Raw genomic sequence first — 71,574 nt, forward strand, 5'->3', positions numbered from 1 at the left:
TTTGGACCTATACATGGAGAAATTAAGCAAACCTGTTTGGCCTAAACATGGAGATGTGGAGAACACTATACATGGAGATAGTCCAGTCCATCATGTCATATGGGACTACTGTCATAGACAGTAGCTATTGTTAGGCCGGAGTCAATGGCTGTCTGTCTGACTGTCTGTACAGGAAGTGATGTCACATGACATACTTTTTATGCCCATATATGAGTCATTCTGTACCACATCTCCATGTTTAGGCAAACTCCACACAGAAAGGCCCTATATCGCCCACACCCTAGGCGATAGGGCTAACATGAACAAACTCCCCCCAGAATGACAACAACTAGAATCGTCAGAGAAGCGCTGTGGTTGGCCAGATGGTCAAGAATTGGCGCGACCTCGCCTAAGGGCGAGGTCGCATGTCACCCTGAGGTCGCATGTCACCCTCAGGTGTCTTACTAGTACCCATAGAGTACTTAGTGACATGCTTATTGTATCAAGAAGACATATGCCATGATTTTGTGAATGTAACCTATAGGCCTAACCTTACCGCACCTTTAATAAATTTTGTGTCCTTATATGCTCTGCTTTATGTGGACATTAATAATATAATGTTTAATATCTGTGTCCTTGTATGGTCTCCTTTATAAGACATGAATAATTTGTAATATAATATTTTATATTTGTGTCCTTGTATGCTTTCCTTTAAAAGACATGAATAATTTGTAAAAGTGTGTGTGTGTGTGTGTGTGTGTGTGTGTGTGTGTGTGTGTGTGTGTGCGTGCGTGCGTGGGCAGCAGGGGGGGGGGGGGCTGTGTTGTTACAGAACAAAAACAGGAGGAAACCAGGAAGGAAGGAAGGAAGAAAGAGTGGATGGGAGTCTCCTGGATTGGCAAATTTCCTGGATTTCTCCTGGATTTTGTATCAAACTCCCAAAATTCACCAGAACACAGGAAATTACATCTACTATGTTAAAAATGTTCTGGGGGAGGACCCCCAGACCTCCCGCTTTAGGGGTGGGGGCAATGCAAGAAAGATCATACAGATATTCACTTAAGTAATGACTTAAAGATGAGAAATCATTATTAAAGATATCATTTTGCTTCAATCAAATCTGTACACCAACATTTGGCATTTTGAGGCTGAAATTGTACCCATGCTAGTAAAGCAAGCTTGATAAAAGTATCAAACATGCACAAAATTCACCAGAACACAGGAGATTAAATCTACTATGTTAAAAAATGTTTTGGGGGAGGACCCGCTTTAGGGGTGGGGGCAATGCATGCAAGATCATATAGATATTCACTTAAGTAATGACTTACAGATGAGATGTCATTATTAAAGATGTCTTACTTTGCTTCTGTCATCAGATCTGTACACCTACATTTGGCATATTAGGCTGAAATTGTACACATGCTAGTAAAGTAAGCCTGATAAATGTATCAAACATGCACAAAATTCAACAGAACACAGGAAAATATATCTATTAATAAGTTTTGAGGAGAGGACCCCCCAGACCCCGGTTGGGGAGTTCCGCGCACCTCCCAAAAATAAATCTCCTGGATTCTGACAGTCCAATGTTGACAACCCTGTTATTGTAATGGAGTAAAAGTACAATATTTGCCTCTGAGATGTAGTGTAGTGGAGAAAGCATTGGAAATACTCAAGTAAAGTACAAATACCTTCTCAAAATTGTACTATAAATCTCCTTAGTTTAGTTTACACCTGGTGTGTGAGGGCTACTTTCCCGCTGCGCGTCTACGCGGTGCATTACGGCGAGCCGGCGAGAAAAACAAAGCCGCAGCCCAGTCCTTTAGCTCGCAACAGTGACGTCACCGCAGTGCACGGACACGACGCGATTGGGCGAAGCAGCGACCCTACATTAAACTGCACTGTTCTACCGAGTCCCCCAAAACACCTCATCACCAGCTTTAACACACACATCCGCACCGTTCAGCGACTCACCACAAAGACCGCGGGTAAGAACAACTATTATTATTACATTATTATTACTACTGTATTACTACTCCCGCGGCGGCATCCGCCCCACTCCGCGCAAGTTTCTTTTGTCCTCAGTCAACAACAACAACAAAACCAGAAGAACAGCAGCGTGGAGTCCAACAACAACACGCCTATAGACAGTTACAATGTTAATGCACTGTCTATTACACTGTTCTGTTGTAACACAGCGGGACCAGTCGGTGATCGCGTTGCATCGGGACTCTTTGGTTTTGTCAAAACGCCTAATCAAGAAGTGATCACTTATCTCAGCGAGTCAACGTGGGGGGGGGGTTCCATTATGGATACCTTTGGACCGGCGAATAGGAGTGATAGTGGAGTGTGGACACTGGACAGCGATAGCCATTTGTTGTGATTGTGGTCGCAACAACTCGTGATTTTAGGGCTGCCCTCTTGCCTTTTTGATACAATGTTGTGATTATTATTAACCCTTGCATTGTGTCAGAAACCTGGTGACACGTTTGGTGCTTGCAGGTCAAATTTGACCCGTGATTTAACTTAGCCCAAATACTCCAAAAATGTATACATTTCTTCCTTTTCCCTCCCCCACATCATAGCTGACTTGTTATGCATCCATGTAAACACGGTTCAAATGTTATTTTGGGTTAGGTTAGGTTAGGTTTTCATCTTTCAATATAGCTACATTTCAATTATAACAATGTAGAAATTCACATTACATTTCCTATAATGAAGACAATAAATAATAATGTTATATGGACATAATAGCTAATAGCTAATACCAGTAAGACTCCCTAATCGGGAGATAAGCGACCGTTGGTCGCTTATCTCCACAAATATCACAACCTCCACCTCTCACGTCATACGGGTAGCCATAGTTACACCTGGAATGTTAAATCTCCATATATGGAGATAACCTATGCATCACACAAAGTCTGACCTCACCAGCCCATACTTGGGCATGGACGACTTATATCTCCATATACGGAGATGGCCATATATGGAGATACGATGACATCACAGAGTCCACAGCTGATGATGTGGCGTGATGTCATACAATACACAAACAAGCCCTATATAAAGGGGCAATTCTCATCAGGGAAGAGAGCATTGCCTGGAATGTTGAATCTCCATATATGGAGATAACCTACGCATCACACAAAGTCTGACCTCACCAGCCCATACTTGGGCATGGACGACTTATATCTCCATATACGGAGATGGCCATATATGGAGATACGATGACATCACAGAGTCCACAGCTGATGATGTGGCGTGATGTCATACAATAAACAAACAAGCCCTATATACTGATGCGATACGATGACATCACAGAGTCCACAGCTGATGATGTGGCGTGATGTCATACAATAAACAAACAAGCCCTATATACTGATGCGGAGATATGAGCAGGGCAAAGGTGTGACGTGTGACCGACCGACCGACCGACGGACGGAAGGCCGGTGGAGGTTTTCATAGTAAACTGCTCCCTGACGGTCGCAATTAGAACAATTACTAGTTTCTCTCAAACATGTTAAAATTGAATATTGACAATTTGGGGGGAAATGAGCCACACTTCTCTGCCAGATCATAATATGGTAATAATTAATGTTGTTGTGTTAAAATAGCGGTTTCTGAGTATATCATGCAGCCTTGTTCCAATATGGGCCTCATGGCTCTTAAGGCTTAGTTACTTACTGTTCCAATAAAGACATTTAAAATGTACTTTTTACATATTTAAACTTGAAAACTGGTCAAAAATGACCCTAACACAATGGAAGGGTTAACGCTTTGTCATGGCTAAAGATAACGAAACATGCCAGGATAGCTGGTTGTGCCCAGAGGGAAATATTTATAATTCATTTTATTGTAAAGTGTTGGTTTTAATTCCACTGTTGTACTAGAAAGCTCATGCACGCATTTCACTGTTTACCTCTTTACCGAGCACCATATCTCTTACTTCCCTATCTTGCTCAACTCTTGCATGTACAAATATAACTCTTAAGCAGCGTCTGCATTTTGTCCCTCTTTAATTATCAGACATAGGACTGGCATGTGTAGGCTATATCTTACTTTCGCTGTAACACACACACTCACACAAGCACAAACAACACAAACCCATACTAACTCTTCAAGTCGCCCTTGTGCCTGCAGATGTCACCATGGCCACCAAGTTCACCATTTCAGACGACGAATCAGAGGAGGAGGTAGAGGAGTCAGAAACGGACCAGTCGCCGGGCGAGCGAGAGCGGAGCGCGCCTCCTTCACAAAGCCGACACTCCCTCATTCTGCCTGAGCCCAGAACGACAGGTAAAGAACATTGCTACCAATAAGACCTGAGGCCCATTCTATAAATGCATTCTAAATCAGTCTCACACTCAAGATTTTCCCAAAAATAATTATCAAAAATAACAGATATGTACCAAGCTCGCAACGCGTCATGATGTGACGCAGTGTGAGCTTGTACATCTGCTATTTTTGTACATCTGCTATTACACGGCTGATGTGCCAGCATCATTCATAGAAAACAGCAGGTTATGAGCTTGTAGATCTGCTATTTCTGGTGCGTGACATGTGGCATGCAAACAGGTATGCTGTAAATGAAACCTCATAGGGGGCCATGTCCACAAAAGTGTTTCTTCGCAGCTGAAAGCACCGAGGCACGTGCCTAAAAAAACACTTCCAAAAGCCTGCGTTGAAAATATTTCATATCTCGTAAAATAATTTCGAATACATAACATAACATGCTTGTGTCTTTCAAATGTATCACAATCATATTCAAAATGTTCTCACTATGTGTCTTATCGCGACATATGTTGTGAGCTTGTCGATCAGCTATTTTCAAATAGCTAATGTATATAAATAGGTGGTTAAACTGTTTTTGATGCTATATTAACACATTTTTCTTGGGACCCCTGGAACCTCTTCAAGGGGCCCATGGGGTTGCCCGGAGAACCACTGGTCTTCTTGAAAACCACCGACTCATTTGTCTTAGTCTTATGACAGTTGCTGAAATGTTGCTTACAGAACATGCATTATTAATTAAAGATTCCAACTGTGTAATAGTAATATAGTGTATTTTGATTGCTTCAATTGCTGTGGCACCACTGTTTTACTGTACTATTCGCATTATTATCAAACATATAATTTTCGAAATGTCTGAGTGAGTGAGTGAGTGTCTGTCTGTCTGAAACAGCGTTTCTCCTCAGTGGCTGGAGCAATTGATCTGAAATCGCATCACCATTAGCATATGAACACACCTGACATAACTGTGAAGCCCGTTTGTCACTTTCACAAATCATATGCTGTATATTAGCATTTTTATGGTGTATCTACTATCTATTCTGCATCTAGCATGAGGCATATCTATTCTGCATCTAGCATGAGGCAACATGTTTAACCAGCTCTGTGTGTGTGTGTGTGTGTGTGTGTGTGTGTGTGTGTGTGTGTGTGTGTGTGTGTGTGTGTGTGTGTGTGTGTGTGTGTGTGTGTGTGTGTGTGTGTGTGTGTGCAGGCAGGCGGGTGTGTGTGCAAGCGGGTGGGCGGGCTGGGGGGGGACACAGTATCTCTGTAGCCATTAAACAAAACGGGTATTTCTTACATTGATGCTCCTACATATTATCATGCAAGCACCAGTTAAAGTTACTTTCCATCCCTCATATACTGTATGCACAGTGCACATCCCATAACCCACACACTGCACATCATTTCGGAGCTCATATCTTTGAACGGGTAAGGGCTAGTTTTACTAACTTGAAGCTGCACTTTAACTTTACTTTCAAGGACCCCCACAGCTCTCAGAGTTACAGACCTGTGAGGGTCCATTTGGAACCCCCTCAAGGAACACTGAGGGTCCCTGGACCCCAATATGAGAACAACTGTCCTAGATGGTTTTTGGAGCTGTGTGAAGCACAGGCTCCCTATACGTGGCCGTGTGGGTGTGTCTGTCTGTCTGTGTGTGTGTCTGTATGTAGCCTGAACTTCCTAAACTTCGGCACGCCACTAGTCCCACAGTTTTGCCACCACACACTCGCGCCATATGTCAAATCGAACGGCTTACTCGGGAATCGTGGGCTATTACTTTTCTAAGAGAAAGGTTCTATAGTTTAATTGATATTAATTTATTAGTGAATTAATTTTCCCCATTGACTTATAATGGGAATCGCAAAAACTCACATTCAATTATTTGTCTCTCGCAAACCATAGGGGCTAGAGTTTCAAGACTTGGAGAGGAGGTTCATAATGATTTCAAGGATTAAATAAAAAATAATTGTGTCATTTGGCCGCATGGTGGCGCCATAACACCCCACTTTACGTTTTGGCCTGTAACTCTTGAACCGTAGGTCGGAAAATTAAAAATATTTTTTCCCTGGATTCCTTGGGTCATGACGCATCTCCCCATATAGGCCACGCCCATTTGCGCCATGATAGATTTTCCGCCATCTTGAATTTTCTCCAAAACACACTTTTTGCTCCTTTTCCTACATATTTTCTTCAAATGTCACAAAAATCGGTACACATGATCCACACACACACACACACACACACACACACACACACACACACACACACACACGCACACACACACACAGCTCCACTTCACACGGGTGTGATTTTATTAAATTACACACTGAAATTGGATCCGTACTCGGTATCGAGTTGTGGGTATCTATCAGCGAGGAACATTTTTAATCGGTACATAGAATCAACCCCTCCTCTCTCTCTCTCTCTGAATTACACCATGCAGCGAGTGGTCGGATCAGACTGAATTCAGAATCTAACGTCTCCAGAGAAGTCGACCTCGACAGCGAGGACGACGTCCCTTTCCGGGGACGGTCGTTGTCTGCACCGCCTGCCCTCTGGGCCGCCCAGAAATACGGCCGGCAGCTCAGAAGGATGAGCGACGAGTTTGACAGCTTGCTGGACAAAGGGGTAAGAGACCCAACATGTTGCAGTTTCAGAAACAATAGTCATAATGGAGTGGAGAAAAACAAATATACAGATATATAAATACTGTTAGGTGCGTGATCAATTGGAAAATATACAGTCTCTTGTGAATGTAGAGACAGTACTTAGCAGCAGATATAAATCTATAGAAGAAAAGAGGGATGGGGTGTTTGAGGCAATATTCAAAAAAGACATACTGTATTTGTGTGTGCTCGAATGCAACCACGTCATGTTGGATTGACTGGTTGATTGCCGGGCATTTTTGGTCAATCACCTGAACAATTTGAAAACACAGCCAAAAATCCATTAATACGGTATGCAGTACAAACTTGCTGGTTTGAATGTGAACACAAACAAATGATATCAGGGAGGCGGTTTATCACAGAAATAACCCTGGCAGCATATCCATGTGTGTTACCTCATGTGTGTTACCTGTTTAGTACCAGGCTGCTACTAGTGACACAGCACAATGACACAAGACAACAGTATTGAGAATGAGTTCAGGAAGAGACACCGACAAGAAAAAGATACAGGCAGCATATAAAGCAGTGAGGGATTTCACTGTCTGGCGACAGGGCTCACCCGATATAATATCGCGTGGCCGAAAAGGTTGCCAACCCCTTCTGTAAGGGAATTCATGGTCAACGCTGAATCCACCAACATTCTTAGGGATGTACACTGAACATCCATTGACACTTGTGCCCCAATACACATACAAAAACAATAGCCGGTTTGTGAAGTTGCCACACTTGGCGCGATTACCAAGGAGAAGACTGTCGCTCTGTAGGTTTGTTGTTTAGTGCACAATGGTGTTTCTGATAAGATGCATCATGAGCTTGTCACGTCCACAGACCATACACAATTTGCAAAAGCTTAGCTTTAGGCTGTAGGCATTGTGACAGCAATACTATTACAGAAGGCCATTCATTGTCTGGGTTCTAAGTTAGCAGCTGTATATTTCAATATTTGTATATCGTCACCACAATATTCAACAATGTTAACGCATATTGCACGTTTTCCTAATATTGCGCAAGTCCGTAAAACATTTCTTTTGGGTTTCCTCTCTCTCTTGCAGGGGATGAAGCGGGTGAAGAGTGCCGGGGCAACGGGACAGATGCACCACTCTAAAAGCTGGTGGAACTACCTCTTCAGTCACCAGGAGACCGAGGGCGAGAACAGCCACCATGACAGCCACAGTAGTCGCACGGAGTAGACGCTCCCACATCAACCAGGTTCATGGACACTTTCTCTTTAGTTTTATTTTGTTTTGGGGGAAGGGAAGGGGTTGGTTTGAGGCTGAAAAAGTGAAATTCCGAATATTGTCAATGCTTTTCCAAACAGTGGAGAGCAGATGGAAGAAAAGAGGGATGGGTGTTCAAGAGAGCAAAGCAGGGTACACTCCAGTTTGATTCTCAAACCTTTTTTTAATTTCAAGGACCCCCTCAATTCTGAGAGTGTACAAATGGAGCCAAATGGACCCTCATGGGTCCATTTAATTCAATGGATTCATTCAAATGGACCCTTATGGGTCCATTTACGATTTAGTTCCATTTGTACAGTCTCAGAGTTACAGACCTGTAAGGGGTCCATCTGAGAACCACTTTGAGAACCATTGGTCCAATCGCTTCCCGTTTGTAGATTCCACACCATATAGTCTCATATATACAGTAATATAATCACATTGTCTGAGCCAACTGTCTTTTTCTTTTGGTGTGCTTTTTGTTGACCAGTCACATTTTCAGGTGTGTCGACTGATATATTTGCTCACGCTTGCATGCGTGTGGCTGGTGAATTGAACGTGATTAATAACTTGGTCACCGTGCTCGGTCTGCGAGGGTAGAAAACTGAAAAATTGAATGGTGACGACAGGATTTGCCTAACGTACCAAAAGGTACAGCTCTGAAAATAACTGCACTGAATATAGAAGGGGATAGAAAGGGAAAACAGAGTGGGGTTAATTATGGGAAAGAGGAACTACTTAGTAGCAAAAAGAGCCTTTCCGTTTGATTTGTCTCTCCTGTCAATGCTATGCAACATAGAGGGAGAGATAAAACACTGAAATATAGATCTTACGTCTCTTTATATACTCCCACAATGGACCGCTGGTCCCTCCTCGTGTCATTTAATAATTCAGTGGTGACGTTTGCGTCCGGGATACGGATGAACTGGAGCCGGGAATCTTAATCAGAACAGTCAGGACATGTCACAAGACTGGCAGTGCAATAAAAAGTCAAGTCACGTTCATGCATGTATTCATTTTCATCATAATATCACATTATAACATAGATAATTATGGGGAACACTGTGTATGCATGGAAAAGGCCAGCAACCCTGGCTTATGAAGTGCCCCCTCTGCTAATTCAGAGGACAAAAAAGGAAAGAAAGATAAAGTACTCAAATGAGTCCTTTATCTATTTTTCCATTACGTTACAGAAAAGCCAAACACCATCCTTAAAAAAAAAACCTGCAGAAAGACTATCATCAATCGCTTTGTACGTCTCGATTTTATCAAACAAAAACAATCTTGTACACAGACAATCTGATAGTGCTGGAATAGTCTTCTTGTTCTTCTTTGCCTACTGAACTTCAGGGTTTAGATTTCTATCAGATAATAGTGACAAATTAAATTAGATGTATAAAAAGCACAAACCAGCGTGAATCTTATCTATGTAAAGCCTTGAATCACCAACAAAACAAAGGTGGACTCTGGGCTTTTAACCACTTATACCAGCCCTATATACTGCGAGAAATAGTGAGAATAGCTGGTCTACAAGCTCATAAATGTCACAATGTGCTGCACTGTGAGCTTGTAGATCTGTTAGATTGTCTCTCTTTTGGGGGAAAAAACAATAAATAAAAAAATAAAAATAAAAAAACAATTTTGAAATAAAAAATAAAGAATAAAAACAAGAATTGAGGATTAATGTGGTTAAACTGTAAATAATTTGTTTGAGGGTGTTGGGGATGAACTGAACACAAGTTTACCTAGAATCTTTATATTACACATGTTGGCCAAGCTAGCAATAGGCAGTGTACAATCTATGGATCTTGGGGGTTGATGTTTTGTGAATATTTAAGGTGGTAATGAGTTAACTGCTGTAAAGAACCAAACACAACAGCCTTCGGCCTCACTTCTCCAATGCACGGCATCGCTCTGTGTTGGGATTTGAATGCCAGGAGTAGATGGAATGGTTTATCTATCAAGGCCTCTGGGAGTAGGAGTGCTTATCTCTCGGGTCAGCTTTGCCGGCGTGGCTTTACATCCACACTGTATATTCTGAATGACAAATAGGCTCTGAAGCGACACCTGAATTTGCCCTTAGAGATCTATAACGGTTTGCCTCATCTTAAACCGTAAATGAACTAAAATGGAATCCGGTCCCAATCTTGTAGCCAAAAGATCTCGATACTCTGATTATTTTTGACTAATCAAATAGTGTTGAAGCGTGTCCTCTTAAAAAAAAATAATGACAAATAATAATGTGAAAAAAGTTTATTTCTATATATTTTTTATAATCGACTAATTCGATTAGTCTGATTAACCACTTAAGCCCTATTTTATACTTTGTCGTACAACAGTGAAACCAATGCAGGTCGACAATGTCTGAATACATAAAATCTGTTCTGATCACTTGCAAATAACAGTGTAGACCGTGTGTTATATAGTTCAGTCAGTGTTTTTTTCCCATGTCAAGGAGCCCCAAATGTATATGCACTTGGCTGCGGACCCCCATCTGAAAATATTTTGTGCCAGGGACCCCATACGAGATTTGTGTCACATTCTTTCAAAATTGTTGTGAAAACTGCAGATCAACAAGATAGCCATGCATTGAGCTTGAGTGAGCTTGTAGATGTGCTATTTTCATAGATCCAATGTATGGTTAAAGTAGTTAAATTGATGTTGATGCTACATGAACTTAGCTTAGCTGGGGACCCCCTGGATCCCCCTCAAGGACCACTGAGGGTCCCCGGGCGCCATTTTGAGAACCACAGCTATAGATCAGATCTGAGAAACCAACCAGATTTGCCTGCATTCTGAACTGAAGCCTAAATGAATAGCCTGGGATCAGCACTCCTACTCAGTGAGACTCGATACATAGGATTGGCTTATTTGTGTGACAATTGTAAACAATATGTGACTGTTGAAGGTGGTGATGATACAGTGGATTTGTTCGACGTGTCTTATTCAGTTCCTCTCAGCTTGTAGGGATGGGATGCAAAGTGTAAAGGTGCACACAGGTAAAAACAGGCCACATTCCTTCTCTTTTAAGCGTTTAAATACCTTATGCTAGATACCAGGGAAACAAATAGTCGTAAGACATCACATTCTCTTTTCTTGGTGCAGTTTTGTTGTCATTACTCAATGCAAACAGTGCTACTACTGAATGATTCAAAATCAAATCATTGCTGTGATGCCGTCTGGCAAAAATGAAACCGTTCAAAACCGTTACTCTTCAGGAAATGGGGGCACACATTGCTTCGGCATGCGTCATTGTAGGCGAAGGTCAAGATTTTAGGTATGAAATAGTAGGGCATTAATTATGTGACGCAACAGTGTGAAACAGCGTGGTTACATGTGGTGTAATGTTCAGGTGTCCCACACAGTGTGTGGCTGCGGTCCAACAGGTGCATGTCCGAATATTACATAATCGTCTAATCGCAATTATTTTGTCATAATCGTTCACATGTTGAAAAATGTTCATACTTTCAAATATTTTCAAAAAATAGTGGAAATGGCAGATCTACAAGCTCACAACCTGTTGCATCGTGACGCGTTGTGAGCTTGTAGATCGGCCATTTCCACTATCGATGTTATTTTTCAAGTATAAAGTTGTCAAATATGTCAGTCATTTCTTTGTATATTTAGGTTATGCGTCATATCTGCCACGTGCAACTTCAAAGCCTACAAGCCAAACAGGATTGTAATTGTCAACGACAGAAACGCAATTAAATCGTTAATCGCAATTATTTGAGTGACAATTAATCGTCATGTAAAATGTCATAATCGTGACAGCCCTACCTGTCCCGTTAGGTTAGAATCATTCAGCGCTGCCCTGAACAGAGTCACACAACCTCTAAAAGGGGTTCCCAAACGGTGTCTTCCCAAACATGCAAAGAATACTATGAATTAACCACTTCAGCCCTATCTGCAAGGTCTGCTATTTTCACTATTTGTTAAAAGTTTTTATTTGATTTTTTTGTTGTTGAGATTTTCAGAAAGAAATTGGATTTACATTTTTTAAAGAAATTGAAAGAATTGAAATATGGGATATTTACTCGGGTACCATAAAAATGGGTACCCGTTTTGGCAACCAGTGTCTTAACGCTTAACCGTTTCAACCCATCTTCATAAAATTGGTTCTCACTAATGCTCATAATAAATTGGCACAATTTCTGTCTTGTCTGTTTGTTGACTGTGGACAGTTCAGAAACCTGACTACCAGTGACATCATCAGCAGGCAGGTTTGGTCATTTCAAGATTTCAAACTTTTTTATATTTTTATTTGATGCAAGAATGAAATAATAGCATGCTGCTAACTTTCCAGGAAGAAAAAGGCTGTAGTTTCCATTAGCTTGTAATCCCCATTTTTGATAGTCAGGTTTCTGAACTGCGCACCAATGAGACAAAGAGTGAGTATAGACGAAAATGGTGGAATCTTATAATTAACATTGTTGAGGACCAATTATATGAAGATAACGTTGAAAATGGGTAAAGTACTCCTTTAAGCAACAGTTTTGAGAGCGAACGCATCCTAGAAAACTCCCTGCCTGTCTGTGCACCGGTTGCTTTGCATCCATCCTTGGTATTACTTGAATCTAAAGATTTGTGTGGAGAAACTCCAACTTTGAATATGTTTTTTTTTCCTTCTTCTTTTTGTAATGACTTTTGTAAATGTATTTTCTCTACTATTGTGCCACTGCTGGTATATCCTGTGCTGAACAATAAAGAATTTTATGAAACATCTTGTGAAAAGAGCATATTTTTTATTTATTATAGCAATAGTGGTGCAAAAAAAACTTAGAGGCAAAGACTTTCGTGGACAACTGGGATCAGTAATTGTTAAAAGCAAATAATTATACATTGTAAGTAGGGCTGAGCGATGGGACTTCAAATCAATATCACGATTATTATACTTTTGCCCACTCAACAATTGGACAAACAACAGTGCAACAAACGCATACAAAAAACAATCTGTTCAACTAGAGAGCACATACCCTCAAGGGCTGCACGATTAGCAAGGAGATGCTGCCAGTGGTTTTCAGAGTAGGGTCCAAGGAGCCCTCATGGGTCCGTGATTGGGTTCCAGCCAGGGGATCCCTGACAAAGTTATAAAAAACTAAAATATATTAAACCAAAATATTTAAATATAATATCTGTTTCATTACCTATCTTCATTTGAAATGGGAATCCATGGCCTGAATTACTTAACTTCATCCTCTTCCCGCCTTGAGAACATAGGACATCCAGCATGGATGTCTTGTCCACCTCACTCTGTTCTGCTAAATAGTTTTTGTTTGTGGTACCAAGGGATCCATGGCCTATAAGGACAGTTTGGGGTCCAATGACATGAAAAAGTTTGAAAAGCCCTGTTGACTGCACCAGCTCAGGTAGTGCTAAATAGGTCAGCAGTGAAATCAGATTAACTAATAAACATACTCTAAAACCAAAAAATATAAAAACATGACCGGGGCTATTCCATATTACACTTCCCAGTGAGCAGATCCTTTGCTGTTTATATACAAAGTTTAGCACTTTTAACTTCACTGCTCATGGCAGGGTGGATCTGGGACCCTTAAGGGAAAAAAGTACATTCACAGCCAAATTCCGTGCTGGACGGCCATTATGTGTCAAAAAGACAGATTTTATAGTTAGGTAAAAATAGACGTTGCTTTCGATGGCAGAGTCCAGCATTTTATTATCCTAACCTTGTTTGGTAAGTTAACTCACACCACATCTAAAAAAGAAATGAGCTAGCTGATGGATAAAGGTAGGTTTCAGTCTTCCTGGGTTGTGCTATTAGAAGGAAACCAATGGATTGTGCACTCCAAGTAGGGAATGAGTATAGGAGTTTAAGTGTCTCGGGGTCTTGTTCACGAATGAGACAAAGGGGAAGACGGAGCAGGAGATCAGACGGAGATTCGGAACAGCAGGAGTGGTATTGCAGTCACTGAATCGCACTATTGAGCCAGAAATGAGAGTTGAGCCAGAAGGCAGATACAAGCGCCAAACTTGGTAGATATGTTGATTGATATATTAGAAACAAATCTGGATATCGGGCCATCACAAATTTTGATTTTTCAAAATGGCCACTAGCGGTTTGTTAAACCTTCCTAAATCACCCTCTAGGAGCGACAGTTTTAGTGATAGGAAGCTGAAATGTTGCATGCTGTGTGTGCATGTTCATGTCAATTTGTTAAAAGGGGGTGTGGCAATGGGAGTGGCCTATCATAAAAAGGTGTATAACTTTGATATAGATGCACAGATTTGCACAAAATGTTGTGGAAAGGTTGGTAACGACCCAAATAACATCTGAGTAACTCTTCACACCATCTTCCAAAAAAGGGGTTTGTCATTAGGACCAGTGTAATACCAGTGTAGTACCAGTACAAAACCAGAAGTTCCCTGTGGTCCAAACACCCAGAGGTCGTAGCGGCACGGGGCAGGGTGGAAGCATGGCTTGGCTTTGCATGTGAGCCTACTGTGGAGAGACGTGGGATACTGAACGAGGCCAAACAGCTTCTCTTCAGTACCTATGATAACATCAAGGGGGAGGAACTGATGGAGAGGGTGCAGAGAGTCCAGGCAGCGCATGGTGAGAGGCAGTATGGAGAAGCCTGGACGAGGAAGAGGACCAAGGAAGAGGACCAAAAGCACAATACAGCCATCAGGTTGTTCTTCTTCACCTCCTCAATTCAACTCCTCAGGGCCAAGATCTGGGATAATGTGGTTCCCTCCTCTCGAAAGCCTTTTTGGTTTTCATTGGGTGAGGGTCGATGGCATGCCGAATCCGGTTTAGTATCATCCGGTTGTAGACCTTTGCTGCAATACAGGTCAGGCTGATGCCTCTGTAGTTGCCTAGCAGGGCAAGGTTACAGAACTGTAGGATGATGTGGTCAATACATTAGTTCTTTACGACCTCTGGGGGTATGCCGTCCGGCACAGCACTCTTACCCTCTCTTACCCTCAGAGTGTTTTTCACCATGGCAAACTCAGTGACCGTGAAGGGATCATCCTTGATGTTGAGGTCCTGGAGGAATGATGGTATATCTTCCTCCTCTCCATCTGATGTTGTGCCCAGCAGCCCTCGGAAGTGGTTGAACCAGGTCGCTACCCTCTCCTCACTGGTGTGTCCCTCGACCTGTCCCTCCTTGGTCCTCTTCCTTGGTCCTCGTCCTCATCCAGGCTTCTCCATACTGCCTCTCACCATGCGCTGCCTGGACTCTCTGCACCCTCTCCATCAGTTCCTCCCCCTTGATGTTATCATAGGTACTGAAGAGAAGCTGTTTGGCCTTGTTCAGTATCCCACGTCTCTCCACAGTAGGCTCACATGCAAAGCCAAGCCATGCTTCCACCCTGCCCCGTGCCGCTACGACCTCTGGGTGTTTGGACCACAGGGAACTTCTGGTTTTGTACTGGTACTACACTGGTATTACACTGGTCCTAATGACAAACCCCTTTTTTGGAAGATGGTGTGAACAGTTACTCAGCTGTTATTTGGGTCGTTACCAACCTTTCTACAACATTTTGTGCAAATCTGTGCATCTATATCAAAGTTATGCACCTTTTTATGATAGGCCACTCCCATTGCCACACCCCATTTTAACCAATTGACATGAACATGCACACACAGCATGCAACATTTCAGCTTCCTATCACTAAAACTGTCGCTCCTAGAGGGTGATTTAGGAAGGTTTAACAAACTGCTAGTGGCCATTTTGAAAAATATTTTTTTTGATGGCCCGATATCCAGATTTGTTTCTAATATATCAATCAACATATCTACCAAGTTTGGCGCTTGTATCGCAAAATTGAACGATTTGTCATGTTTCAAGAGCTACGCCGCTCCACTATGGCTGGCATCTAGAGATAGGATGAAAAGTTCAGTCACCTGAGAGAGACTTGGAATAGTACAGATGCCTCCCCAGCTTCAGAGGGATTTCAAACTCTCACAACGGGTCATGATGTGATGCGTTCAGATTTTATAGATCAACTATTTAATAATACAGGGTTAAGTGATTAATCAGACTAATTGATTTAGTCTATTACAAAAAAATCGATTACATTTTTTTCTTGCTGATTCGTTGATATATATACAAAAATGTGTTGATTAGTTCTAAATATTTGTCTTGACATATTGTCGGTTAATTGCTCAGCGACTAATTGTAAATGCAGTGCAGATGAGTAAATATTCTTATGGTGATGAAGACAATTTTCATTAGCAGCAGTGAGGAGCAGGATCACATTGATTCAATTTAATGGAGGTTTTTGACAAATTAAACGAACATGGTTGACAGTAGCAAGGAGGAAGCAATACATTTTTATTTTAAAAAGACATCGAATCAAATCACGTGGATCAGGATCCACATGGATAAGGTGTGGCTACAATGTGGACCTCGGATTTCACATGGCCAACCTGTGACATCAGCCATCTGTGACGTGAGCAGGGTTCCCACACATCTTTACCAATTCATTTCCAAAACTTTTCCAAAACCTTTCCAGAATATTTAACCCGATTTCCAGGACTATATAACAATAATTCTGCTCAATAACGAGTCGCTTACTCCTATGCGCAATGCCCAAAGACAGGTAGTGTATGCCAGTGGTTCTCAACCTTTTCAGACCGTGACCCCCAAAATAATCATATTTGAACTGGGGACCCCCCACCCTGACGAGCACTAAGAGTAGAGGAATTTTGTATAACACGGTTTTATTGTGAAAATAGCGAGGCGTTGTGAGCATGTAGATCGGCTATTTTCACAATTTGGCCAATGTTTAATTTGTCATTTCAGAGGTATTAACAAAATCAATAACCAAAGACAATGCATAGCTATTTTTTCCAGGACCTTCCAGGACCCTTGATCAATTCCAAAACGTTTCCAGTACTGGAACAATTTTTTTCTAATTTCAAAATATTTCCAGGAATTTCATGACCGTGGGAACCCTGCGTGAGTCTTATATTTGGGCAAGGTTTCTCGCCACTTCCTAAGAAGTATAAAACATGTGTGAACAAGAACATTTCGACTGATCAAGTCCAGCGGTTTGTAAGATTTTACAAAAAGACAAAAGCATTGGCGTGTCATGCCACCTCTGAGGCGTCCCGGCAGTATTTGTGACCACAGTCCAGAGAAGACAGTGTGTCCATGTCTGTGTCACTCAGGGTGAAGTCAAAGAGCTTGGTGTTTTCCCCCACTCTGTCAGGGTGCGATGACTTAGGCAGCACCGGGACACCTTGCTGTATCGCCCAACGCAACAGGACCTTTGGGGTGAAAACATACTGTGTGTGTCAATGTGATTCCCTCTGGTAGCCTATTATTGTTTTGTATCATGTTGTTGTCAGTGAGTCTTGTCATTCATGTATTGTGTTTGTGTGGTATGTGTTGTGATTTTGTGTCCTGATGACTGCTTGGTGCAAAAAGAATTTCCGCAAGGACAAATAAAGCATCTATCTATCTATCTATCTATCTATCTATCTATATATCTAGCCTATCTAGTCCTGTTTTGTGTTTAGGTCTGCAACTATTGATAATTATTCATTATACTTTCTCAATAAATCAAATAATGAGAAGTGCTTTTTTTATATAACAAATATATATGTAAAAAAATAGATTGACCACTTTATTTTATGCTTTGAAATAGCCAATCTCACAACGGTTCATGATGTGTTGTGTTCTGATTTCATAGATCAACCATTAACATTTTTCATTGCTGATTCGTTGATATATTATTTAGAAAAACAATTAATCGGTTATAAGCCGGTTATTGGTTCTAAATATTTGTTTTGACATATTGTCGGATAATTGCTCAGCCCTAATTGTAAATGCAGTGCAGATGAGTAAATATTCTTATGGTGATGAAGACACATGGTCATTCTCATAAGCAGCAGACAAATTAAACAAATGTGGTTGACAGTAGCAAGAACAAAGCAATGTATTTTTGATATTAACTTTTTGATAAATTGATATTTCTGAAGGTGTGGCTCCAATGTGGACCTCGGATTTCACGTAGCCATCTGTGATGTATATTTCGGGCAAGGTTTCAGCCCGGTCCGAATCCCACTGACTTCAAATTTATAAGTATAAAACTTGTGTGGAAAAAGAATGTTTCGACTCTCGAAGTCCAGCCAGCGGTTTGTGAGATTTTGCATAAACACACACACACACACACACACACACACACACACACACACACACACACACACACACACACACACACACACACACACACACACACACACACACACACACACACACACACACACACACACACACACACACACACACACACACATAGATGTTCTCGCTACTCCTAAAGCCTGCAGTCTTCCCCTTTACCTGAACCTAATAGTAAAACGTCCCTGCTGACCTTTGACAACACTACATGATATTCAAATCTCTTTTTAGTACATTCTGAGGTTGTATAGAGTAGACGCCGGCTAGCCTGCTGCAGAGCCACACTATAAAAAACAGTTGCTTTGTCACTGATGGCAATCATGCAAACATGTTTCAAGCAGTTGAACAATATGACTTCAAAGTTTGACATCACAATATTTACGGCCCAATCGTCAATGTCCAAAATCAAAAAGACAAAAGCAGTGGCATGTCATGCCACCTCCGAGGGGTCCCAGCAGTATTTGTGACCACAGTCCAGAGAAGACAGTGTGTCCATGTCTGTGTCACCCAGTGTGAAGTCAAAGAGCTTGGTGTTTTCCCCCACTCTGTCGGGGTGCGATGACTTAGGCAGCACCGGGACACCCTGCTGTATCGCCCAACGCAACAGAACCTTTGGGGTGAAAACATACTGTGTGTGTCAATGTGATTCCCTCTAGCACTTAAAGTCCTCTTTGGTGTTTAGGTCTGCAACTATTGATTATTATTCGATCACTTCAATACTTTTTCAATTCATTGAATAATCGAGAAGCGCCTTTTTTATATTACAAATATATATATATGTCAACAAATCAATTGACCACATTATTTTATACTTTGACGCACAACGGTGTCGTGCGGAAATAGTGAAGAAATTCGGTGCTACAGGACACCTTTCCTCTTCACAACAGCTTGGTATCACAAATCTTAGATCTCAACTGGCATTTTAACGCTGAGGAAGGCCTGTAGGCCGAAACGTGTCCGTTTCTCTAAATAGACTGCTGCTGCTGTGCATGTTTAAATAAATAAATACTTTTAAAAGTCATTATTCAAGAGAGTGCGGATATTCCCTTCATTCTGAGTTCTACTAGAATCTGCACCCAAAGAAAGACAGACCTCTCCACAAGACTTCTGCAGAGAGCGCGCCTTCTCCTAATGGTACTGAACCAGTTAGGAGTTCTATTAATACTGATTTTAACCACGTAAGCTATTATACTACGTTGACTGGGGTTCTCAAGAGGTGTGTGTGTGTGTGTGCACATACCTGTGCAGCAGTGCGTCCACAGCCCTGTGCCACCTTCATCACCACAGGGTCGGTGAGCAGTTCTCCTTTCCCTAGAGAGGAGTAGGCCTGGAAACACACACTGTGTTCCTCGCACAGACTCCTCAGCTCCTTCTGACACAGCCGTGGGTGAAACTCCACCTGGATACACAAACACACAGACAAAAAGGAGTGTACCAAATCCCCATTAGACTGTGTTCTGTTTATATGTAGGGCAGGGTAATATGACTTCAAACCAATATTGTGATTACTTCAAACTTTTCAAACACAACACAGGCTTGTAAATCTGCTATTTTCACTATTTAGTATTATGCCACCATTGTAAAATGACACATAATACAGGGTTAAGAGGTTGATCAGGCTAATTTAGTTCATTATATTTTCTCATTTGTCAATTCAATTGAAAAAAAAAAAAAAAGACTCCAACATAAATCAAACAAACTACTCAAAACTACGCAAAAAAAACAGACGTCTGAAGCCTTCGCTTGCGTTGGCTAAAATACTTTTCAGGGGTGTGACTGACTGTGCCCCCATTCTACATTGTGACTGATCTTCTTACCTGCAGCACAGCGGGAGGGATCTTGCAGCTGTGCATCAGTTGTGTCATGTGTGCTGCTGTGTAGTTGGACACTCCTATGGCCCTCAGTTTGCCCTGCGCCTGCAGCTCCTCCAGAGCAGCCCAGCTCTGAGCTCTGTTCCCTGGGAAAAGATGTAGAAATGCATCACACCCAAGCAGATACATTCACATTTTCTTGACAAAAGCACAAGGAATGCTTGCTTACTAGATGTGTTGAAGCTAGCTAAGTTAGTATCTCTACGTCTAAAAATAGAATATATAAAGAACAATGCAACGTAAAGCTGTTTTTCTTTATGGTGTAGTCAACTCAGTCATCTGGTGTAAAGACACCAGATTTAACAAAGGTCTATGTGCCAAATGTGTCAACATGAAAGGTTTCCAAGGTGCTTTGCATAGAGATATTTTTTTATTTTATTTTTTATCACATTTTCATGTGTAATCACCCTGTCACGATCCAAAGCCTTTATGTACCGGTAATAACTCTCTAATAACTGCAAACAAATCTGTGACAATTTGAGGCACAGTACTTACCAATGTTTCCATAGGAACGTTTATATCCCATTCATTTAAAAGCATTGGTAAAGATACTGTATGTGAGATGACTGCCTGATTTAATGACTGACCTGATTTTGCTGTCTAACACACACAGCTGCACCGCTGAAATAATGAAAATCAATATTGAACTCTGGGGCGCTCAAAAAATTGCAAATCTTCCCCCAGGGCTCTATACTACTCTAGGCCCACTTGTTTCCCCTCCCATCTACACTAAATATATTTAAACATAGCCCATCTACAAGCTAACAAAGTGTCGCATAGCTACAAGTTATACGCTTGTAGATCGGTTATTTTTGCTGGATGTTTACCCCAGAATAGGTGCGTTAAGGCCTCAGGGCCCATTAAATTGCACGTCGGTAACCTTTTTCAAACGTGGATCCAGAGGCATATAAAAAAAGTCTCACCCACTGTGAAGTGAGCGGTGCCTTTTATTCATTTTCATTTCATTGAGCGGACCGCGAAGCTTGGCCAATGAGGCAAGTGTGGGACATACATACATACTGTACATGCGGTACATACAAACAGACAAAGCCATATGTACAGTACTTGTTCTTTTAAAGGGCTTTGCATTCCTAACCTGGGTTCCGCTGGTCAGACACCAGCAGCCCCTGTGTGCCGGGCCAGTGGACGAGGTAGAGGTCGATGTAATCCAAATCCAGCTGTGACAGGCTGTGCAGGGCTCCCTCCATGGCTTTCACACCCTGGTCCTTGGGACCCAGCTTACTAGAGGGAGGAAGGAACAGAGACACATGCTGGAAATTAATGATGAAGAGCACAGCAGTGAACCTGCCAAAAGGGAAAAGGGGAGTCTTTTCTGGTCTCTGCCTGCGGGAGGTGAAATCCATTTGACAGATCATGGCTCTGATGAGCACACGGGGGGGAAATTGTTAGGTCGAACTGGCTACCTTCTGATTTCCAGACAGACTTTCTAGTCAGTACGAAACCTAAATACGGTATGAAAGTGGTGATTAACTAGATGGCATTGTCCCAAAATGCCAAAATCCTGCCGTACAAATTGATGCCCCACAAACCCTTACGTGCACTCACTAGCACTATTAAAGATAATAACAATGTGCTAATAAAATCCAAGGTCAAGGTTCTCTTTATTTGCCTCCCATAAGAGACATTTATCTTACTTAGAGAGTGAAGTAGTAAAAGCTGCAATAAAAACTAAACTGCACTCTGTCGAGTAGCTAAGTGCTAACTTGTGTTTTGTGCACTCGTGGTCGTGGCCATGTATGGCCTACTTGTGCGCCAACAGAGCGTGCAAGTACTGCGATCGGTGCTGTCTGTATGTATGTGGGTGGGCAAGTTGGCACCGAAGTGGCAACTTGCGCCTTGTTATTTAAATCAGGTCGCGCTTGTTGGTGGTGATGTCACCAAGAATGCTGGTCCCTCATTGGCTGTTGATGGTGACGTCACCAAGAATGCTGGTCCCTCATTGGCTACGGGTGTAAACAAAAACAGATATGCCACCGAACGCAGGACTTGCACACTCTGCTGGCGCAAGTATAAAGACAACACACAACAAAACAGACATGCACATTTAGTGACATGTATGCATTACATGTCACTAAATGTCATGCATTACATTACCAGACCTTAAAGACTGTATAACTCTCAGTGTAATCTCAAGAGCCTCCTGTTATTCTTTCTGACCTCCTTACAGAGGTAAATGTGAACAACTTTAGTGGGCTCTAGTCTTGAGACATACACAAGTGCACACCTACCTGGTAATAAACACGTCCTCCCGGGTCAGTCCGTATTTGGGCAGGAGTTCCCTCAGGGCTCGGCCCAGGTCGGCTTCATTGCGGTAGACAGCGGCTGTGTCGAAGGCCCGGTAGCCGGAAGCCAGCGCTGCATCCACGGCGCCGCGGACATCCTCAGCTCCACACAGCTTGTAGGTCCCCAGGCCCAGGAGGGGCATCTGAGCCCCGGTGTTTAGGACAACGTTAGGGGTGGAGGTGGAAGACATGATGGTACGGAAACTTTGTCAGGGCACTTTTCCTTTGCTTTAACTTCCCTCTCTTCTCATCCACCTAGAGGGTTGAGAGAAAGAGACAGAGAGAGATACAGACAGAAAGAGACGGAGAGAGATAGATAGTAGATACATAGGGAGAGAAAGATTATTGACTCTTGACATGAAAAGAGAAAGAGGTCTCAGAGATCTGGTGAGATTAACCATGATTCACAGGATTATTCATGGAGTGGTCCATGTGTCTTTACTCTGGTGTTCAGGGGTGAACACAATGTGCATTGCTACTGTGTGCCCACCTGTATACATACATTCAGGACTCTGACTGGTAAGGGGACATACATTGGTGCCACCCAGTGGAACAGGCTTGACACTGCAACCAAACTGATTTTACATCTGAGAACTTTTAAACAGTCAACAAAAGCATGGCTGATGGAAAAGGTTCTAGTAGGGAGTTTATGAATCCCTTTTATACGCGACGTTTCTTGTTAGGGAAAAGTGTTTATTTAATCTACTTTGATGTTTTAGTCAAGGTGGTTTGGTGTGAGGACCACAAAAATAAGTTCTGCACTTTGTTGTGCTTGATCCGCAATGGTTTTACTTTTAACCTGTATGCTTGTCATTTTGCATGGTTAATACTATCAAATCAAGAGAGAGTCATAATATTTTAGCATTCTTGATTCTGTATGTATTTTTGTACCATTATATGCCTGTATAGATGTTGAATGTTCTTTGGCTTTTTTGTGATTGATCCATTTGGCTTTCGTATCGCCCTACCGTTGTACTAAATATTCAGTCAATCAAAGAGCATAACATGGAAGTAGTAGCATTTAGTTGTAAGGAATCTTTTTCTTTGCTAGCGGTACATCTAAGAGACATGGCATGGCATCCCCTTGCCTTACACATTTAAAGGGACAATGTATACCTTACAAGACTATCTACCATCCTACTGTATCTTCCCACTTCTTAACCACTTGGACCCTAGAGTCCCTATTCTGGGGCAAACATTCTGCGAAAATAGCCAATCTACAAGATCACAATGCATCACAACGTGCTGCGTCAGGTCAAAAGTTGTTGGGAGGCGTCGAAAGCCGACGAGCAAGCTTGGTTGGTTTCGACAAGAAATGTTGACAAGTGGACACCTTTACACTCATTACGCAACACAATCACACACATCAAGCTGCCACTGAAAACGAGTAAAACAAGGAAGGAAAAGGGTGTATTATGAATTAACCACTTAAGCGCTATTTTCAAATTAAGTGAAAATAGCCGATCTACAAGCCACGCATTTTGATGTGTTTATACTTTGTATATATTCAATATACAAAGTATGAACAAATCAAAATACGTGACTTGTAGACGCAAGAAATGTTAAATGCGTGTACATTTTAGAATATTAAAGTATTTTTAAAAGTACTCCTCCAGTACTTGTTAACTGAAGTACAAATTTAACTGAGCAACTTTCACTTAGTAGTGAGTTAAGTAATATTTCACCTGGAGTATCTATACTTTGACTCCAGTACTGGGGGGTTCAGTACTGTCTTTGTCCACCACTGCCAAGTGATCCACATGTGGTTCACTCACTGCATGCCTTCACTTCACTGTCAAGATAAAGAGCAGACTAAGTGCACAGGACCACTGGGTCAGCTGAGAGGGTCACCAGTTACAAAGTAGCATCTCTCTGGGACCAGTCTATGTCTGCTGAGTCATTCACAGGAGGGGGAAGCAGGGCTGGAAAGATCATCGCTGACCCTTATCATCTGCCACCTCTTCCAGTGACTACCATCTATCAAGAGAATTATATCTGTCAAGACACAGCAAAACCTGGCCCCAATTCACTGTTTCAAGAACAAGCTCCCTGTCCCTCACTGACCCTACACCACCCCCACCCCCTCTCTCTCTCTCGACATGAGAAAAAAGTTTGACTTTGCATTCATTGCCAAAGCAAACGTGCAACAAAACACACGTACTACGTATGTAGACACACACACACGACACACACACACACACACACACACACACACACACACTCACAAAATTATATAAACAATGTGCCAAAATCATCATAACATCATCGACGAGAGAGAGAGAGAGAGAGAGAGAGAGAGAGAGAGAGAGAGAGAGAGAGAGAGAGAGAGAGAGAGAGAGAGAGAGAGAGAGAGAGAGAGAGAGAGAGAGAGAATCATAAGTACCGTAACAAAACGCAACAAAACTCTGGTGTGAAGAAGTGAATACTTATTACTCACAATTTTTTAGCCGCGGGTTTGTTGTTTACATCGTGTGGTCATCCGTCCACGTGGGTTACGACGCATGCGTCATGTGACGGTGCTCATGAGCTCAGGCACCGGATCTGAGCTTGGACAGCGGAAACCATGGCGGAAACCAGAGTGGCGGTTTCCGCCTATGCGTCAGACCCCAAAAGATCCATTTAGTCCGGTAAAATTAAGGCAGAGCTTGGACAAAATTATATTATTTAGTTTTTCAACTGATTCTGTTAGAAAATTAGGTCTACTAGCCAGGATAAAAAATCTACCATGATCTGCTCACTGCAAATACCCACAGTGGCCAAATCAAGTTGGGCTCCCATCGACTTTCTATACAGGAGGAAAATACCCAGAAAAAAAAATCTGCTTTAAGTAGGATGTGAGGTAGCCCTGAATACATGACTATTATATCATGTATTATGATAGTCATGTATTCAGGGCTAGATGTGAGGGGTCTAACTAGGGGTTTGTCATGATGCTGAATCCATTGCAAGCATTTGTTTTGCACAAAAAACATTCTTTGGCCCCAGAAAACGCAAAAAAAATATGTTTTTTTTGATGACTCATCACTTTTCATCACTACACCATCATTTTCTGGGGCCATTTTTAGCCCAAGGAATGTTTTTTTGTGCAAAACAAATGCTTGCAATGGATTCGGCATAAATCCCCTAGATTTACTAGACTAATTCCCCTCGTTTAAAATGTGTTTTTGATACAGTCCTTATGTTTTATTGTGTACAATACTCTTGTATTTAATTCTGATTCGTAGCGCGACTAGCAAGATTCAACTTAAACAGTACAGTATATATACTATACGGTTATATTAACACTATAAACTAATGCACGTCGCAGATGTATTTTTATCAATCTAATTGATTTGTCTAATTAACAACACATATGCCTTATTTTTTTTTAATCCATACAAAAGTGTTGCAAAAAAAAAAAAAAAAAAAAATAGCAAAACGATCCAGGAATTGAATCGGAATCGTTTGATATCTTATGTGAAAGGCTGATATTTTGGCCTGCAGGTGGTGCTATAGGATAGGTAAGAGGATAGGGTAAATCCGTAGAGTAATCACTTTTTGAGCTGATGGTAGCACTTGATGGAAGACCTTGGGTCACCACAATTAGTAGACTATAGGGCGATCCTCGGTTCAAAAGATGCACAGATGACATTCTGTGTCATGATGACACTACAGACTGTATCATCTCTTTGTCCATCCCTGATACCATGGCCAAAGTCACTTGTCCAGGTGCCAATGAGAGACACTACACTGAGCTGTCTTGCTGCAGTGTCATCCACATCTGGGAATGCCCATATTTGGTAATATTCTTACATCACGTTGTTGACTATCATGCAGGGGTCTCCATATATGGGCATAAAACGGACAAGGACGGACATTAGTGATCTCCATATATGGGCATAAAAGGGACATCAAGCCAGAGCGTGATGTCAGAGCAGCAAACCCATTCTGTTAAGAGTGGTTCCCCCGTCAGAGCTACAAACCCATAGAACCACAGTGTCTGGTGTGACGTACAGACAGAGATATGCGGACAAGATGTGCCAGTTTTCGTAGTAAACTTGCGACCTAAGGTCGCAATTAATGTCATATATTCATTAAAATTGTAGTGTTTTGCCAATGGGGGCCCACTTGCGGCCCCTACACCAGTGGTCCCCAGCTCACAGGTTGACAACTAGATGACCATGGGTGGAGGAATCAGTCCAGAGAGTAAGGATGGAGACATCAGTGGCTGATCTGAGTATTGTTGATGAGGCTGGCCTTGGATTCACTCATCCACACCACTGAATTGGCCTGGATAAGTATTTCACTTCTCTACGCGGTAAAGTAAAGTGTGTCTGCCCACCACTGCAGAGGCTGTGTGGGTTTGTCGAGCGTCTGTTTTGGGGGAGGGAAGCCTGCCTGGGATATCACTGCACGTATTCCTAGCGCAGTGGTTCTCAGCCTGTGGGTCGGGACCCCCTATTTTGGCGGGGTCCCTATATGATTGGCTTAATGTGCAACATTGTTTTCTCACTCACAGTAAACAACCCAACATAAAGTTTAAGTGTATAGAGGGTATCTGTACATTTCGAACGTGACCATTTTTAATACTAAAATGACAAATTAAACATTGGCCGAATTGTCAAATATTAGATATTTGAAATATAATAATATATTAGAAATTGTGAAAATAGCCGATCTACATGCTCACAACGCCTCAGCATGTAGATCTGCTATTTTCACAATAGAACCGTGTTATACATAATGTAATGCCTCAACTCTTAGTGCTCGTCAGGGTGGGGGGGGGGGGTCCCCAGTTCAAATTTGATTATTTTGGGGGATTCGGCCAGAAAAGTTCCAAGGGGCCACTGTCCAAGGGGCTGGGGTGGCACTTGAGTGTTGGGCGGGAGGAGTAGGATGTGAAGCTCTATGCTCCTCACTGGCTGGTGAGTCAGTAGGATACAACAACAGTGTGTGTGTGTGTGTGTGTGTGGGGGGGGGGGGGGACATCAAATGTCAGTGTGAAGAATGGAACCTCCGCTTGTACAGAAGGTGCAAACGTTTTACATGTAAAACTGCACATCTTCAGGTGCACTTTATAATAAAATAATAAAATACATTGGAATCCAATTAAACAGGCTGAAATTGGGGGATAATGATGGGATCCCTGCTTCTGGTTGAAAGCCTGGCTGCTGCACATTGCACCATTTGGCAAAGGTTTGGCTGAACAACTGAACATCGGAACACAATACAACCAGCTTTAACATATTTTTTTTTTATTTGGTCATGAAAGTACTGTTTCTGAATAGTAAACAACAAAGTATTGATTGGGATATAAAAAAGGTAGATTTAAAAGAAAATGCACACAATTGTTTTAACACATGCAAAATTACAGCAGCATTATAAAACGACATTATAATATTCTACTCCAACCAGCTCAGCCCTTACTTCAACAGTTAGTGGCTTCAACACTGCGAGAGAAAACACTCTAAATATATAATAGGTGTGTAACTGATAAATTGACCAATCGCCAGGACTGTCATTTGGGTCTTCATGTCCCTTGTTATATGTTTACAAACTCTTTATATGGAAATAATACGTCACTCAATCCATGACTAATCTCTCTCACACACGCACACAAACGCACAGGAGTCGCGCGCGCACGCACGCACGCGCGCGCACACACACACACACACACACACACACACACACACACACACACACACACACACACACACACACACACACACACACACACACACACACACACACACACACACACACACACACACGCACACACACACCAGTCCATTCAGGTTAGATGACCTTCATAAGGACAGCGAGTGAAAGGTAGAACTTTAACCAAAGTGAGGAAGTCTACCAGCGACAAGGGTGTATAAGAATGCATGTGTGTGTCAACATGGACAATACTATGTACATCTGTACATGGGTGCACACATATGCATGACATAATCACTAATACTAAAACACTAATGCAGTACCTATTCGGAGTACATGCACGGGCTGATTCCTTAGCTCCCGCTATTGCTGCTTGCAGCATTGTCGAGAACCGCAGTCTGGAGAACTGCTCATCCTATCGGCTTCACACTCAGCACTGGACTGATGAGCGGTTCTCGAGATATGCGAAGGATAGACAGACGGACAGACATAGAGATTCCATGAATTTATCGCTACAGCGGTGGTTCTCAAATGTTTTCATTTCAAGGATCCCCATAACTCTGAGAGCATACAAATGGAACCAAATGGACCTGTAAGGGTCCATTTGGTTCCATTTGTACGCTCTCAGAGTAACAGACCTGTAAGGGTCCATTTAGTACCAACTCAAAGGAACCCAGAGGGTCCCTGAACCCCACTTTGAGAACCTCTGAGCTATAGTAGATCGTCTCCTTCCGACCACTGCTCATTAGCGCCTATTGATCACTGATTACCCAGCTGACAGAGCTATAAATGGCACTGATTAACATGTCGAATGGGAGAACACGGCTGTAACATGAATCAACGAGTCAATCATTAATTTCTTTCGACCATAAAGCTCTCGCCAACGGCAGCAAGTGAAGTTTCCGTTCGTCTGGGTTACACATCAACAGCAAAGCAGTTTCATAGTGCTAAACCCCAAGGAAATATTGGTCTTCACAGTGGCTGAAATGTTGCAAAATAGCAAGACAGTTTAAAGCCTAATTTATGCTCAGTCATAAAATTGTATCGTGTGCCAGAAATAGCCAACCTACAAGCTCACAACATGTCGCGGATGCAACGAAGTCGCTCAAAGCATAAAGTGGCCTTCTGGGCTTCTCCCATCCTTAGTCAGGTCCATGTGCAATCAACAGCAACGCAGGACTCATGCATCCTGCAAACTGGCACCAATGGCTGGAGACCATAAACATTATAATGATAAATGAAGGCACACACAAATAATCAGTGTCTCTGAAGTTTTCTGGGTGAATTATATGTATAGTACATCATTATGCTGTCAGCATGTCCCCCAGAAATATTTATCTGTGATGATGGAGAGGCCCCTGACCTTAGATGACGCGCATCTCCAAGACACGGAGACGACAAGTCGGGACAAATCTATGAAGTACCATGCCCATGTCTGAGATTATTACTACACAATTATGATTGTTAAAATTGATGAATATTGTCCACAGTATTGTCCAGTCTGGCTCTATCTGAACTCTGCCAAAACGGCATTGTGCTGTTGCTCTGTCTTTGACGAAGGCGAGGATGACGAAGACGAGGAGACGGGCGTGAGCGTGACGCTGTGGAGGTTGGTGACGAAGGCTTCCCAGCCTCGACGGAAGGCTCGGTCCAGGGCCTGATGGGTAACGAGAGGGCAAAGGTTAGTCATTTCGAAACTGGACCGTCAACATAGAGCAGTGGTTCTCAAAACCTTTTCATGTCAAATTAATATACTGTACATATTCGGCCACAGAACCCCATCTGAAAATATCTTGTGCCAGGAACCCCCATACAATATTTGTGTTTCAAAAATACCCCCATAAGGACCCTTGGGCTTTGAGAACCTCAGAGAAGTGGTAATGGCCGAGTAAATGTTGCAATCGTGTTAAATACTTAGGTGACCGGGGTCCCACAGGGCTCTATGCTTGGTCCGCTTATTTTCCCCCCTAAAGCAAATCTCGAAAAATAGCCAATGTGGGTGATATGGGTCTTTCAAAAAAAGACCTCCAATCTCACAACTCATCGCGCTGTACCGTGAGGTTGTAGATCAGCTGTTTTCGCCACTTTTGCGTGACATTGTCATACGACAAGGTATAATAAAATATAAAAACATGAAATATGGAGATACAAGGTTTCTGCCCGACAATGGCGATATGTAAGAAATACGAGTGATCAGCTGCGAATGGGGATTTAGCATTTCATGAATGAACTGTGTGTTTGGAATGATCTCTAACCTCATAGAAGGTCAGACATAAACCCAAGAAGGAATGCTGGTGAAACTGAGGAGGTGATTGGTTAATGGGCAATGGAATGTTTATGGTGTGGGTATACTGGGCGGGGGAACAGGGGACGATAGAGCTGTGTGTGTGTGTGTGTGTGTGTGTGTGTGTGTGTGTGTGTGTGTGTGTGTGTGTGTGTGTGTGTGTGTGTGTGTGTGTGTGTGTGTGTTGAAGGAGGGGTCATTTGGAAGGACTGGAAGTCGAAAATCTCTGCAATTACATGAAGCAGGTAGTATTACATGCGGTTGAAACCACTCAAACCAGACTTATACACCTATTGTGTGCGCAGGGACATGCTGGCCATTGGGAAAAGCGGGACAATTCCCGAACGGCCGGTTCATTCCAGGCTTAGGAAAAAAATAAAAATAAAATGTCGGCTTCTTCGTTCCATTTTGGGGGCTGGGCTGCCAACAAAGTAAATTGTCACTGTCGGGCAGAAACCTCGTATCTCCAAGTTTCAAATGTATAAATGTTTTTGCAAAGCAAAGCCTTGCTTCATCATACAAGGCTGTTGCACAAAAGTAGTGAAAACAGCAGATCTACAAGCACACAACACCTCGCGGTGCGAGGCGTTGTGTGCTTGTAGATCGGCTGTTTTCACTAGTTTAAATCATTTTTAAAATGATAAATACAAAACAAACGGTTTTGGACATACAAGGTTTCCACCCAACAACAACAAAATAAAGGCCTAATTCATGTAATTGGCCCACTGGCTTGTCACTTGTCATGATCTGAAATGGCAAATCTTTGAGTAGCAGCAGTGCTATAGAGAGAGATCTCTCTATAGCGCGCAATGACGGCCTCTCCAACTCTTTTTCCCGGGCTGAATCAGGGGCCCAGCACGTCCCTGGTGTGTGCTTGCGCATTCGTGCGACTAGTAGTTGCACAACAGACAGGTTGTTCAAAGGGCTTATTTGTCCAAAAGACAGTTGTAGGCTACCCCGTCGATGGGAGCAAAGAGGGCATTTCTTAATTTTGTGCAAGTAAGGTCACCTCACAATCAACAGTTATGTGTGTCAGTGGGTTTTATAAGCATAGAACCAATGAAAAGTATTAACATGAGCTTGTGACTAAATAATAACTACTTAGGATCCATTGAACAGCCAATGCCTGAAGTTATAGTTTTGGACAAAAATCACACGTTTTTAACACATAAATAAAGAAGTTCATATATCTTCCAAAAATATATAACATTTAGACGAGTATATATGTATATAATAATTCTTTATCTGGTACTTTTTTTCTTTGAGTCACTAACTAAGGAATACCTGTCAAGGATATTAAGTAAAAAAGCCTTCTAAATCATTTTAATTTGGTGGAATTGGCTTTGTTTGTGTATGTTTGTGATAAACGGCTGATTTTCAGAACTGCCATTGAACAAGAGTGAATAAAATGTCTGTTTCTTGATGTAAAACTCTCCATGCAAGTAATGCGACTGTTCTGAAATCTATGAAGTACAATGGTGCATGCAAGCCCAGCTTCTATCAAAGTTCAACACTGCTTTATCGTCTGTAAACATGAAGTAGAACAAAAAGGAAAACCTTCCTATCAAGGATTACCTAATGGGTCGGTGACATGGAGAAACCAGGCTGTACTTTGGCCCTGAGAATATAATTATTATTAGGGGGGGTATAAAAGTCTCCATGGTGACTAATAGCTTGGCATACAGCACGGCATGAGGAAACAGTTGTACTCTTGGAACGTAGGTAGTGAAACTGGACTGAGGACGTCACGCCATCACTCTGTTCCGCTAGCTCAGAGTTAATCTGTTATGTAATCCTGCTAGGTTGAGCTTTAATAGGGCAGGGTAAAGCTAAATATTGTGGCTGTCGGGCGGAAAACCTTGTAATCTCCATATTTAAACTTGTTATGCTGCATTCACACTGCAGATATATAGTTGAACGTTTTGCTTGCTTGGTCAATGTTATCTCAATGGAAACCAGCTTTAAAGATACAGGACATACACAGAACAAAGCTTTGAAAGCTTTAAAGCTGGTTTCCATTGAGATAACATTGACCAAGCAAGCAAAACGTTCAACTATATATCTGTAGTGTGAATGAGGCATTATGTTATTGTTTCCCCTTGAAAAAAGGCCTATTTTTGCATTAAAAAAAAAAGAAAAGAAAAAAAAGAAAAGAAATGTATAAGTGAAATTGGAAGTAGTGGGTTTTAAATAAATATTGAACCAATGAAAAATATTAACAAGAGTTTGTGACTAAATAATAACTACAATCCTTCCTGAAGAGCAGGGGTGGGCAACTTTGATGATGGAGAGGGCCACTACATTTTCACACTCACTCCAGAGGGCCACAATGCATATACATAGCAAAAATAACTTTATGAACTTAAATATAAATACATTGTTCATAAAAAATACAATAACATTTTAATACTAGTCATTTAGCTACTAATATAGACTGAATTAATTAAAGCCGGTCATTTTCTCCATGTTTGGAATTGTAACAGCTGAAATCAATAATATATCAGTACTCCAATATTAACCTGCGGGCCGCATTAAGTGAAGGTGGGGGCCGCATGTGGCCCCCGGGCCGCCAGTTGCCCATGTATGCTGAAGAGTAAGGATTTTGGACATACAAGGTTTCCACCTTGTACACTACAGTATTTCCTTGCTGTGCGTGTGTGTGTGCTTGCGTGTGTGCGTGCGTGCGTGTGTGTACTGTATGTGGTTGCTACATTAGAAAGTTGATTGAGGACGCATGTCTAATTGAGGACAAACTTGCTCCCAATTGTATTTTAAGTTTCATAAGGTTAGTGTGAGGGTTTAGGCATGTGTACATGTTACATTTAAGGGTAAGGGTTAGATGGTTAAGGTTGAAACCAAACCAAAAAGACGCCTGGGTTCCCGAGGCTATGGGCTCACTCTTACTATATGACACCTACAGTACATTACCCTTAAGGGATCAAGGATCAATAAAGCTTTATCTTATCTTATCTTATCTTAAGGTTAGGCATATGTCGGTTAGGGCTAGTGAGGTCAGGGTAAGGGTTTAGGTTAGGTATCTATTTGTTGTGACCAAAGGTCGCAGTTTACCATGAGAAAAGTCACATTTTTACAGTCTATGGGTTGGTTCCCTTGACACATCACTGTGACGTCACAGGTGACGTCACCTATGTAAAAGTCCATATATGGGTATTCCCCAGAATCCCTTTTATGCCCATATATGAAGATCCCTGATTTCATCGATATATATCACTGGCCAGATGGCCAAGACATGGCCCATATCTGTGTGGCTGGTTCAGATAGGGATCTCCATGGGAACCAAAAACAGAATCCCTTTTGCGCCCATATATGGAGATCCCCGATGTCATCAATATTAAGCCCATATCTAACAGGACTTCATATGGGAATGCCCATATATGGATCAAGACAGCCCATATCTGTGCGGCTGGTTCAGACAGGGATCGCCATTTATGGGCATAAAAGGGATGTACTATATACAGTGGATCTCCATATACGGATACATGGATATACATGGATCTCCATATATGGGTAACTGGTCCAATATACTGTACATCACTGGCCAGATGGCCAAGAATTCGCATGTCGCACTGAGGCGTCTTACTAGTTAGGGTTAAGGTAATCTCTCCAGATTGGGGTTAAGGTAAAAAAAAAAAATAATGACACCTAATTTATCCCAATGGGGAACTTAGGTTTCAGCTTAACCCAGCTGAGTGCTGCCCACAGAGGAGCGCGGAGGGGGGAGTAATTAGGGGTTAGGTGTCTTGCTCAGGGACACAGGACACAGTGCTGGCCTGGTTGGATCACTTAAGATTAAGGGTAGGATAAGGTGAAGGAATGAATGTCAGTCAAAAGTTTACAAAGTAAACATATAAAATAGGCCTAAAGCTCTAGAAAACAAAGGATTAACTCTAGCAAAGATAACAGATCTACAAACTCAGAACAAGCTCTGCAAGCTCATAGATCTTCTAGTTTGCCTAAGACCATGGCTATCAAAGTGGATTCCAGGGACTCTGTAGGTTCCTTTATGGGGGTCTAAATTGACCCATACTAGTATGTAACTCTGACAGTGTAACAAATGGAACCAAATGAACCCTAACAGGTCCATTTGGTTCCATTTGTACACTGTCAGAGTTAAGGGGAGACCTTAGAAGTTTGAGAAATACTGGCCTAAGAAGTGTCTAAAATAGGGATGCCAGGTTGAAAGTGGTTTTCTCTTTCTCTCTCTCTCTCACCTTGCGGTAGTTCTTCACGGTGTTCCTCTTCACCACCTTCATCCCCTCCTGCTGCTCTCTCCTCATCCTCCTCTCCTCCTCCTCCTCCTCCCCTTCCTCCTCCTCTCTTCCTCTCTTCTTGTCTCTTATGAGCACCTGGTCGTCCTCTTCCTCCCGGAAGTGGATGTGTACTTCCACTTCCACTTCCTCCGATAGTCCCCGCCCTCCCTCCTCTCCTTCCATCTCCTTCTTCGTCTTCTCCAGCCCCGCTTCTTCCTCCAGCTCGGACCCGGTGACCTCCAGGACGGGGGCGGGGGCGGCGTTGGGCCCGCTCTCCTCCTCGGGCTTGGCCTCCACCTAGGGGTGGGCAATATGAAAAAAATACAATATCACTGTATTTTTCCAAGCTGTATCACGATTCACAATACACAATCTTATCACGATCACAGGTCTAAATTGACCCTTACAAGTATGTAACTCTGACAGTATACAAATGAAACCAAATGGACCATTTGGTTTCATTTGTATACTGTTAAGAGGGAGACCTTGCCATTGTAAAGTTTGAGAACTACTGATTTAGACCAAAATGCAGGTTTAATTTGAATTCTGCAATGAATCGGCTGTATTAACAATTCAACAGGATTGTTTTTTAATAAGGGGCTCCCTCATTGTGTCACGATATATACACAATATGAAAAGGCATATTGTAGAGACATTGTATCGTCTCCACGATATTTATCACTATATCACCCTACCTCCTCCTTCTGCTTCCTCCTGGAGCTGCGTCTCCACCTGCTGCTGCGTCGGCTGGGTTTCCTGCGGAGGAGCGTCTCCCCGTCGTCTTCCATCAACCCCTCGCTGAAGTCAAAGCAGGTCTCCATATGGGCCTCTCCCGTCTCTCCTTGCCCGTGCAGGGCTGTTGTCGGCCCGCTGTCGTTCGTGGTGTTGTTCTGCTTCTCCTCCTCGCCGCCCCGCTCTGCGCCGGCCGGCTCGTCCAGGCGTCCGTAGAAGCCGTTGGCCTTGTCCAGGAACTTGGGAGCCCGGAGGGAGCTCCGGACCGAACTCATCCTGGAGGTCTTGCCGATCGCCATCTTTTCCGTTCTGCCTTCTGGTGTCACTGACTACTCTTGTCTTTTGTTTTGTGTGCTGAAAGGGAGAAAAACAGAAAAGGCAAGATATTAGTTTAATGTTGTTAATAGCCTACTCTATCTCTACCTCTACCTCTATCCCCACTCTCTATCTCACAAACACACACACACACACACACACACACACACACACACACACACACACACACACACACACACACACACACACACACACACACACCATCATGTAGATAAGAGAGATAATGCCATATGCTCTGGAGGTCATCTCCTTTATCAGTCCCTTCCTGAGAGGAGAGGAATGCTGCAGGCTGAATGCGTGTTGTTGTGTGACTGTGTGTGTGTACACAAGTGCGTGCGAGGGTGCGTGCGCGTACGCTTGTGTGTGTGTGTGTGTGTGTGTGTGTGTGTGTGTGTGTGTGTGTGTGTGGCAGCAGGTTGGAGTCAGTGTTATCAGGGATATGCAGATAAGCATTATGTCCTGAAGACAGTAAGACAGCATGTTCCAAAACACACACTGTACACATGACCTCACAACACGGGAGGACTTTGACGTTCATTTAACCTGTCGAACCGTTCACCGCTGCCAAGTGCCAACATCAATCAGTGTGTTTAGCTTCTGCATGTCAATGTCAGCCTGATGCTTCAAGTCACCTATGACGAGCTTAACTATTTCCTAGCTGTCTGTCAGATGTCATTATATGCAAAAAAAAAAAACATTTAAAAAATAGCAGATGTTCAAAGCTCAATACACGTCACTTGTATAGATCTTGTTAGTATGTTCACTATTTGACGAACAGTGGTTAAAAAGGAAAATTACCATTAATCTGTTGACATAATTCAGATATCCTAAGGCTACAGAAACTTCACTCAATGTTTGTGGACATGAAATCGCTCTCTCCTAAAACTGCGATATCAAACATATAATTTTGCGAATGTCTGTCTGTCCGTCCGTCCGTCCGTCTGTAACAGCGTTTCTCCTCAGTGGCTGGAGCAATTGGTCTGAAATCGCATCACCATTAGCATATGAACACACCTGACATAACTGTGAAGCCCGAATTTCATTTCTCCCAAATTAAAGCTGTTTATTAGCGTTTTCTACTGTCTGTTGCCAGGGTTACGGTCTGTTCCTCCAGGCCATGGGATCTGTAGCCCCACACACACAAACAGCTCCCTCTCTCACAGTTAGGAATGTGCTCTCTCTCTCTCTCTCTCTCTCTCTCTCTCTCTCTCTCTCTATCTCTCTCTCTCTCTCTCACGCTTTCACCAGGTGCGTTTGATGTGTGTCTCATCTTCCAACGGGTAAATAAATATACACTCCTCCATGAGCTGCTCCTTACATGATGCTCTCACGCACGCACCAGTTACAGTAACTTTCCCCACAACCCACACTCTGCACAGTATATTTTGGAGCACACATCTTTGAACGGGTAAGGTCTAGTATAAATAATTGACATAAAACCTTGTCATAACCGCTAGATGTTTAAATTCATTGGATTGTCCACTGAAATGAAATGTACCACAGCAATACCCGTACCAAGTGCACTAAACTATACTTTATACACTCAACTTTAATTCAACAGTTTCTCTCTTTTAAAGAAACGGACAGACCAAACTTATCGACCAGACTGTTCTACTGTCTAAGATAATCATATTTAAAGACAATAGACTATATACTGTAAAGTCTATTACATTATAATACATTAAAATGTGTATTGAGGTTTTACCATATACACCCCTACAGATCAGCACTCTCCAATCTGTCCACCATCACAATACCAGTTAGTATTTAGTGGTGCAAAGGCTACACATCGAAAACCAACATGACTACATGACTAATAGGATAACAGGCAGGTAGCACATTAAAGGAGACATCACTCACTAATACATACATAGAAACTTTGTCACAGCTGTAAGAGACACTGTAAGAGAATAATTTGGAGTGCCAAATAACAGCATTCAGAGGAATATTAACTGTAAATAGCACATACACATATTTAAATTGAAAGCACCACAAACGTAACGATGAGCACATGTACAGAGTAAAAGAGAGAGGAAAAAAAGACAGCTCTTACCTGCTCTCCTGTGTGTGCGCTTGTGTATGAGTGCCAGTGAACTGTGCGCACTCTCTCGCTCCCTCTGGATTCTCAGTGCTTGGAGCTAAGGTTACACCCCTCACACACACACACACACACACACACACACACACACACACACACACACAGACCCTGCCTAAACCTGTCAGCCCCGTGTCACCAAAGCAAACGTGCACGCGGGTACAAACAGCATGCACGCACGCACGCGCGCGCACGCACACACACACACACACACACACACACACACACACACACACACACACACACACACACACAGATAAAATTGACCAGTTTATATTTTTAGTAACATTTCACAGGACACACAGAAAGACAGTCGATAAGACAGAAAGACATCTATTCTTGTTTTTATAGACTAAACAGTTAAGCTCACGGAACATCTTGCATCAGAACGGGACATTCTAATATCTACAAACAACTAAAATCAGAGGATAGTGGCCTTCAAAACAGTCTTTTGTGACTTATTCCTATTTCCTACACAGTTTCAATAATCTTTTGTTTACAATCTGCTTTCCAGAGTTAGGGTTTGAAATCACGTTATCAGAAGCCTGTATTGTTTTCCATATTGTTTCCATCACGTCCGTGGCTGGAGTCAGAAAACAGACCTCAGTAATAACTGTTTTGTCCTGGGCACACACTAAACACTGATTAACTTATCCTATTCACAGCTCTGTTGGACACTCTCTATACTTGCTATTGACAAGGATTTGACTCGGCCTCACTTTAAAGTAGGAGTATAAAGGTAAAGTAGGAGTATAAAGGTAAAATGAATGAGCCTGGTCACTGAATGTTGTCCTACTGTTGGCACGGTAAACACTGCACTGGGTGGGACAGGGTGTGTGTGTGTGTGTGTGTGTGTGTGTGTGTGTGTGACGTTAATACTTCCTGAGAACAGAGACAGGGATAATTATCCCAATGGACAAAAATCCAGGATGAAGCCATACCACACAAACAGATTCCTAATATACACAAACACTGACGTAGTACATACATACAGTACATACTCATACATACACACACACCACTTCATTCCCATTACTGGTTTTCGTGGAGTTAATTGAGATTTCACTTGGGTATCGTGCCACTTTGAAAGGGAACTTAGGTAACCCACCATTGACTGGTGGGTGCTGGGTTAAAGAGGCTTCAGTTCACAAACGGTTAGAGCATGCACACCGAAGTAGGTAGCTTACTGAACGCCTTTATTTGGCTGACATTTCGATCCTGTTGTGGATCTTCATCACAGGGCTTGACATTAACTTTTTGAGGCACTTGTCCTCTGGATAAGTACACTTCTCATTCACTTGTCCAGGCACAAATGTCACTTATAAAACACAGGATATAAATTTGCTATTTCACAGTAATTTCCTTTTCCGCCTTGGCCCCCTCCATTGAACAGTCCATAGTCTGCATACAGTACAAAGCTGCTAGGAGCATCACAGAAAAAGTGAAACCTTAATGAACTTGTCCATAAAGATTTATTAGTTGTCCCGGACAACAGGACAAGCCTTAATGTCATGCCCTGCATCAGGTTGTGTCTTGCCACTTTCCCATCACAGCGCAAGTGAACTTAAATGCTAAAACGCACAAGACATAACACTCTCTCTCTCACGCACAGACACACACACAGACACACACACTAGACTAGATGGAGCATAATGAATGTTATTATTCCCCGAGTGAAAGCGTGACAGTGTTTGGCTGACGATACACTCATTATCCTCACAGACAGGTATGAAACTGGATCTCGCAGTGAGGCACGCATGTAATAAAACCTCCGTCTGACTGTGCAGAATCCTCCACACAAGTGTGCGAGCTTGAATCATCGCGTGTGTCTGGCCTTGCAACCACCTCTTACTCACCTGTCAACACTCCCCACCAGCTCACAAGCCTCTCTCTCTCTGTGTGTGTGTGTGTGTGTGTGTGTGTGTGTGTGTGTGTGTGTGTGTGTGTGTGTGTGTGTGTGTGTATTACTATACTTATGAGGGCCAAATTAAACCACAAGTATAGTCGAATTTAAGACATTGTGAGGACCATTGTCCTGGTCCTCCCAAGACAAAATGGTTGTTTTATGGTTAAAATAGTTTTTAGAGTTAGGTTTACAATTAGGAAAAAAATCGGGTTGAGGTTAGGTTTGGGATTAGACATTTGGATGTTACGTTTAATTGTTAGGGTTGGAGTTATGCCTGATTTATACCCACCTGCACACCCAGAATAGCAGATCTACAATCTCACAGCACGTTTCGCCGCAACACGCTTTGAGCTTGTAGATCAACTATTTCAGGATTGAGGGTTAGGTTACAAAATTGGCATTAAAAAAATCACCATCCTGAAATGCTGATGTCCTCACAAGTAGAGTAATACGAAAGAGTGTGTGTGTGTGTGTGTGTGTGTGTGTGTGTGTGTGTGTGTGTGTGTGTGTGTGTGTGTGTGTGTGTGTGTGTGTGTGTGTGTGTGTTGGTAGAACACCTGTGTGTTGTGCATTGAGGTACACAGATACCGTTACCGTTCCATATATGGTCATTGTCCGGGCAGGCGAGCACCCAACCACCCCCTTCCCCCCGTGAGGGCGGAACGGCTGTCAATCACTCAGCCTTGTAAAAGGGTGGCGGTTCAAGAAGGTCCGCCCCCTATGACAGGACAGGAAGAGTTGCCAGATGGGTAGCCATGACAACCATCAAGCAGAGGCAGGTCGGGGCTGGATGGATCCCGCAGCGGGGCAATTAGCGTGAGGGCAATGACGTTATTTATCACATGTCTGAGAGAGAGATATACACAGACCAACAAAGCACCAGAATGAAGGTTAAGGTGGAGACATTAGAACGGTTGGTTCCCAACTTTTCAGCGGAGACACAAAAGATACAACTGGTGTCAAGCCATGACTCACAATGTGTCAGAATTTCATAGGTTTAGTTTTTGTTTATGGATTTTTCTTTTCTTTCATTTCTCAAACTCTTTTAAAAAATGTTTTATTTAATTGTATTGATACTATTATAAAAACTATTTTGGAGGGGGTAAGGGCCAGGTTAGTTTGGGAAACACTGACCACAGCGAGGAAGAAGTGGGACACAAATACTATACTGTTGTACATCAGACATTAAACACACAATGAACGCCAGACACCTTGTGGCAAATTCACTGACAGTCAAAGTCATATAAAGTTCACATATTGCCTGAAGCGATTAAGATTACCTGGCACACACACACAAAGATCTGACTTACAGGAAATAAACTCTGCCATTCATTTATGACCTGTATCAGGCCTTGGAGTCATAAGCCAAAATTACTATATTAAAAGAAATCTGGCAAATTGTGGCAATATAATCTTTTTCAATATATATATTTGAACATTTGTATATAAGGGTAACATTTTACCAGAATCTCCTACCTGTCGTTTGCTTACCTGGTAGGCTGCTATTCACAAGTCTGATTTCAGTAACTAAATGAAAGATGAAATGAAATGAAAGAAATATATTCCTGTTAAAAATATTGTTTTTGTTGCTTTTGTTGTTTTTTCTTTCATTAGCTTTGGGCCATGTTTGGCCTCCTCCTACGCACCTGACGCCAATTGTAGGTGTGCAATTGCTTTTTATCTTTTTCTTTTACATAAAATAGTGAGGCATAGTTGAATAGTTTGTCAACTTAAACTCGATACTTTGTTGTGAAAAATAGACGATCTACAAGCTCAAAATCAAGCAAAGGGTTTGAGATTGAATATCTATTTTTACTTTTGCCTATTATGACATGCCCAGAGGGACGATAGTGTTTATGTGGTAAAGGAAGGAAGTTTAAAGATACAATGTAGAGACATAATATATCTATTACTGACACTTGATCTGTAAAAATCGTGACAACACTTTGAAGTCATATTGCCCACAGCTAACTTGCAGTGACTCACTTAATAGCAGTGACTGCCATATGGGTCGGCAATGTAGAGCGGTTGTCTGGAAATTGAAATATTGCTGGTTCGATCCCAACATCTCACGGCATCAGGTGGAAGTGCCCTTTAGCAAGGCACTGAAGCTCCAACTGCCTTCCAACAAGCAGGTTGGCAGACTTGGCACCTTGCATGGCGGGCAGCTATTTCCCATTTAGCACTGTCAAAGACAAACTAGATATTTACACGAGAAGATTTTTGAGTTATCTATTCAAAGTTACATTTTGTATGCGCTTAGGGGATGCTCAAAACAAGAATTATAGCTATAACTATGAATATAAAGATAATAGTTAGAATATTTCAAGTGTATGTTTGAAGTGGATGGCTGAGTCCACAGCACAACTGCAACAAAGACAATGGTGAATTATACAGTTATAGTGCTTGGTGTTAAGGGCCTTTAAACAGGATGCAAACCCGGGTGTAGCTACTGTTAAAATGGAAAATAAGCCCATTTCGGTCGAGGATAAATTGTTCTTTGAGCTTCGGTAAAAAACATTCAGACAGTACTAGAAATCTTTTGCATTATTTGGTTTATTTCCCCAAGGCTGGGACAGACAGTTAAGACTAGAATCACATTGTACAATGTAAACAACAAATAATATCTATCTGTATACAACAATAAATAATATATCATACACCGGGATTGAAATGACTTACAGGCCCCCCCCCTCACCCCCCCCCCCCCCTCCACACACACATTCAAACAGACCCCACAGTAGCTGTTTTTCTGGTATTTCTTTTACAGTACATACAACAGCACACATACAGTAATACAGAGCAGCCCAGAGGAGGTTTTACGCTTTGATCACCCGCACTACTGCGTCTAAGGAAGTTAAATCAATCACGCCTCAACTATTTCAGTTAATAACAGAGGATGGTGTGAAACGTCCACCAACTGTAGCAGTTTTCAGACAACCTCGGTGGAAATGTAAAATGTTAGCTATGTTCTGTATCTCTTTATTGCATAAAGGGCTATTCACACAGAGCACCAGAACTATAAATATTGTTTTAAAAATCGCTCTGAAGCGCCTTACAGGCGGGAGCGCGGTTGCCACGGGCTTTCTCGCTTGGTTCAGCGGAGATCGCACCGCGGTGGAGAAACAAACACAATCGCTCCACGAGTAAATGCCGGGCGGAATTTCAGATGACCACAATCCAGCTCTTGCCGCCCGTGAGCGCGTGTGTGTGCATGCATGCGCGCAAGAATTTCACGGGAACGTGCCCGCCTGCCTCTCCGCTCCTCAACTTCTCCGCGTGTCTCAAATAATCGCCTGCCTCTCAATGAAAATTAATTACTACGGCGCATCACCCGCCTCCCGTCTGAAAGGCGCTTAAGTCAAGGGGATGGCAGAGTTCACAACGACTATAAAATAAATACGATGGTGAACGATATAGTTATATTTATCTTTATACAGTAGCTATAGGTCTCAGCGTGAATGGCACTTACAGCAGTGGTTCTCAAAGCAGGACCCAGAACCATTTGTACACTCTCAGAATACAGTTGTGGGGTTCCTTGAAAAGTAAAAGTTTGAGAACAACTGGCATAAGGCGTTAAAATCACATCCAATACATGATTTCCCCTTGAGTTGACAGCCAGGATTTTGCAGCGTAGCGTTTCTGAACACATTCCTGCAGCTTTCAGTTTGCTTCCAGTTAGGCTAATGTATCCACAGTGCCACTCGGCAAGGGGACTAAACCGCGTGCCAGTCACCATTGTTGAGAAAGCATTTTAATGCAGGTGTTAGCTTAAACTCGTATTTCATTTATCCTACTTATGTGTTGATAAGGCATGCAGGGAACTAAGTACAGAGCTAGCTCTGTGATTTAATGGCTTTGCAATGAGAACAGTAAATATAAAGTTTCAATAAAAAAGCCTGATCATTAATGTCCACATAGTACATGTATCATGTCTGAGCAACATACCTATGATTCTCCTGCATAAAAGCATTAGGAATTAATGCGCCTCGTTTGAAGGTGGTAAACATTAAGTATATCGGCAGTGCATTGAAGCATTCAGAAGTTTGACACAAAGCAACGGTACCTATGGTACAGCTGCCACTAACGGACTAAAAAGGTGGTCCTTTTTAACCCGCCTCAAGAACATTGGTGGCTTCTGTTGTTTTTCATCATGCCATTGTCTTCTCCTCAGTTTGTGCACCATATGGTGCTGACGTAGTTTTCCCAGATAAAGGTGAAGAGGGGTGTAACATTTGCGTTAGCCACTAATGCATTAGTCAACCTTGCGCGTCGTCAGTGGAATGCAGCTGACACACCCACTTGAGTAACGCTACATCCATGGCGGCTTACAATAGGCTACTTGGGAAACTCAGTACAGGTGGGAGATGTCCATAGAACTTAGAGAAAACAAGTGCTAAGTAGCTGTCGGTCGAGAGCACCGGTTTACCACCTTCACACCGTTGGCGTGTTATGACATGCGCAGAACAGGAAGGCTAGGGTTCATGTGGTCAAACCATGGGCATGATGTTAGCAATAGCAACAAGGAAAACAGAAATTTCCGACTTATCCTTTAAGTCAGGGTTCCCCAATAGGCGGCCCGCGGGCCATGTGCGGCCCGCGGGGGGCTACTGTCTGGCCCCCACCAATCCCAGTAATAATGGTGGTATAAGAGCAGCAACAACACTAGTATATCGTCGTTGTCGGGTGGAAACCTCGTATCTCCAAATTTGTATGTTCTTTTGCAAAGTAAAGCCCTGCTTCTTCATACATGGCCGTCGCACAAAAGTAGTGAAAACAGCAGATCTACAAGCACACAACGCCTCGCGGTGCGAGGCGTTGTGTGCTTGTAGATCGGCTGTTTTCACTAGTTTAAATCATTTTTAAAATGATACATTCGAAACAAACGGTTGTGGACATACAAGATTTTCACCCGACAACAACGTTATCTGAACTGTTGCTGGAATAGCGGGAACACCACCGTCGCCCCCTGCAATGTTGTGGCCCTCGGCTTGGTGCCCTAGACATAATTCAGCCCTTGGGTAAAACTAATTGGGGAACCCTGCTTTAAGTTATTATTGAACCACAGCTAACAACAACACTGGTGACTTAAGGCTGCACTGTGTTAACTTTCCTGTTCCACCCCGGATCTGAACCCGGGTCTCCTGTGCTGACAGCCTTACCACTGAGCCTGCCTGCTTGCTCAGGGGAGAAATTCTATAAATTTTCAATAGAATAGCAGGGAGACCAAATACAACCACAACAATTGCAACGTTATATCGTATTAACATACAAGTTACATAATACAGCTTTAACCTTAATAAAGCCAAGGAAAACCCTGATACACATATTAATGACAACAATTCATTCACTCAGTTCACAACTCACACATTCATCATTATGTTGTATGTACACGCCCGTACAAGCACTCCCTACCAGTCACAAAACAATGTAGACACATGTAACAGCGTCATTTTAAATACTGTATGTCACCTTGGACAGAGTTTTCATATTTTAATATTTTACAGTATTTACAAAAGAAATCCCTGTACAACATCTTACAAGAGAAAGGTACCATTGTGTGTGTAGGTGTCTGTGTGTGTGTGTGTGTGTGTGTGTGTGTGTGTGTGTATTTGTGTGTGTAAGTAGACGATCTACAAGTTCACAACACATTGTGACGCGTTGAGCTTTTCCGCAATTGTTGAAAATGTATGAACATTTCAAAATGGAAACGATTTGACATTACCTCAAATAACTGCGATTAGGCCATTCACAGAGGTCACTGAGTCAGCTACCTGACCTGTCATGATATCACCCTTGGGCTTATCAGTTATCAGCCCTATCAGATAGAGCACTGTTTCCCAAACAGTGGCTAGTAGGGACTCGGGACCCATTTGTGGGTCGCGGATACATTAAAAATATATATATTTAAGAAATTCCATAAATTACAGTATCTTACCAAATTACAATGCAGCTGCCCAGGTCTTTTCCCGAGCTTTGTTGATAAGCAAACAGCCGTGTCAGCAATTAAATACAACAGTATTTTCATTATAACGTGTATTGTGTACAGTCAAGCTCCTGAGTGTTTGTGGTACTTTTTTTTAAATGACATACAGTGTTGGTACTGTAGTAACCCAGAGAAAACCCAGCTCTGCAGGGAACAAAGAGGAAGACTTTCCTAACTCCCTGATGACAATAATTGACAAGAGTAGAGTGCTGGTTCTCAACGCGGCGTTCAAGGACGACCAGGACCCTTAAGGGTCTGTATTTGATTGATTGGGCTCTGAGAGATCAAATTAAAATCAAATGTGGGCCTGGCTGTGACCTAATGCATCAAAACTGGGGGTCTTTGAAATGAAAAAGGTTGAGAATCGCAGATCTAGAGGAGTTGCTATACGACGGCTCCATGGTTTTTAGTCAGCTAGCACTGCCTTTTTGTCTGGGATCCATCCAGTGAAGGACATAATAGAAGTGTGAGCTGCATTTGGTCTAGTATAATGTTTCCCAAACATATGGTCACGACCCGTTTCTATGGGTTGTGAGTAAATATCCTGTTTTTTAACCTTTTCTCTTAACACTTATGTTGCAATGATTTTTTCTCTTCAATGTCTCGCGTTGCCATGGTTACCATAGACTTCCATGTAATTGTGCAAGTGTGTAAAAAGTGCACGCCCATGCCTAGATGATGCACCACGTGTGTAGATGCTGTTCACAGCTTTCAAACAAAAAAATCCGCTTGGAAATCCGTTCAGGCATTCATGATTTATCAGCCATTATGTTTTCTTCAGATGTAAACAAACATGGCTGCCATGTTTGAAAGAATGGGTTGGTATGGGGGTTAAACATGCAATTTCGCGATCGCGATCATGCCTAATACATTTCTGGAGGTCCAAAAAAAAAAATTGGAAAAAAAAAATTTGAAAACATTTTTTTTTTTTTTTTTTCAAAAACGGCCCAAACTCGGGAAACTCGGGGTTGGCACAGCACTAGTACCAATACAAACTCGGGAAACTCGGGGTTGGCACCATATGTGTTAAGATCTTCTGAAATAAAAAATACGAAATCATCAATTTTTCAGACATTTCTAAAGAATCTTTTTATGATTAAGTCATGATCTATATTAAGTTGGGGTCCTGGGAATACACACATTTTCTCTTTGATCTGAAAACGTTTGAAACCCACTGGTCTAGTGGCTTGACCATGGATCCTCGATCTCAACTAAAGCAGCCAGCTGCCATTAGTATTTAGTTACACATTTATGATTATGGGGTCTTGATCAACTCCCAACTCTGGCGGTTCATAAAACACTATTTCCAATAGTTTTCTGACAAATGCAATATATTTCCATTCAAGGCACGCGATTCTGTTCATGACGTATACAGACTTCACTGTCCCATCTTTAAGAAATTGCAATTTATAATTCCCCCAAAATGTGATCATGAGTTTACACTCAAGAGGTCTCCATCTCACTCTCTTAAAGATTCATTTTAAATAATAACTTATCTTGATTTGATTCAAGTTTATAACATATAAATGTTTTTTTTTATACATTTTTAATTGTAATAAGGTTAAGGTTATTATATTTATGGCATATTTATTATCATTAATAATAATAATCACCTAACTCACCTAGGGCAAATAAAGGCGTGGTATGCGTTAATTATGTATATATAATGGAAACACAATGGCAAAAGCTGTAACAGTTACAGCTGTAGTTTGAGTTTCAGAAAGGTTGTCTGCCAGTGTGTGTGTGTGTGTGTGTGTGTGTGTGTGTGTGTGTGTGTGTGTGTGTGTGTGTGTGTGTGTGTGTGTTTGCGTGTTCTTCAGACCTCCACAGCAGTGTCTGAGCCCAGACCCTGAGCCTGCAGTGCTTCTTCTCTCTTCATCTTGGGCTTCTCTGTCCGCGTGTGCCACACCAACACCTAGTACACACACAAACAAAGACAGACAGACAGACAGACAGACAGACAGACAGACAGACAGACAGACAGTTTATTATGGCTAAGAATAAGCATTAAGTTCAAATACTTGCAGTAGTTGTAATTCATATTCTTTGCTTCAATACTGGAGTAGGAGACCATTTTATTATACCTATTGATAACATTATACTAGAGAGTGTCATACATACATGCAATTCAATAAAATGGCCTTTAGTCTAGTCCATGCTTCTGAACATGGCATGCTTCTCAACAAGAGACAAGTGCGTCTTGCCGCATCACCCTTTCTTGTTTTTTTATTTTTTATTTTGCTAGTTGTTTTTATCGCTCTGACCTTTGGACACTGCACTATTAGGTTGTGTTAGTAGTTTTTTTTTGTATTTCTGCTTGTGTTTGACATGATGTAGAGATACTTGTTGCACTAACTAGCATTGACTGTTATGGTCACTTTGATTTGGGCACTGTATTATTTTGATAGTCGTGCTTTAAGACACTTTATGTATATATTATTCGTTCCCTTTCCTGTTGTACCTTGCTCTTACTGTACTTACTGTACTCTGTACTCTGTTCTTGTTTTTTCTTTTTATCTTTTTCATACTTCTCTGTAACTTTGTAAATAACCTTAAACTGCTGTGCTGCCTCTGGGCAACACATTTTCCCCCTTGGGATAATAAAGGTATCTATCTATCTAACAACAAGGTTTTCTTTAACAACCATTCCCTTGTTTTTTCATTTCCCTCCTCAATTATCTTTGCTGTAAATCCATGCCACTGCTGACCCCTAGTGTTGGGGGAGGGTGTAACACACAAGCCAAATTCCAATGCTCAAATCGCAGGCATGCACCCACACGCATAGTGTACATCACCACCTAACCTTGGTGCAGTTGTCTGCCTTGGGCTCCAGTTCGTCCATGGTAACCAGACCCTGAAGGAAGCTGCTCTCCAGGAAGCCCATTGGAGCGTCTCCGTCAAAGCAGGCGTCCTGATTGGCCAGGACCAGTTTGAGGGAGACGGCGAAGCCGGCCATGTCCATGGGGAACGGACGGCTGGGACGCCAGCCAGTGTGGAAGCGAACAACCTGGGAAGAGCAGAGAGCGGACACAAATACACTGGTTCGCTTATACAAGTTTAATGTTCTTCAAGTTTTACAATTGATGTCAAGATTTAGGCATTTTCTTTACAAAATATATCGGTCAAAACATCTGTAATCGGTGGACAAATGGCTCTTTCCCACTACAAGAACTAAGTGAACCATGTCATAAAGTGTAACGTTTCACAGGTTCTGGACTCGTTTCCAGGCAGTACTAACCCCAAGTTCTGGAAACCCAGAACTTTTGCATTTTCATTGGACAATGGCGAAAATAGTGAATGTACAAGCTTGTAGATTGACTATTGAGTTGTTTTTAATGATGTACCTCCTAACCTAAGATGGCCTTACATTAGCAGATAATCGGGCACGATTGAATCAGGTAACATTAAACACTACAGGATAATTGTTTAAGATTATCTGACCAGATAATCTAAACACGCTCACACTAGCTGTTTTGAAAAGTCGGGGACTCCGCACGCTACAGGATTCTATCCAGATTGAGTCGGGCCTGAACGCAGCAATAATAAATTATATAATGAATACAAAAGATTCTAAAAGGAAAATCAGGATCAGACCCAGAAGTCTGGCATCGGCTATACCAGCTGTGTGGGTTGCAGCTAATAATACAACTGTACAGAGATGTGTCACTGAAACAGCAGAGTGGACAGAAGCACGGTTCTGTAAATAAATAGGACAAACGAGGACAGTGACGGTACCAACCTTTCCTCCTTCCACCACAGGCCTCTCGTACCTCATCCCTCCAACCAGGCCCACGGGCCATACTGACACGCGCTGGGTACCCCGCATCTGGGAGGAGAAGGGAGGAGGAGGGGAGAATGACAGGAAAACCAGTGTGGAAAGAGGGATGTAAGTAGTAAGTAACTGCTTACACATGCACTGTTTCTTAAACCACTTTATCCCTATATCCTTAGTTGACCAGGGTCCCACAGGGGTCTAAACTTGGCCCCATCCTTATTGCCCCTACACCAAATCTCTTAATAGAAGAAATGGACAATTTACAAGCATCACACATTTTCTGGCAAGTTTTCGTTGAATATGTTTAATTCAATATGTTTTTTTTTTATCGATCAAAAACGTTTTAGTCTTTATTCTATTTTCTTCCAACGTAGGGCTCTACACACACACACACACACGTGCACGCACCTCTTCAAAGAGCTGCAGACTGTATGTGTTGTCGTCATCTGCAAAGTAAACCACAGCCTGCTGGTCCCCTGCTGCCTGCTGGGCCCTCCTGTCCTCTCGGAGCCACCGGAGGCCCTCGTTCCTCTGCTCTGCTCCGCGAGGCTTCAGCCAGCTGGGGTCTCCCTGAGGGGGCACAGCATTCAGAGTCTACATACCACTCTGTTTAACCCAGTGTTTCTCAAACCTTCAAATTTCAAGGTCTCCCCTTAACTCTGGCAGTGTACAAATGGAACCAAATCATTTGGTTCCATTTGTACACTGTCGAGAGTTAGACTTTTTAGACCCCCCTTAAAGGAACGAACTGAGTTCCTGGAATCCACTTTGAGAACCACTGATTTAATGCAGTGATTCTAACCTTTATCATTTCAACATTTTGTAATTGATTCAAAGATTTAGCTGTAATTCTTAAATTCTCTGGCCAAACATCAGTGAAACATAGGTAATCGGTGGTTTAGGACTCTCCAAAATCGCAGGCATCAAGCATCGGCACCCAAAGATCTTCTACCATTAATTTCCACCCACCTCTTGCAGCTTGCGGTCTTTGGGCGTGGCGATGTGGAGGTGCGTGTAGGTCAGGCCGCTCTTGGCCAGGAAGTGGGTCACCAGAGGGGTCTTGTGAGGAGAGTCCTCCACCAGGATCCAGTGGAGCTGAGGGACGTGCATGAACGTCTGGGACAGACGAGTCAACTCCGCCTTCTGCACGAACCTGGACACAGACACACCAAGCACAGTGGGGGGTGTGGGTGAGAGAGACGGACAGACTTAAGACAGATTCATGCTTCGTCATACAACAGAGTTGTGTATCATGTATTGGAATCAAAATGTATCATGAATATCAATAATCGATTTATAATCGAATCCTAGCCGTCTGAATCAGAATCGTCAGGGTACAGTACCTAGTGATTTCCGCCCCTAAGCACGCTGGAATTAACCACAGGTAATCAGCTAAAATGTACTCCAACTGGTAATGCTTCTGTCTTTTACTGTGTGTGAACGTTTTCAGGTTACTTGAGGACAGGAGGATTTCAAATTGTAAACTAGGTCAATTAAGGTCAAGTGGGGTCAGTTTGCCTTTGTTTTCGCTAGGTCAATTAAGGTGTTCAGATATTCTATGTTGATGAGACGGTCTTGGAACATTCCTATGATTCCATGTGTAGGTGTGTTTTAAGGTTTAGAGAAACCTGAATGCCTGCAACACTCTCAAAACAAACATCTATAGGTGGCAAGGAATGTAGCATGAAGAGAAAAAAGACAGCACTCAGTGATGTCCTTTCAAAAATATATTAGCCTCACTGGGACAAACAATTAACACGTGACTAATCAGCCTTCATCAGTGTTGTGTTTTAATATAAGGTTGGTTTGCCAAAGGAACAATGGCAAAAGCAACAGGACAGTCAAAACTGATTATTAATGATTGACTCAATGTTGAAGGGCATGGCAGGACTTAAAATATTGTAGGTTAGGTTGAAGGAAACTTAATGGAAACAATGTACAGCTTCTGCATGGTCATAATGTTTACATTAATGTGGATAACCCAGGGGTAAGACCCTAGCGCACAGCAGCTTCGACTTGAGCACTGGGACAATGGCCAAAACTGTCTCTTCACTTGTATATACAACGTACATTGTTAATATTATAAAGTATATGTTGTCTTGTCTGGTATGAAATATTTTAAAGAGCTGCCTATTCCCTCTTCAAAAGTCAACTCTAGCCTACAATTTATAAAGATGAGTGAGTGCTTAATCAAAGTATTACATACAGGTTGGTATAAAGATGGTTGACTGTGTAGAGAGGAGAGTGTACTTGAGGAGAATTCTACCAACTAAACAAGGTCAATTAAGGTATTGTATGTTGATGAGAATGTCTTGGCACAGTACTGTGATTCCATGTGCAGGTGTGTTTGAATGTTTTCCAACAGAACAATGGCAAAATAAACTGTATGGTAAAAAACTGATTAGAGATGATTGATTAGATAATAAGGGCATGGCAGGATTTAAAGCAATGCAGCTTAAAGAAGGAAGCTTAAAGTAAACACTTTAGAGCTTCTGTAACCCAGGACAAAGAACCTGACAAAACTATTTCTCTTCTCTCGTGTGTATTTGTGCGTATGAATGCCAAAGAGAGAAGGCGAGAATGCGAGAGAGTGAATTATTGTGATAAGGTGTTTGTAAATGAGGGACCTTGAGTTGTGTGTGTTTTGGGGGAGAGTGAACGTGTCTAGCCGCATGTCACCTCTACCTCGCATACGTTGGGGTGATTACAAAAATGGTGGGTTGGGTAGATTTGACTGGCTGCTTCTGGGGGGATTTGGTCGTCTCTGCCTTCTTCATTTGTTCCTGGAGACGGTGAACTTCCCCTCGTAGCCGAGAGATGGTACGGTCCTTGGGCATGTCGTGCTCTGTGCAGTCGCAGCGCTGACCTTCATGGTATTAGGAACAGAACCAAACAGAAAGAGGAGATAAAAACAACACAATAAAGGGGAGTTTCTCTCAGTATTCAATTCCTATCTTATTCCTGATTCTATTTATTTATTTACACAAGGCCACTCCACTTGCACAGTTGAAGTTGTATAGTATTTAACTTTCTTCTTCTAAACCATATCTGAACCCGTTTTCCTGCGCAGGTGCTGATTTTCTTATTTTTTTACCTTTTACCTGAATGAGCCTGCTTGCTCAGAGGATAAATGTAATATTGACCATCAGGTCCGAATTTGCGTCAGATCCTGTGTCTAGGTGAGACATGACACGATGTAAATGTCTCACTAGAAGAACAGGGAGACAAAATACAACCACCCCCAATTGTATAAATGATCTTATACAATAAGTGCAAACGCAGAGTGCAATTAACATGAAATCGTGCACACACGTTCCCACTAGGCCGAGGTAGAAATGCCACTTGAAATATTTGAAATCAGCCTCATGGTGGCGCTATAACAGGCCAATTTGTGGTTTTACCTATAACTCCACCGATCAGTTTCAAACTTTGTAAGCGCACTCCCTAGAGGCCAAGGAAAAACACTTTCCTTGCATTTTTCACATCAGCCTTTTATAGCGCCACCAGGAGGCCGACTTATGTAAGACACATTTTTGGATATTACTCCTTCAGATTTTACCCAAAATTAACACAAATCAGTACACACTACACAGCATCTCTACAGTCATATGATCAAGACGGATCTGTCCCATATTAAATATTCCATCCTGATTGGCCTCTTAACTTTGCAGGATTGATCCGTTTCTAACAAAATGCCTCAAATCATGAACACAGCATGCAATTGTAATGAAATTGTGCACGCACATTCGCAAAAGGCCAAGAAAGAAATTACACTACAAATGTTCAAATCAGCCTATAGCACCACCAGGACGCCTGGCCTGGTGGAGACCTGTGCTCGGAAGAGCACTGCTTCTAGTTAATCTTGTTTCCTGCTTACATTTCTAACATGAAATTTTACTTTAATGGTAAAAAAATAAAATAAACTATTGATAAAAATATACTGAATGATCTGATTTATTGTTCTCAGCTGATGATTGACTACTATGACCCATTTTGTAAATTAAAATTTAGTGGCACCACATGGTGGCCACATAACGCTATTGCAACATGCATCTTTTCAGCATGTTGAAAGACAGTGGTGGAAGCAATATATTATTCTTTGCAGGGGTTTTCTGGTTGATCACATCTTATATCATCACTTTACTTAAAGCAATCTCATCAGTAGGCACATTTTAAGATTGCTCAAGTCTAGAACCAGAACCACAGACTAAATTTGAACAAAGGTTTGAGGCACGTTTTATGGAGGAACGCCACTAAATGTGGTGTTTACAATACACCTTTCTTTAAATAAATGGGTAAACAAGATAAATATGTTTCATGGCCTGCCGTTCCAGAGAAGATTCATTTCTTTGTTGTCCTTCCAATGGAAAATCATTTCCACAGGATTTATTTTTCTCACATTACAAAGTCTACCATAAATCATGCAGGTCAACCTCTAGTGGCTGTACTTCAAACCCAAATATCACCCATAATGCAACGCCTCTCCTGCAGAGCCAGAGTAGTAATGTGATGGCCTGATGAGCAGGATGAGCAGGTTGGTGCCTTGGCTTGCATGGTTTCCTCCTTTGAACTAACGCGGCTTTAACTACTACGGTAGTTCTCAAACTGGGGTCTGGGAACCCCTTCGGGTCCTTAAGGAGTTACAGGTCTGTAACTCAGAGAGTGTACAAATGGAACCAAATGGACCGTAAGGTACGGGTCCAAGTAACAGTACAATAAATAGTCTGCCAAAAGGATTTTTCCAAGAAAGCCTATGGCTTGTTTCCATTGGGTCCTGTGTACTCAATTCATTGAAATATTGAATGACAGACAAATATACAATAAACATCATATAAACGAAACAGAAAATTGTTTGAGCCAAATCTGTGTTCAACGTGATTTGCGAAGTTCCCTCGGGCTCTGGTGTTGTGATTGCGGACGTCTTTGAAGTAGTTTGATGGGTCTCTCAATGAGGTGTAGTAGTGTATCTTGTAGACCACCCTGAGCCAACCCACCCCAGGAAAACGTGAGCAAGGGAAGGATAAACGTGTGACTTACCCAGCTGCATCAGAGCATAGATGAGACCCATGAGGGACACCATGAAATACAACACAAACACCGTCTTCAGCTTCAGCTTCATCCTCGTTGCCATGGCACTGGAGCAACACAGGCTGCAATGGACGTCAAAGAGAAAACAACAACAACACACCCCAGGGTTAACTTAACATTATTTTATCCATTATTTAAATCCATTCATTTTAACTGTATGGAGATCATTAGAATACAACGGTTTGAGATACTGACTGTCATTGATTTGCTGAATAAATAACAGCGTTTGAGATTCTAAATGGCATTTGATTTTAGCTAACAGAACTTGGATCATTTGCACCAAAGCCATGCATCACCAGTGACTAATTATAAGGCTACTAGGCTTGAGTACAGCATGAATGGGGACTATATGTACAGACTGGGTTTTAATCCCTCCGATAACATAAAAAGGTCGTTTAATGTGACTGTAATGCCTCATTCACACTACAGATATATAGTTGAACGTTTAGCTTGGTAATTCAATGTAATCCTAATGGAAACCAGCTTTAAAGCTTTCAAAGCTTCGTTCTCAGGATGGCCTGTATCTTTAAAGCTGGTTTCCATTGAGATTACATTGAATTACCAAGCAAAACGTTCAACTATATAGCTGTAGTGTGAATGCAGCTTAAGAGACTAGTGGGCCATCTGATGTCAAGGTAACATTCACATTAGCTATTTTTGGCTAAACGTTTACTTGGCAAGGCTTGTCTAATAGCCGTTTTGACACTTACCGAGGGCTAAATCTTGGAAGACACAAAGGTTCAGACTGAAATTTGACCTTATTAGATTTATGTCATTTTTGATCAGATGTGGGTAAACGACGACCCATTCATTCAGCTAGTAGTGGCTACGTAAGACATTTCTTTTTTTTTTGCTGCAAGCAAGCTACCAACATCTTCCGGTTATAGTGCAGCTCTGAAATATGTCCTCGGAATCATCACACCTACACAGTAGTTCCATTGCAATTTTGGAGAATGTCCAAATCAAGACCCCAGTCCGAAATGTTTATCCAGGGACACCTATACAATGTATTTTTATTTAACTTTTTTGAAAATATCAAATAACTGATAGTATGGTTTGTATGGTTAGTGGTTAAAACTAATTTTGATGCTCAACAATTTAGCTGGGGACCCCCTGGAACACCCTAAACGGCCAAGGGGGTCCCCGGACCCCATTTTAAGAACAACTGGTCTAAATGATGGATAACAACACTTTAGTTTCAAAGGTGTAGTAGTTTGTGACAATGATAAAATATACATCTGGTTGAAAACTAACGTTTCAGTTTTCATGGTGCTCATGTCTTTACTCAGCATCCACAGTAGTATGATTTGATTCCATAAAAATGGTAAACATAATAGGCTACTAGCCTAGATACACATCAAAAAGCACAAACAAGGAATACAAAAACGAAGGAATATCCATCTAGAAGTCAAACAACTTTCCTTTATTTGTAACATACAAATAAAACACTGACAAGGCAGAAATGACTTATTTTTCCCTTTCATTGTCGGTTAAGCACAGGACTAGAACACTCATTCTCAAACATCAAGTTTTTTTAAAATGTCATTTAAAAAAAGCAAGTGTTTAACCTGTAAAAGGCAAAAACAATTAACTGAAAATGGATTCGCAACCGATTATATATAATATATATATACACACTGAGGAAAAAGACAAAGAGAAAGGAACGCATCAGAGGAGGGAGGGAAAATGAAAACAATTTGACACGACAGGCGAGGGTTATCGACAGGTTGTAAAATAAAAAAAGTTTGAAGTGATAAAAAAAAAATCTAGGTTCACTCACAAACAAAATATTTGCTTTTTGTCACAAAATAATGATCACTCCAAATAATCCCTCCTCAAAGACACCTCAGCTTTTTTCACGTAAAAATGTCGACCCTGAGCACAGTCCTAGGGTCGGTTAAAGCAACGTTTCACTTTGGAAGAACATTTTCAAAATGCCTGCTTCAATAGGAGTTGTGGAACAGCCTCTGTTTAACCTGTAGTTGACCTCAGGCTCTTTACCAAAAATAATTTTAGTGGTCAACAACTTACTTCTTTAAAACTACGACCCAGGATAGAAAAACATTTTTAAATTAAAATAAAACGATGTTACACGAGTCACATTTAGCATGCTTGTATAAATGGTTTTAATGTGATCGCTGCGTTTTGGGTCTACAGAACACAACTGCCTATACTGTTCATGTACTCCTACTGAAGTGTGTACACTTAAAATAACTTCTACCAAAGGTGAAGAGTGCTTTAAATATGGTGAGAAAAGAACAACTTATTCTAGATCAGAGCTGAGGGACAAACCAATCCAACTGACATCCAACAGCCAACATGGTTGCAAAAAGTAACAAAGAGGTTTGTTTACATTTGAGTAACCTGAGAGAGAGAGAGAGAAAGACTCGGTCAGTCATTGATATACCGTTGCTATATACAATATCCTGTTCTTTTTGTGTAGCCTCTGCCAATACAAATGAATGATTGTACTTATCAGAAGTTAGGCCAGAACTAAAACATACAAGTAAAAGTGTTGAAAAGTTTAGTCTTTTGTTTTTTGTTCATTATCGTTGTTCTAAGATAGCAGGTAACCTAATATAACCTCGGAGTGCTCGCCAGCTGGGTAATAGCAGTTTTTCAGTGACTCTACAAACAAATTAAATGAAAAACAACTGTCGATTTGATACAACCTTCGATGGTGTTTCATGTCAAAATGGATTGGTCAAAGTTGGACAGCTATTTCAAACCAACTGGGTTAACTGAAAATCTCAATCACACTTTACTGATGACAGCGGGTTTCACAAAGTGAAATATAAATAAATTAAGACAGCATCTCATCTAAGTAAAAGTCGAGGAAACATTACCTCACATACAAGTGAACCACAGTTCTGAGGTGAAATGGTTGGTTGGTGGCTTCTAGAAATGGAATATGACCCAGCAGACGGGCACTCGAGATGGTCGCGATACCCTGAAGGTTTTGTAAACAGATATGGAAACGACAAGACCCAAGAGGCTTCATCAGCCTGTCTACGTAGCCTAGTACATCTTCTTGTCCAAAATCCTCCCTTAAAAAAATCTGGGCTCCATCAGCCAACAGTATCTTAGGGCTAAGACCATATTTATCCCGCTGTAGCGCTATGAACACATGAAAGCAAAGGGTTGTGACATCAGCATGGTGTGAAGGTCAAGCCGACGGTCAGACGAGCTAACATTGACAACATTGGCAAGGTTTTTGGCTCTGTATCACTCGACAATTGTAAACAATCTATTTTTGTCGGACGACACACAGCCATACCACGATGTACACCGTAAATTGGCCCCATCTCTTGACTGTTGATTCTACATGCCAATATGCTTTGAGCTCAGTGGAACCTGTGCGTCAACTTTAAATCTCATTCTGATTCCAACATTTCACATACGTTTTAACCACAACCGTTTATGGGGGAAATATCAAAGTCATGCCGTCAGAGGCAGGAGAGGAAACCTAGCTGCTGGGCTATCCTGAATAAAGACACTGACAGTGATTGTATTAACGAAACAAACATTTTGAATCTCGTCGTGCAACCTACTGATGGTTAGTTTGGGAATGGGGTGAGGGCCCAAAGGGGGGACATTATCACAACAAAAAAAGACTTTGAATCTTCCAAAAGTTACACGAATACATCCTTCCTGCTAGCTTAATGTCCTTCCAGTGATAGCATTCATCAACTTAATATAAGTGGATTGAAGACAGCTTTGTAATGGAGCATTCACTTATACTGTACCTATCCTTCTTGTATTAAATCAATATGATTTGCTCATGGTGAAAAGCGGTGGGAGGTGCAGAAAAGGGACATGAGGATATATTTAGTAGTTACACGGTCAAGAATTAACATCAGCATCAATTTGTTTTGATTAGTATGGCTGAGGATAACGGGGGACAAGGTCTAAAGCTCAGGCAATGGATCAATGGATCTATTGTCATCAGTACCTTCACGCAAGTGGGGGACGAAGGATGCAGTTTTACAGATTTGAAAGCTGGCCTTGTGGAAAACAGTCATCAGTGCCTAGTACAGGGGCTGGAAGGAGGGAAGAGGGGAAAGGATAGGCGAGGGAAGGATGGATGTTGCCTTTACAATTATTCAAACAGGGCCAATGGCAACGTTGTGTTAATAAGAGAACATAATGGAACTTAAATCTAAGCTCAATCTAAGAACGAAAAGCAGTGGCTTACACTGTGGTTGAGAAACGGCTAATGGAAGAAAAAGATGGGATGAGTGATGAACTCCCTGTGGGTTTCTTTAAACGTGGAGAGACCAACCGAGGCCTTTTTACACGAATGGAAGGTGGAGCCCACATCAGCTCAAGCTTTGCAGACGAGAGCGTGATTCATGGCTCTTTTGAGTACAAACATTTTGTTTCACATAATCTTCTTTGTTGTGTCCACACAAAGCAGCGCCCGCCTTCCATGCATTACAGAGTGCGGAGGGAGGATCACTATGAGTTTGGAAGACACAAGAGATGTCACTATATGTGATTAAGGACCCTGCACTTGAAGAAGTGGGCCGAGAGAAGATCATCAGTAACAAACACTTCAGGATAGTCAAGGAAGCTACCATCGGGTATGTAGAGAGGATCTGAGTAATATGATAAGACACCCTGGTGTGCGCCTCTTCCCAGCACCCAAACATAGTGCTTCAGCACTTCCGACGCCCTGCGTTTTCAAGCTAGGAACAGTTCAACTTTTAGAGGAACGCTGCTCTTTTTCTCCTCCTGGCTGTGTCTTGACAACCAGGTCATTTACGACCCAGCGTTGAATCGTTACCTCCACCATGAGACGGCCATGTTTACATAGTCCATGTTTCAGCTAAGATATGTGTGCCAATAACATAGATCAGGGCATTCGAGCACAGCAATGGATGATTGGTTTGAACGTTGTGGGCGTTAATAAACTCTGCATGCAAGCGCTATGGACATGATATCCAAAGTGCCCCTTGGCTTATAAAAACGCTTTGTATGGACACAGACCCCAATACCTCCTCCGAGTACATGAGTCACATCACAACACCTGCTGTCTGTAACAGATCAGTAGTATGAGACCCTTGAAATGACAGCCAAGTAGTCCAAAACTCCAATGGAAGTAACATGAGAGGATAGCAGGAAATAAAAACAGAGGGGGGCATGGGCAAGGAAGAAGATGTCTGTACAGCGAGTTATGCCTGCTTATAATACTTGGTTGCATGCTGTTGTCGCGTGCCAAAAATAACAAATCTATAAGCTCACAACCCATTGCAGCGCAACGCGTTTTGAGGTCGTAGATCGACCATTTTCGGCAAGGCAATGCTAGCACACAAAGTATAAATGAATCAAAAGAAGTGCAGGTTGCATCACTAAAAGCCAATCTGACCGCAACGGAGGCACCATAACGCTTCTGTGTTTCAAGAGGAGTTGTACAGATTTTTGCAAAAATCGCCTTTCATTATTTCACATTTTCTCTCTTCGCGGTAGCAGTGATTTTTAACCCCGCTCCGACAGCCTGCCGCTGCTGAACTGGAATACGGGGAGGACGCTTCCACGAACTGGACGCACACTTCACAGCAGAGAAGGACATAGACAATATGGCTCCTATCACTTTACTATGACGTATGGAAAAGTGGAAAAGGATAAAACAAGAACTTGTGATTAAATTAAAAGTTAAAAACCTAAGCAAGAGGAGGCCAACATGCACAGTAAAATCCTGAGTATCACGTTAACTCTTGAAAGTGTGTGGGTTCCTTTTTCACCCGAGAGTTAAACAAAGACTCAGGATTTTACTATGGAAATCACCTGCACGATAGGAAGGTAGGAGAAAGCAGGAATCCCTCACAATGTTAACAGTAGTAGGACGGGTGGCTGAGGTTCAAAAAGCGCGTGGTTGTCAACGACCACTGTGCTGTCGTACACTAACATTGTATAGCTTCACAATGTACTGTACCTGGACAACGGTACGGTAGTAAATGTATGCTACAGTACAGCAGGGACTCTTAACTCTTAACCACTTAAAACCTAATACATTTAGCTGAGGGGGGGTCCCCCATGGCTGTATACTAGGCCGCCCCACCTTTTTTCGCTCTACATTAAATCTACAAGCTCACAGCGGCATGAGTTGTGAGTTTGTAGATCACTCATTTTCTGTGAATATTTCCCCCCCAGAATAAGGTTCATGTAACTTGTCCGGGGGGAGGGGTTCCATAAACCGAAAACCCAAGTTCAATTAAAACAAGTTTCGCACACTCCAAAACGTGAGAATGAATCTGTCCCCCTGCCTCGATTTCCATCATGAGGGGGGGAGGTTTAGGAAAAACTGTGTGACAAAATGAGGATAGAGTGCATTATGACAAAAGGAGATGAGAGCAGGGTCAGATGAGCTAGAAAGTTGTCGGGAGTGGGTGGATTAGCTTTTACATGACTGGGAACCAGTAACAGCTGATCCCTGGAATGGGGAGGGGGGGGCGGGGTGGGCAACCAGGACGTAGGAAAACAGGAGCCGTGTCTGAAAGCTCACACTGCATACCGCCTACGCACCACAGAGGTTACCTCCATCTATGATAAGACTTCTGTATGTGGTGTGGGTGGATTTGAACACCCCAAAAACTCTGTCCAGAGGTTCCTCCGAAACGCTGATGCATAGCAGGCAGTGTGAGGTTTCACAGGCGGCCACGGGAGTTGCTGGTTTTTAACCGTTTGGGTGGGTGGGTGGGTGGGTGGGGAGGGGGTAGGGAGGGGGCACGGTCGACGCCGCCAATCAGTGGCAGCAGCCCCCGCAGTGCCCGCCGCCGTGGGTGTGCGCCGCCGCCGCCGCCAACGCCTCGCCATGTTTGGTCCGCCGGCTGAGGATCTCGTAAGAGCAGTCGTCGCCACAGCAGCCCGACATGCTGGGTGAGCTGTCGTCGATCTCGAATCTGGAGGGAAAGACACGGCATGAACACAAAGGAGAAGGATCAAAAAACTAAAACAAAAAAATATATATTGTAGCCGCCCTGTTCAATCTTTAGCTTTCGATAGTAAGTTACCATATATATACAGTATATGAAGCTGCACAGGCCCAAAAACAATCTGGGTGGCATCATCATCCTGATTAAAAAAAACTGTGTGTGTGTGTGTGTGGACTAGTCTGCTGATGGTCTACATCTCCTTTGGCCAAGCGAAAATAATCTATAAATACTTTTTTGTGCTTTATAAGCACAAAAGTAGTTGGTCTACTTTTGAAGGGACAGCGAGCATTCACAGGTGTTCCATTTTACCAACCCCATTTGGATTCTAAATTAAAGTACAGGCGGCTGGTGAACTTTGCAGTCCATCAGCCCCTGTGGCAAGTGGACAACAAAAGGTTGGTCTCCGCCAATGAAATTCCCAAGGACGGTGAGCGAAGATATTCTTAATAATGTGGGAATTCTTAATAAAGGGGAAAGATTGAAGGCTGTGAAATGATTAAAATTGTTCTGTATCCACAAATTTACCACGTCCCGTCGTGCATTGTGCAGAAGGTGTGCAGCAGTTTCCGGCGTCGCCGAGAATGATCTACAAGCTCACAACGGTTGCATCTGCGACGCGACGTGAGCTTGTATGTCTGCTGTTAACCGGAAGTGTCCCACAGATATTGCTACAGTAAATTCTCGCGGAAACAGGTGGATAGAAAACTATGAAATAATAAAGAGAATGAGCCTATAACATTAGATGTGTCTCCGTTTGTGTGTGCTATATACTCACTGTAAAGCATCTCTGAAAAACTGGTAAGCCCCGTGGTTGTGTTTGAATACTGTCAACATCACTTTCTTCATCTGTGTGCTGGGGTGAGAAAGAGTTAATTAAATTAACGCCCTTTTATTGTTAGATATTTTTCATAAATAACTTCTGCATTTGTTTACATGTTTATGTGTTTTATTTTGAGATCCGTTTCACCATACAGTGATAGTGAAAGAAATCACTACTTTATCACAGAGCACAAAAGCAACAGATAAGGAAGACTGACAATATCTGCACTTCTATCATTCCCAGGGAGCTACAGACCGATTTCTCCATAATGTGTGTGCGTGTGCAGCTGTACGCCGACACCGCAGCAACACGGCAGATCTCTGGAAAAGGGTCTATACAACTCGAGGCAGCACTTCAACACAGATACTATTAGCTGTTCTCCTCAGGTCTGATACCACACCATGTTGTAAATGATCGGAATCGTTGTGAAACATTTTAACCCATTCAGTACGTGTACACTATATTGTGTATCATTATTTTACATATATCTCAAAATATTTAGTTCCAGGGACCACCCAGAAGTAACATTTGAGTTACAAACGTTGACTTTGAAAATACATATATTCAAAGATTTGCACACATTTTCACAACTTTTTCAAAAATAGCAGATCTACAAGCTCGCAGCGCGGCACTCGGTGCCGCGCTGTGAGCTTGAATATCTGCTATTTTTCACTGGTTAAAGCATTCATAATTCTAGGCCTAAATGGGTTAAAACTACGCAAATCTTCTCTTATGGGGGTCCCTGGCACAACATGATTTCAAAACGTTGACATGAACATGTTTGAGAAACACCGTCTTGCTGTAGATTGCCTTCGACTCAATTTCAATCACATGTTGGTTTACCTGTTAGCGATGAGCTGTAATATCTGAATGAGGAATTTCCCCAGGCCTTTCCTCCTCACTCTGCTCTCCAGCTGCACCTCATAACTGCACATGGAAGACATCACATTATAGACGTGGTTAGGGCTGTCACGATTATTACACCAGTAAGACTCCCTAATCGGGAGATAAGCGACCGCCAGGTCGCAGCGTGATTTAGGCCAAAATGTGTAGGAAATCTGTAAAATCGGCCTGATGGTGGCGCTATTTGGGACAGATCCATGTTGATGAGATGAGTGTAGACACTGTGTAGCGATGTGTGTGATTTTAGGGCAAAATCTGTAGGAGCAGTGTCCAAAAATGTGTTTGAAAGAATCGGCCTCATGGTGATGCTAGAAGAGGGCCATGTGAGAATTGAGGGGTGGAGTTTGTGGTTTGGCAGGCAAGGAGTGTGTGCGCTTAATTTGGCATGGATCGGGGCAACGGTTGCGGAGATATGAGCAGGGAAAAAGTGTGACGTGTGACGTGTGACTGACTGGCGGACGGACAGCCGGTGGAGGTTTTGATAGTAAATGCGACCTGACGGTCGCAATAATCGACTAATTGCGATTACTGGACATAATCCAAATTATTTTGGGATAATCGTCATAATGTTGAAAAATGTTATATATGTTCAAACGTTTAAAAATAGCAGATCTACAAGCTCACAATGCGTCACGTCCACTATCAACGATATGACAGCCTTAGAAAAGAGAAGCCTTACAGTACGTCTTACCAGTATAGTACCTCCTCGCCACACTCCACGTCGAATCGGAAGTGAGAGAAGGCGACAGGGGCGGAGTCTGCGTCGCGAGCCAGGAGGTACCACGCCCTCTCGTCTTTCATCTCGTCCCTCTTCTCCCTCTCCTTCCAGCCCCACTCGCTCTGCTCGTACCTGCATGGCGGCATGGGGAGCACAGCTCTCACTTTGGACGCAAGCCCAGATGGGACATTTTACCATCAAAGATGTTGAACCGACAGCAGGTGCCCTGAATATGGGATTCGGGATAATATTGTTGTGGAGAGACTCAAAACTAAGTCAATGCCAACTCCCAATGCCAACTCCCTGTGGGGGTTTGCCAGACAGCAGCGGGAGCAGTTAAAATATAGCCCATGCGTCTTCAGCAGGGGGTCCGGGACCCCTAGGGGGTCCATGGAGTTACTATAGGAGGGCTGCCAAATGTTTGTGTGATAGGAACTTGAACAATAGCATCTATATTCTTATCATGTTAGAATGTGTTTAATCAGGGATAATCACAGATGCTGGCTTTGGTTCAGTTAACTTGTGAATGTAGTTTTCTATTTTTAATACCTTATTTTACCACCATTTTATGGTTTAAATTTATAGCGCAGAATAATCAAATATGAAATGAATCGTTATTTGCAACCCTAAGTCCTATTCAACCATTCAGCCCTGACTGAACCTCTACTACAGCAGAGTAGACCAAAATACTTACAGTGTCTGCATGTTAGATCTTGTGAGTTCATAAGCCCATTCGACAGACAGCGGGTTGAGGGTGGAAACCTTCTTACATTCTATCTGCAAGTTGAGTCTGGACACAGGACAAGGAGCTGAGGTCAGTTACATACACACAAGCCAACTGTATGTGATTGTACGGTAGGTAGGTTAGTTTTAATTACACCCCAATTAATACAGAGAAATTATGTACAGAAAATTGTATATGAACCTTATGCATCTGATGCTATATTAGATTACAATACATACCCGTTTCTGTCATATTTTTTAAAGACTGGGAAAGCAGCCAATGGGTCATCAAGCTGTGAGAAGAGAGGATAAAAATGCAATCAACATTTGTCTTCCCTATTCTGGGCATGTCATAATAGTAGAAAATAGGCAAAGCTATTTGGTGAAGAGGAGAAAAGGATATGGACAAGTAGAGACCCCTGGGGAATCCAACGAGGTACATAGGGTTTAAGTAGTAGGTTGAAAAGTAGAGTAGTAATTGTACCATTTCTGGCATTGGACAATAGAGTAAAATAAACTTTTCTCATTTCAACGGATTAAATTAAAAAATATATAAGAATATTAAATATGTGAAATGTGAATATTCTGAGAATATTAATAACCTGGTCAAATAAATCTCTGTCCTGTCCTCTTTAACCTGTTTAGCCATAAAGAGGCATATCTACGAGCACTGCTGCATGTCCCCTGATTCCATGCCCCATAAAGAATGATCCATTAAGACAGCTACCGTCATTCACCATCATCACGGACCATAAAGTGGTCTTTTCCCGGGGCCTGGGAATATTTATAATGGCCCTGAACCTACCTAATCTCCAGTCTCTACGATTAACAATAACCATCTCTTCCAGCTAACAACGTGGACTGAAGGCATCGTTTTGTGCGTTCTAAACAATGGCCCGACTGACACACCATGTCTGTTGGCAACAAGAAAATGTCGGGAGAGAATTGTTTGCATTCCTGCCCTGTTGGCGAGTTTATGTTGAGGGGGTAGCAAGAAAGGAGACAGGATGGAGGAGAACGGCTAGCGAAACAGATTTAAAAAAAAAACTCAATTAATTCTTGGGATTTATTCTGGCGTTTTCACTGTGCTCACTTTATGGCCTTCCAGCAGCTTAAAGAGGATGAGTTTGTGTTTTGGGTAGGGAGCAGTGTGTGGGAAATAAACAATCATTACCAGACTTTTTTTTTAAATCTATATTCATGGCAAAAATGTATCGTCTATTTTTTCCAGGATGAGAGTGGTAGATTATGTTGTATAGAATTTCACTCTGTATTTCGAAATTAGAGTGCACAAAGAACCGATATAGCAATTAATTTTGGTCTGTCCGACTGTGTCCTTCACGTCACACTTTTGCCCCTACTCTTATCTCCGACACAATTGGCCCTATCGATGCCAAACTTTGCACACACACCCCTTGGATGACAAATCACAACCTCCAGCCCTGATTTCTCACATGCCCCTCTTCTAGCGCCACCATCAGGCCGATTTTTGTCAAACACATTTTTGGACACTGCTCCTACAGATTTTGGCGGTACACAGTATCTCTAAAGTCATGTCATCAACATGGATCAACATACAATACGATGTAAATGATAAATAGTGGCTACAAAATGACATGACATGTCATTAGAGAACATGCATAGAGAAGTCTATTAGTATGTCTGTGTGCAGTTCAATGAGGGGTAGGCTAAATGTTGTGCCACTTTTAGCAGTGCAAACAAGGCTGCAGCCTGCATTACCCAAGAGACGTGCTAATCTAATTTCCATAACAACTTAGTATTTAAGCTGTTACAGAATTCCATAACCACTCCACTCCTCCTGGGAAACCTTAACGTTAACTCGAGTCAGTGCAAGGTAAACCATCTTTTGACCAGCTAGCCATGGCCTGCTCTAAATAAAAGAGCTGACTGACATCTTTATGCTAGCAGTCAATGAACCCAAAACATACCAAGGATTAGTCAGTGAGTGATGTCACACACAATCGTTATCTATTTTAGATAGCCCCAAGCACTCACAGAGCACTTGAAACACAGAAGTGTGCCATTGTGGCCAATTAAATTATATATATAAGGCTTATGCACACTTCCGATGTTTGTGACGTCATTGTCCCATTATTTCCATCTTTATTCAAGAACAAATATTGTCCATTCAATCCTAAGTATGATTAAAGGACAATGTCTGGTTTTGGATCCAGCAAACGGTTGGCTAGCCTGGGTGAACTGCCAATGTCTCAGCAAAGAAACCCACAAAATTGCAAAGGCATTTGGCATCAACACAGCACCCCCGTCTCATCAATAAATGGGAGGGTGACATTACAGAGACAGTCTAGACGGGCAGAGACAGACCAGCATGACAGCAGACCGTAAACAAATGGAGAGATGGCAGAACAAACAAATAGATCTTTGGATGATTAATTATTATTAGAAGGAGTAAATATTAGTATATCCATCTCATATTTACATGATATGAGACAGGTCTATAATTCCTGGTACTGACACACAAAAAAGATATCTGCTGGATTATTATTAACCCATTTAGAACGGGCACACATTTTGTGTATCATTATTTTATGCTTTAACTATTGAAAAATAGCAGATATACAAGCTCACAGCGCTGCGAGCTTGTAGATCTGCTATTTTTGAAAAATCGCGAAAATTAGAATTTTGACCTGATTCTATAAGTGTCTTTTGAATCCTTCTTAAAGGGGAACTCCACCACTTTTCAACCTATGTTCATATAATTGGTCCTCACTCAAAAATAGCTTTTTTCTTTTTTTTTTTTCAGAGGAGGGCTGTGGGCAGGTCAGAAACCCATAGTCTTGTGACATCATCGATTGCCAATCCAGCTTATAGAAACTGCAGGCTTTCTATTCCTGAAAAGTTACAATTTTAAAGTGGAAGCCATTGTTCTCGCGATAATACAAATCTTTTTTTCTTTCAAAAATATTGATTAATTTATTTTATTTTTTTAAATGATGATGTCACAAGACGATGGATTCTGAACTTCCCACAGCTCTCCTAGGAGACTTGGACTGAGTAGAAAAAAATTGTGATATTTTATCATCAACATTAGTGAGGACCTATTATATGAAGACAGGTTGAAAAGTGGTGAACTACTCCTTTAAGCTTTTTTGAAAAACCTATGTTTCTATGTCAGCAATCTGGCCAGCCATCGTCGAAGAAAAGGTCCTTTTCACTTAACTGGAGCTCAGTTAGTCTGTTCCTGAGAGACTATTATGTCAGTGGTTCTCAAACCTTTTCCTGTGAAGGACCCCCAAAATGATATGTATTTGGCCACGGACCCACATCTCAAAATATTTAGTTCCAGGGACCACCCAGAAGCAAAATTTGAGTTACAAACGTTCGCTTTGAAAATACATATATTCAAAGATTTAAACGCATTTTCACGACTTTTTCAAAAATAGCAGATCTACAAGCTCGCAGCGCGGCACTCGGTGCCGCGCTGTGAGCTTGTATATCTGCTATTTTTTACTGGTTAAAGCATTCAATAATTCTAGGCCTAAATGGGTTAATCACATCTAAGGAAGAGAGAGAGAGGGGAAGCGTGTGTGCGTGACTGCGTGCACACACGTCTGTGTGTGGAGCAGTAGCACTGGCCACAATGAGACAGACCATTACACGCTGGCTCTGCACTCCCTGCAGCACGGGGGAGATTTACTCCTCCTTCATATGACAACAGCGAGTTCATCTACAAGTAGGTAAGGAAACGGTCACAATATATGAAACGGCGCCTCTCAACTGCCTGTGGACAGTTAGTGGATGGGACAGTGTGGTGGATGCCGTTAGTAAGATACGAAGATCCATAAACAATATCACACAATTAACACCCCACAAGTGTTGTTGACTTTGACCTGCAAGTGAGAAACTCAAAGTGGGCAAGTTGAGGCACAGCTGTTTACTAAGCTGGGGGGGGAAGGGGGGGGGGATAATTGATCAGCTCCAATGTGTCTGAGGTTCTGACACCCAAATCTTTTTCAACATAAGAGGCGGAACTGCAGGCCAGTATATTTTTGATTCTCAGAGGTTGGCATTGTTTTACTGGGTCCTTTGACAAATCTGACTAACTCTGTCAACATACAAACTATGACTTTCCAACAGCTGTGGTCCTGCTGTCCACCTGAAATGCTGCAGTCTGGGGTGTCAGGTGTGTGATTTTTATTTTACTCTTAAAGATATTTCCCTGCAAAATGCCCATCGCTTCAGGAAAAAAAAAAAAAAAAAAACTCAGCATCTAACCATGGAAATTCTTTAAGCCAGTGGTTCTCAAAGTTGATTCCAGGGACTCTGTGGGTTCCTTAAGGGGGTCTAAAGTGACCCATACAAGTCTGTAACTCCGACAGTTTACAAATACAGTTTACAGTTTAGGCATTTAGTAGACGCTTTTAATCCAAAGCGATTTACAATAAGCAGGTAATACATCAATATAAACCAAATGAACCAAATGAACCCTAACAGGTTTAAACAGGACTTTAAAACGGTTTTCCCTAATCTCATTGGTTAATCCCACGGAGGGCAGGCCTCTCACCTTATTGGCTGCATCCACCTTGGCACAGACGGCATCCATAACTGCCCTCTCCTCCTGGCGCTTGGCCTTCTTCTCCTTGGCTCTGTTAGACTTCCTCTGGATGAACGGAAGGAGAGATAGTGGAGGAGGAGGAGAGGAGTGGAAGATAGGGTGCCAAGTTAGAGGAATTGTGAACAGAGAGAGAAAGTAAAAGAGAGGTGTCAGGGGTTCAAATGCAGGCGCAGAGAGCGGGATGAGAATGGAATGAGAAACAGAGAAATGTGGGGTGGTGGGGAGAGAGGAATGGGTGGGTGGTTTAAGGACAAGGGGAGGTGGCAGGTGTTAGATAGAAAGATGGTGATGAGGAGGAGTGATGGAGTGTGGAGTGAGGAGAGAAAGACAGGCGGGGAGACAGGACAGATGTGAGATAATCGCTGTTGATTAGTAGTACACTAGAGAGCAGACGGTTAGTTGTCCACAAACCATTCAGGTACAGCTACACAGATTTTGAGGAAGGCCATGTTGGCACCTCTCAATGTAAACCAAAGAAACAAGTTCTGTGCTTGGCTGCATTTCTAATGGATTTGCATGCGTTTTCCCCAATGCTTTGCCGGGCACCCAAAGTCAGTCACCCAAATCGAGAAGCCAACTAGTAAAGACAAAAGAACAATCTTTCTCTTCTGTTATTTAACTTTTTCTTCTCTATTATGATAAATGTAGTACTTTCAAGGATCATATTTTCATTTGAGTATTCTCTTAATGCCATCATTGTTTTGACAGCAGGTGAGCAAGCCAAGCTGCTTGGGTTGGGTTGGCAATTTTGTGATCAAAATATGGCTGAACAATATGGCTAACTAGATCGATACTAATTTGATCCACGCGCTTTACAGCAGAAGGTGGCCGTCTTGGTCAGTTTGTTGCAAACTGTTCACACAGGCCTTGCACAGAAACCACCGAACCACAGAACATTTGGCAACAAAGCTCAAGGAAATCCAGAAGCAGTAGTTTAGACTACTGTGATGATGCAATTAACCACAACTCTAGCTTGACCTGTCCCTATTCTGGGGGGGGGGGAACAAATAGCAGATCTACAAGCTCACAATGAGCTTGTAGTTTGGCTAATGGCCATTTCGGCAAAGACATTTAGTGTAGAGGGAAAAGGAGGGGATCAAGTACAGACACCGGGGGGGAACTCCTGTCAACAAGTAGGTTTATAAGTTGTCAAGATCCATTTGTTTTTATTTGGTTCAGTATGTGAAATACTAGGACAGCTGTCGAGTTAGCAGAACATGTTTTGGCAAACTTTCAAACCACAAAACCAATTCTGATAAAAAAGTAATTGCTACAAATAAAATACCTTTCTTTTTTGTCTTGGATTTCTGAAACGTTTAACTTGGTTGACACCTGTTATTTGACCACCAAAAATAGCTGGATGGTAAAGTAAAGTAATGCATATGATGATTATTATAAGCCTTTGTTAAGTTTAAAATGCCATCAAATTAACCCCCTACCGATGTAGAAGCTTTATCTAATTAGACAAATGCAGTGGTTGGTTCTCACCTTTTCTTATCAAGGACCCCTAAATTAGCAAGTATTTGGCTGCAGACCCCCATCGGAAAATATTGTGTACCAGGGACCCCCATACAAGATTTAAGTTGTTACAATATCTCAAACATATTCGTTCTAGTGTTTTCTTTTAGGGTATTTTCAAATAGCCATTAGATATAGGCTAAAACTATTCAACTGATTTTTATGCAATATTATAATCAGAATCACTGGACTTAAGACTATACTATGGACAGTTCACGTCCAATAGAAAGAAACTGTGTAAAAGAAAGTACATTGACATGGTTACACTGCACCAAGGGATGGGAATGTTTGGGGCTGCAGTGGACCAACACCAGGTCATTATTTATTAGTTAAGTGAATTTATTAACTGACAGTCCAGAACAAACAGCAAGGGCAACAGTTAGCAGAAGGAATGCACTGAAATGCAGAGAATTAATTCGGTTTCATAATGTACCATGCACAACTAAGCAAGGAACAGACTTCAAACAACACGTGGACTGGTTTATCTGGAGTGAAAGTGAAGGGATCAAACTCAAGTCTGGTAAAAAAGAAAAGCCACAATGCTTTCGCAAACTTAGCTTTAATAATCCCATGTTATTTAAAGGGGACATTGATCTACTACAGGGGCAGTTGATCGCCTGTAAGACACATGGGTTTAATGTCTGGCTGGCCAATGTGGCCATGAAAACAAAAATGTTCAGCAGCACCGATAGAAATGCAAAGCACCCATCATAAAGATGGATTCCTGGAGAGAGAGAGACTTGAGGCTATAGCTAACAAGCTAACAATGTCACATA

The 71,574-nt window shown here is 42.1% G+C and overlaps 5 protein-coding genes across 8 annotated transcripts in view; 1 reads left to right on the plus strand and 4 right to left on the minus strand.

The window, feature by feature from the left end:
- Window positions 1-1,832: 1,832 nt before the first annotated feature.
- Window positions 1,833-12,864, plus strand: badb (BCL2 associated agonist of cell death b). The gene is made up of 4 exons (XM_080741928.1): window positions 1,833-1,964; window positions 4,117-4,272; window positions 6,710-6,894; window positions 7,985-12,864. Exons 2-4 carry the CDS (start codon window positions 4,125-4,127, stop codon window positions 8,120-8,122), a joined length of 471 nt encoding a protein of 156 aa, XP_080598054.1. The 5' UTR covers window positions 1,833-1,964; window positions 4,117-4,124; the 3' UTR covers window positions 8,123-12,864.
- A 5,849-nt stretch (window positions 12,865-18,713) lies between these two features.
- LOC308298245 (glyoxal reductase) lies at window positions 18,714-24,942 on the minus strand. The gene is made up of 6 exons (XM_080741808.1): window positions 24,912-24,942; window positions 22,421-22,729; window positions 21,268-21,413; window positions 20,118-20,257; window positions 19,541-19,699; window positions 18,714-18,910 (listed from the first exon to the last, which is right to left on the minus strand). The coding sequence occupies exons 2-6, from the start codon at window positions 22,663-22,665 to the stop codon at window positions 18,731-18,733; spliced, it is 870 nt and encodes a 289-aa protein (XP_080597934.1). The 5' UTR covers window positions 22,666-22,729; window positions 24,912-24,942; the 3' UTR covers window positions 18,714-18,730.
- Window positions 24,943-28,732: 3,790 nt separating this feature from the next.
- LOC308298219 (uncharacterized protein) lies at window positions 28,733-37,923 on the minus strand. Its single transcript, XM_080741780.1, has 4 exons — window positions 37,788-37,923; window positions 35,362-35,752; window positions 34,628-34,963; window positions 28,733-29,768 (listed from the first exon to the last, which is right to left on the minus strand). The coding sequence occupies exons 2-4, from the start codon at window positions 35,695-35,697 to the stop codon at window positions 29,619-29,621; spliced, it is 822 nt and encodes a 273-aa protein (XP_080597906.1). The 5' UTR covers window positions 35,698-35,752; window positions 37,788-37,923; the 3' UTR covers window positions 28,733-29,618.
- Window positions 37,924-38,016: 93 nt separating this feature from the next.
- Window positions 38,017-55,431, minus strand: b3gat3 (beta-1,3-glucuronyltransferase 3 (glucuronosyltransferase I)). Of its 4 annotated transcripts, none has more exons than XM_080741771.1 (10): window positions 55,295-55,431; window positions 54,534-54,646; window positions 52,182-52,362; window positions 50,466-50,649; window positions 49,905-50,066; window positions 49,492-49,547; window positions 48,525-48,728; window positions 47,544-47,636; window positions 41,722-41,920; window positions 38,017-41,262 (listed from the first exon to the last, which is right to left on the minus strand). In XM_080741771.1, exons 2-8 carry the CDS (start codon window positions 54,625-54,627, stop codon window positions 47,597-47,599), a joined length of 921 nt encoding a protein of 306 aa, XP_080597897.1. In that variant the 5' UTR covers window positions 54,628-54,646; window positions 55,295-55,431; the 3' UTR covers window positions 38,017-41,262; window positions 41,722-41,920; window positions 47,544-47,596. The 4 variants fall into 4 exon arrangements, with proteins under 4 accessions (XP_080597897.1, XP_080597896.1, XP_080597898.1 ...); XM_080741770.1 differs by having other exon boundaries at window positions 49,461-49,547; XM_080741772.1 differs by lacking the exons at window positions 38,017-41,262; window positions 41,722-41,920 and having other exon boundaries at window positions 47,376-47,636.
- A 5,898-nt stretch (window positions 55,432-61,329) lies between these two features.
- The window catches only part of naa40 (N-alpha-acetyltransferase 40, NatD catalytic subunit), a gene marked incomplete at its 3' end in the record, with an annotated part of 10,853 nt that continues 608 nt past the window's right edge, over window positions 61,330-71,574 (minus strand). The window contains exons 2-8 of the mRNA XM_080741850.1: window positions 69,230-69,325; window positions 64,924-64,976; window positions 64,655-64,750; window positions 63,934-64,092; window positions 63,183-63,266; window positions 62,295-62,372; window positions 61,330-61,486 (exon numbers count right to left, since the gene is read on the minus strand). Coding sequence (XP_080597976.1) covers window positions 61,330-61,486; window positions 62,295-62,372; window positions 63,183-63,266; window positions 63,934-64,092; window positions 64,655-64,750; window positions 64,924-64,976; window positions 69,230-69,325 — 723 coding nt within the window. The remainder of the gene's footprint in view (window positions 61,487-62,294; window positions 62,373-63,182; window positions 63,267-63,933; window positions 64,093-64,654; window positions 64,751-64,923; window positions 64,977-69,229; window positions 69,326-71,574) is intronic.

This window comes from Nannobrachium achirus, assembly GCF_963921795.1.
Source record: "Nannobrachium achirus genome assembly, chromosome: 14".
NCBI classification, from domain to species: Eukaryota; Metazoa; Chordata; class Actinopteri; order Myctophiformes; family Myctophidae; genus Nannobrachium; species Nannobrachium achirus.

Excerpts from the sequence above, each read along its gene's own strand:
- badb (XM_080741928.1), top strand. The coding sequence starts at position 4,125 with ATGGCCACCAAGTTCACCATTTCAGACGACGAATCAGAGGAGGAGGTA. Across the intron at positions 4,273-6,709 it reads GCCTGAGCCCAGAACGACAG|CGAGTGGTCGGATCAGACTG; the intron begins GTAAAGAACATT and ends TACACCATGCAG. Across the intron at positions 6,895-7,984 it reads ACAGCTTGCTGGACAAAGGG|GGGATGAAGCGGGTGAAGAG; the intron begins GTAAGAGACCCA and ends TCTCTCTTGCAG.
- LOC308298245 (XM_080741808.1), bottom strand. The coding sequence starts at position 22,665 with ATGTCTTCCACCTCCACCCCTAACGTTGTCCTAAACACCGGGGCTCAG. Across the intron at positions 21,414-22,420 it reads GAGGACGTGTTTATTACCAG|TAAGCTGGGTCCCAAGGACC; the intron begins GTAGGTGTGCAC and ends TCCTCCCTCTAG. Across the intron at positions 20,258-21,267 it reads GTCTGACCAGCGGAACCCAG|GGAACAGAGCTCAGAGCTGG; the intron begins GTTAGGAATGCA and ends ATCTTTTCCCAG.
- LOC308298219 (XM_080741780.1), bottom strand. The coding sequence starts at position 35,697 with ATGGCGATCGGCAAGACCTCCAGGATGAGTTCGGTCCGGAGCTCCCTC. Across the intron at positions 34,964-35,361 it reads GGAGGAAGCAGAAGGAGGAG|GTGGAGGCCAAGCCCGAGGA; the intron begins GTAGGGTGATAT and ends GCCCACCCCTAG. Across the intron at positions 29,769-34,627 it reads CCGTGAAGAACTACCGCAAG|GCCCTGGACCGAGCCTTCCG; the intron begins GTGAGAGAGAGA and ends GTTACCCATCAG.
- b3gat3 (XM_080741770.1), bottom strand. The coding sequence starts at position 54,627 with ATGGCAACGAGGATGAAGCTGAAGCTGAAGACGGTGTTTGTGTTGTAT. Across the intron at positions 50,650-52,181 it reads ATCACCCCAACGTATGCGAG|GTTCGTGCAGAAGGCGGAGT; the intron begins GTAGAGGTGACA and ends GTCTGTGTCCAG. Across the intron at positions 50,067-50,465 it reads AAGACCGCAAGCTGCAAGAG|GGAGACCCCAGCTGGCTGAA; the intron begins GTGGGTGGAAAT and ends GTGCCCCCTCAG.